Genomic DNA, 72,089 nt, shown 5'->3' with positions numbered 1-72,089 from the left:
AGTGCCTCAAAGTTCTTTTAAAGAGATGTCCTTATGAGATTAATGAGCTAGTAACCTGAGATTTACTGCAAATGTTCACCTTCCTACTACTCTGTGCCACAGGTAATAGATGGGAGAAACTTTGAGTTCAGGATCCATGATCATTTTCCCCGTGGAGGCATGAGCCTAAGATCAACCACACTGTATTTTGGTTCTTTTGAATATTGTGTGATATGAAGTTATTTTTGCATATCTTCATCTAATTTCTTCTCTTCCTTTTCATTTTTTTCTGGTGATCATAGTGTCAAATGGAGATATTATTCTCACCCAGTCTCCAGAATCTTTGGCCATATCTCAAGGGGAAAAGGTCACCATCACCTGCAGTGCCAGCTCAAGTATAAGCTCCAATTACTTGCACTGGTACCAACAAAAACCAGGAGCCTCACCTAACCTCATGGTTTATAGTTCATCCTACCGAGCCTCTGGAGTACCAAGTCGCTTCAGTGGCAGTGGGTCGGGAACCTCTTACTCCTTCGAAATCAGCAGCATTGAGCCTGAAGATGCTGCCACTTACTACTGTATTCAGGGGAGTGGTAGACCACTCACACAGTGCTACAGACTGGAACAAAAAACCTTTACCTCCCTAGGGCAAAGCTACTTCCTACTAGACACGAAATGTGGGCCAAGGGTACAAGTAACATGGGGAAGAAGCTCCAAGATTTTCTTTAGGGTAGTCAAGAGAACCCAGTTGTCCACAAAATGAAGGAGAAGTGCGCATATATAATTGACAGGACACAGAAACGAATTCTATCTTTTAGTGGCAGTTGCTGTTATACAGATATCTTGAGTGGGATCTCAGTCCTGAATGGGCTTTAGGAGAAATATATACATACATACATACATACACACACAAACACTAACATACATACATACATACATACATATATATGCATATATATATATATATGAAAACTTATAAAAACCCCCACTTGTAAGGTACAATTAGAAAAACAATAGCATTGGTCCAAAACTAAGTCTGATGGTATGCTATTATGCTGTATGACTGTTTCAGAGTAAAGTGCTGCAAAATGAATATTATTATCACATTCAGATTTTCTCTGGTGAAATTGAAGTGGCATAATATTGAATATCTTGGAGTGTGCAATACTATTGACATATGTGCTTGCAACAAACAAACAATTAAAAATATGAGAAAGCTATAAAAGTTCTAAATTATAACAAAAGTCTTCAGTTTTTGCTACTCTGTAGTTCCTTGATCATATTGTGTAAGGCTGAATCACTAGATTAATATATAGAAAATATCTCTTGCCAAAAACCTGGAATGGGAGAAACATTAAGCAAAATATTTCAATATGTCTGCAATAAATGAAGATTCTAGAAAATACATGTTTCCTTCTAGGTATGCCTAATATCTTGGTGAGGACTTAAAAGACTGATTGCCAATTTGAAAAAAAATCACTAAATTCCTAATCCTACATGTTGAATGATGGGGATACCAAATTTTCTTAGTACCCATAAAAATGTTTGCAATGTGAGGGATAGGAGACCGAACACAGTCATAGGAGATGAGGAAAGAAATGCTTTGTTTTAATAAGAAGAAATGTCTGTGTCTGACATTTATATTTATATTTCAATATAAGTAGCTAAGATATTTAATTCATGGTATATTGTCACTGCTGTATTTGTAACACCCCTCACGCGTCACTCTATCTCTGTCCACCTGACCTTTCCCCCACTTGTCAATGAAAAAACTTCCTTGGTCACTCTTTTATAAAGGCATTTCTTATTTCATTTATTGCATACCTCATTAAGCCTTGGCAATCTTGGTACATCCATATGCTTAATTCATGAAGGTAAAATGTTATTGCACATATCTGTAGTAAACATGGATTTGAGAGTAGAAAGACATCTTTGGTACTTCCTGAATATTGGCATCTTTTGAGGTACCAGGCCCCTTTTAGGGATCCCTCACAGGATCTAGTCAGACTCTACAGTCAGTGCAGGAAATATAAGGGGGTCTGAGGGAAAAATTAATTCATACACAATTGTTCCTCTGCATGTTTCTTTATTCTTCTATCTCTCCATGTAACAATGTTTATATATCCTTACAATCAGCAATTTTCCAGCCCTACCAGAGTCCAGGGCTAGAATTCTTTTGTACCATAAAAGACAGATGAGAGTCTTAACATAGGGGAAGTCCTGGTTGTCAGCTCAAAGGTGGGAGTGGCTAGTGAATGTCCCTGTAAACTCCTTATGGGAGAAGAAGGTTAGTTAAAAGAGATTAAATCATCAGGGAGCTATAGAAATTGAGATTAGTGTGCTAAAGTATATATGCAAATGGTTAGATACAAAGCTAAAGTTTATATTTAGTAAAAATCATGATTAAGGAAAATATTGTCTTATTACTCAGCAACTGCTTTTCTCCCAGTATGCATAGGGAGTTTTGAGTAACCATACAGCCAAATAAACATCAAAGAAATACAAGCAAGCAGCTTCTAGTTTACTATCATGCTTTTTCTATGCCTTCCTACTATGAAAACTTTTAGCATCAATTTCTGAGGCTTGTATGTTAAAGAGAGGATCTAAGGTTTATTTCCACAAGAAACAGAGCCTGGGATCTTCCTGAGGATGAGCAAATGGGCTGATTTCCTTTGTCATTATCTTCTTTGGGGAAACACGAGTAGTAAATCTATGAGATATATCTTGGTTGAATAAACTCTGATGATCAAGTTGGCACTCCCACGAGCAGTGGAGGAGTGTTCCCCTTTCTCCACATCTTCTGCAGCATAAACTGTCATTTGTGTTTCTGATTTTAGCCATTCAGACAGGAGTGGGATATATCTCAGTTTTTTTAATTTACATTCCCGGATGGCTAATTTATAGGTAAATACAAGAAGTTTAAGAATCTTTTAGTGAGGGGTTGGTTTATATTGTTCTTCTCTATTAGCCAATGAGGTAGAGTCATGGCTTGCTTATTTTTTCTATATATCTGGGCAGCTATGAATCAATAGCTTTAGTGTGTAGTAATTCTATGTCCTTGGATATCAGGGGATGTCTTAGACAGAATGCTTGTGCCTGGGACCTAAATACTAACCAAATGCCTACCAATAAGGATAATTGCAGGAAGTCAGATTTCTTTGATTAAATAAGAAATGAAAGTAAGTACCTGGTAGTGGGGATTAAATCTCATACATAGCAAAGGAATGTAATCAGTAAACTAAGACCTGCTATAGGAAAATAGGTTTCAAACACGGCTCTAAATGCATGGGAGAAATTGTTTACAGTAAATGATCATATAGTGCTAAATTATGGGAAGTAAATACCAGGTTTGTTACAGAAAGGTATAAAATGCTAGAAGGATCTACAACAAGAAGCAGTTACTTTCATTCTTTTTTCCCCTGATTTTCTTTTCTTTTTGTATTTTTTAATTTGAATTAGAAACAAGCTTGCTTCAATGTCAATCCCAGCTCCCTCTGCCTCCCCTCCTCTCCTGCCCCCACCAAGCCCCTCAACCTCCCACCCAGTCCCCACTCTGCTCCCCAGGGAGGGTCAGGTCTGCCATGGGGTATCTCCAAAGTCTGTCATATCTTCCAGGGCAGGGCCTAGACCCCTCCCCCAATGTGTGCACACCATTACATTGTAGACTATTTTCAACTGAATTTTAATGATACTCCTATCCACATAATGCTATCTTAAAGATAATAAAACACAGAACCTTTATCTCAACAAGACCATTCCTAGAAGATTCAAGTTAGAGGACTGGAGAAAAACCATTACAAATTATTGTTTTTAAAACATTTTTCTATATTTTCCTCATCTTTATTATTTTTATTTAGGTTAGAAACAATTTTGTTTCACATGTCAATCCAAGCTCCCTCTCCCTCACCTCCTCCCCTTTGCTCCCACCAGGTTCCCCATTCCCCCACCCAGTCTCCAGTCTGAGCCCCAAGGAGGGTGAGGCCCTCCATGGTGGATCTCCAATAACTGTCATTTCATCTAGGGCAGGGCCTATGCCCTCCCCCAAGACTTCCGGCTGAGAGACCCTCGTATATTGTGGCATGGGCACTCAAAGTCTATTTGTACACCAGGGATATGAATACTACGCAAGGACCCATCGATTACCTAGGCCTCCTCAGTAACACCCACATTTAGGGGGTCTGGGTCAGTCCCATGCTTTCCACACAGCCATCAATCTGGAGTTCAAGAGCTCCCACTTGTTCAGCTCAGCTGTTTATGTGGGTTAAACAAGTCCATTCTTAACTCCTTTGACCATCAGTTCTGTCTTTCTGACACTGGTTCCAGCAGTTCAGTTCAGTGTCTGTCTTTGGGTATCTGACTATGATTTCATCATTTGCTGGATGAAGGTTGTTTCCTAGACACTCTGGCAGTGGGGCAGTATGCTGGCACTATGCTGATTCATGTCTAAAATCCATAAATGAGTGAGTACATACCATGGTTGTCTTTTTGTGACTGGGTTACCTCACTCAGTATGGTTTCTTGTAGTGCCTTCCATTTGCCTGTAAGTTTCAAGATTGCATTGTTTTTTTCCTGCTGAATTGTACTCCATTGTGTAAATCTACCATATTTTCTCTATCCACTCTTCAGTTGAGGGCATGTAGGTTGCTTCCAGGTTCTGGCTATTACAAATAATGCTGCTATGAATGTAGTGGAACAGACATCCTTGTTGTATGAATGTGCATCTTTTGTGTATATGCCTTAACAGTAGAATTGCTGGGCCTTGTGGTAGACTGATTTCAGTTTTCCTGATGAATCTCCATACTTATTTCCAAAGTGGCTGTACAAGCTGCCACTCCTACCAGCAGTGTAGGAGTGTTCCCTTTTCTCTACATCCTCTCCAGCATAAACTGTATTTGGAGTTTTTGATTTTAGCCATTCTGACAGGAGTGAGATGGTATCTCAGAGTTGTTTTGATTTTGCATTTCCCAGATGGCTAGGGATGCTGAGCACTTTCTCAAGTGTCTCTCAGCCATTTTAGTCTCCTCTATATAGACACCCCCATGGAGGGCCTCACCTTCCCAGGGGAAATGAGGGGATATTTGGGGGTTTGGGGGGGAGGGCATGGGAGGAGGAGAGGGAAACGGAGAGGGACCTGGAACTTACATGTGAAGCAACCTTGTTTCTAATTTAAATTTAAAAATAAATAATAAAAATTATTTCCTTAAAAAAGAGAAATCTCTATTTAATTCTGTAACCCATTTTTGATTGGATCCTTTGGTGATTTGGAGACTTGTTTCTTGAGTTCTTTGTACATTTTGGAGATCAGTCCTTTGTCAGATGTGGGGTTAGTGAATATATTTTCACAATCTGTGAGGTGCCTTTTTGTCTTGCTGATTATGTCCTTTGACTTACAGAAGCTTTTCAGTTTCAGGAGGTCCCATTCATTAATTGTTGATCTTTTTGTCTGGGCTACTGGAGTTAGGTGCAGTAATCTGTCTCCTGTACCAATTCGTTCAAGGGTGCCTCCCACTTTCTCTTCTCACAGGTTCAGTATGACTGGATTTATGTCGAGGTGTTTGATCCATTTGGAGGCAAGTTTTCTGCATGGTGATAGACATTGACCTATCCCCATTCTTATACATGCAAGCATCCCGTTATGCCAGCACCATTTGTTAAAGATGCTTTCTTGCCGGGCGGTGGTGGCGCACGCCTTTAATCCCAGCACTCGGGAGGCAGAGGCAGGCAGATCTCTGTGCATTCGAGGCCAGGCTGGACCGATAGCCTCTGAAACAATACAGAGAAACCCTGTCTCGTAAAAACAAAAAGAAAAAAAAGATGCTTTCTTTTTTTTTCATTGTACATTTTTAGCTTCTTTGTCGAAGATCAGGTGTTCATTTGTGTATGGTTTAATATCAGGGTGTTCAATTTGATTCCGTTGGTCTACCTGTATATTTTTGTGCTAGTACCAAGCTGTTTTCAGGATTACAGCTCTATAATATAGCTTGAAGTCAGGGATGGTGATGCCTCCAGATGTTGCTGTGTTGAATAAGGATGTTTTGGCTATCCTGGGCCTTTTGCTTTTCCATACATAGTTGATTATTGTTCTTTCAAGGTCGGTGAAGAATTGTGCTGGGATTTTAATGGGAATTGCATTGAATCTGTATATTGCTTTCGGTAACATTGCCATTTTTACTATGTTGATTCTACCTATCCAAGAACATGGGAGATATTTCCACCTTCTAGTGTCTTTTTTGATTTCTTTCTTTAATGACTCAAAGTTCTTGCTAACAGGGTCTTTCATTATTTTTATTATACTTTAATAATTTTTTCTTATTGTTATGTTTTAGAAAGAGAAAAGTAATATAGAAACCTAATTTCCAACAAACAAACCTCAAAATGAATTGGAGGGCTACTAGAACACATGTAAAATAAACAAAGTAGAGGATACTGAGGACTAAATATTAGGTTGGGTTAATGACTAGGGAGATGGATGAAATGGAAAGTTGTACGTGAGTTAACATAAAATGTTTACGACAACCAACTACTTATTAGGCTGTTTTCAATCAAAATTTAAAGAAAAAAAAGTTTCCTTGGAATTACCAGGCATGGGTGAACTGTATTAATCAGATGACATGGACTGTTACATGGAATTTTCAGCATAAGTAATGATATACTCTGCTAATTTTTTTGGTCAGGGAGAATCTAGAGATTTTCAAAACAACAATACTACTTTCTTGGACTTGGACATTTACTACAACTCCTGTAATGACCTAATTCTAAAGACACTACAAATTTTGTCTGTAGGATATAGAGACATCAAAGTCAAAGAATTAGGAAACTTCTATCTTTTGGGAAATTTTTTGTAGCTTTAGATAAGAGCAAAGCTGGGTGTTTGGGAAGAAAAGGAACCAATGATCTTCTCCATGATAGAAAAATGAAACTATAATACAGACCTGCCAGGCAAGTGTGCCTACATGTACAATAATGGTAAGGCAGTGACACAGACTGCAAACGAAAACAGGGAAAATGAACCACCAAGCAATGAGATTCTTTAAACAAGCAAGAATAGCTATACTTGTAATGGAAGAGAAAACATTAAAACCAATTTATTGTGAGAATGCAAGACAACTGAAATGCTGTGAGGGGATTTCAGTTACCATGGCACCACAGAAAAGAGTAAGGAGGCTTCTCTGGAAACTGAAAGCACAGGTACCATATAATACATATTGACACACCTGCTCATTAAGTTAAAGTTATCAAAATCAGTGTGTATAGAGACAATTGCAAATACATATTCATTTTCAAATGATTCACAATATCTACAGTAGGGAATCAACCTAGATGTCTAATGTCTTTAAATAGATAAATAATATATAGTATATTTGTATACTGGATGTCTATTTAGCTGTAATTGAATGAACTTACATATTCAGGGAAAAGTGACTTAATTGGAAGAGATCATGTTCAGTAAAGTAATGGATGATCAGAAATAAGAAAAATAATTATGCCATAATTTTATCTCATGTTGAGAATCTTTATAAGGAAATGCATATATTGCTCATTATATATATATATAGTGCATTGAAGTATTTGAAAGGAGAACTAAAAAATTAATGAGTATCTTGGAGGAAAGAAGGAAAGGAGAGGGGAAAATAATATACCTCCATTTTCATTTTAAAAAGCTAAACAACCTTCCCAGAGTAAAAAATTAAAATAACCAAAAGAGAGTGCAAGGAAGATGACTAATGCTACTTATCATGGTAAACTAAGGTCTCTAATATTCAGTTCTTAGCCTCAGCTTTATGATAAGAACTGGACTGTGGATGGGCCACTATTTTTTTGGTTTAAAGAAAATCAATAAAAAACTAGGAGAGTAAATAGCTCAACTGCTATGGATAAATTAGCATATTTAAAATAATGCTATGAATAGCCAACGAATATGTGTCAGAAACATGTGTCCAGAGTGTAGATTGGAGCTATACTAAACAATTGAAAGTCATCTATGAGCATAAGTAGAAAGATAACGAAAAAAGTTGAAAATTCCTATAGATCAAGGCAGTGAGCACAGTTTTCTCAGATGAACCGAGGTGATTCTAAGCCCAGGCAAGTGTGTAGCAGTCTTCTTGCACATTGCATCATGACCTAAAATATCTGTCTGGTTCTTGCTCAGTAAACACATTTGGCCATTCCTGAGAACACATCATATGGCACTGATGTTTATATTTATTTCTTGCAGATAGTGAGATACAATTATAATCACAAGAAGGATTACCAGTCAATAAAGCAGCAGGACAGCCATGTAAATTTGTGATCAGTTCTTATATCAAACTGAACTACTAAGCAACAAAGTCAAATATCTGGATGCCTTGACATCCAGAAGGAGAAGTAGAGAAATGGAAATGTATGGATTTATTTCGATATTCATCTGTTCATTGCTGATGTGTGAAATAGGAAGACCCATGAACTTATTTCTTTGAGAACAATACATTGTACACTGTTTTAGGCAAGGACTGCTTTACAGAATACTTACATCTTTGTTACCTCGGTGCAAGAGAAGAAACACATATCTCTGCTGCTCAGAATGTGTCACCCCTGCTTCTTAAAAGATGTAAAAACTAAAAACTTAAAATATAATTCACCAAGTAAACAGAAACATTGTGAGGATAAAGGAACCAACAATTAGAAGTTAAAATTATAGAAAGTGATTAGCAGAAATAAATGCAGAGGTATGCAGCTATGCAACGGTATCAGTATTAAACTTGGGCATTACCAAAGCATATCAGTAATAAAGCATGAATTTGTTACTTATTTAACAATATAGACCATTTTAGACCTAACAGAATTAAATATAATACTACCAACAATGCTCAGAGTATATTTTTTCTAAGTATGTGGAACATTGTCTAGGACATAGTGTGTGATACTTAGCTAAGCGTTGCAAATTGAAGAAGAATAAAAGCACTCACGCTATCTTCTTTCCATGTGTGAAGGCATGCCTATATTCCTGAACATGTGACAGTCATAGTTAAATATAGAGTAGTTGAGCTTAGACTTCATTCAACTTTTATTTTAATTATTTTGTTCTTGAGGCATGTTCTCTAAATAGACTGCATTTTACTGAGAAGTATGAGCAGGGCAGACAAGCCCCAGGAATCCACCTTTCTCTGGGATTAAAATCACCTGACAACACACTCTTTTTGTTGATTTGTTTGTTTCATTTAAACATGGTGTCAGAAAATCAAACTCAGGTTCCAATGCAAGCATTGTGATGAGTTTGGTACCCAAGCCCAACTCTATCCTCTTTAATAAAAACTGTAAGAAATTACAAATCCATGAATGAAAAAGATTGGAAAGTGACCAAATGTTAATGGCATGCTCTAAAGTATTCTAACAGAAATGAAAACACAAACACAGTTCTAAACTATGGGATGAAGCCAAAGCTGTGGCAGTAAGAAAGGTGCCACTGTGAAACTCCATTAACAAAATGGAGACTTTCTACTAGGAGAATAATCTTGGTTAATGGCTGTCATATTTTAAAGCTCAGAATTATCTTTAAGAAGCTGTTACCGCATGGGACTGATCAAGACCCCCCTGAATCTGGGTGTCAGTGAGGAGGCCTAGGGAATCTATTGAGCCTTGGGCAGCAGATCACTACCCATCCCAAGTATACACACGGACTTTGGACTCCCATAGAACAATGTGAGGTCCACTCTCACCCTGAACTCTTGGGGACGGGTCTAGGCCCTGCCCTATATGAAATGACAGACTATGGACACCCCCATGGAGGGCCTCACCCTCCCTGGGGGAATGAGGGGATAATGGGGGGGGTTGGGGGGAGGGCACGGGAGGAGGGGAGGGAATGGGAGAGGGACCTTGAACTGACTTGTGAAGCAACCTCGTTTCTTATCTAAATTTAAACTGGAAAATAAAATATAAAAAAATAAAAAATAAAAAAAGAAGCTGTTATCAGGAGAAGATTACATCAAGATATTTCACAGTTCAAGACACATGTTTACTAGCTGTTGTTTGACTGATTACAGACAACGGAGTAAAGCTGGGAGGAGAAATACTTCTCCTTAGGAAAGAGCACACCAACTGATCAACCCTGAAAACATATATACACATATCACTATATAGACGTAACAGTTTTTATTAAGAATATATATACACACAATAACAAATTAATTCAAAAATAGGCCATGAATTTGAAGGAGAGTGAAAAGAGGTATTAAGATGATTTGAAGGGAGGAAATGAAGGGAGAAATGTCTGGATTAAAATGCAACATCACAAATAAATAAAAAAAGAAGTAGCTCCCTGTATTTATTAACGTCTACACCTAGTTATGAACGGAGTCTGTAAGGATTTTTGTATATTATAGAAATGTATCATATCTGACAGCCTCAGCCATGCAGGTAAACATAACAAGAAAATAACACTATACATGACAGAAATAGAAACAAAGTGCAACTCTTACAGTGGTGCTGGTTTTTCTTGTCCAAAGACGATCATATTCCCTACCATTAAATATTTACAGCCTCTCTCATCTGAGCTGTAAGAGAACCACAGGTCTGTAATAAGTCACTGACTTGACCAATCCTTGCTGATTTGCATGTGCCTGGGACCCACCTACTGCCCTGAGGACTTCTTTATAGTCAGGTCACACCTGTGCTGAAGTCAGTCTCACACAGGTCACAGCACAGTCATGAGGGCCCCCATTCATCTCCTGGTGTTGCAGCTTCTCTGGTTTATAGGTAACGAATTTTAATTGCTATAAGTAAATTTTCAAGTAGCATTGGAAATGTATTCATATGAATCTGGCTAGTATTTCATTGTCTCTGTGAAAACCTTGTTAACTGTATAGAAATTTTCCTACAATTTTCCATCTCAGGTGCCAGATGTGATATTCAGATGACCCAGTCTCCAGCCTCCCTGTCTGCATCTTTGGGAGACAGTGTCACCATCACATGCCAATCAAGTCAGGACATTTTCAGTTATTTAGCATGGTTTCAACAGAAACCAGGGAAAGCTCCTAAGCGCCTGATCTATTCTGCAAGCAGCTTGGTAGATGGGGTTCCATCAAGGTTCGGTGGCAGTGGATCTGGCACTCGGTATTCTCTCAAGATCAGCAGCATTCAGCCTGAAGACATGGCAAATTACTACTGTCTACAGTATAGTAATGCCCCTCCCACAGCGATTCATGCCATAACATAAACTCCCAAGGAAGCAGAAATGTGTGGCCTGGCTGCACCAGATGTTCTTTCTGATGATTCACTCACTGAAAATGCTTATCAGATGTTACAGAATTCTTAACATAGCTCATGATTGGGTCACTTTTTCTTGCTAGAAGAAGCTAACCATTCTTTTCAGTAGCCTATCATTCTTGTGCTGCATCTCTAGTACTACAGAGTACCAACACATTTTCTTCATCAACATATGACACAGTCATTCTCTATGAGGAGTCTGAATTTTATACCATGTTGATATTCAGACAGAAGGGTCTATGCTTCTGTAGACATTCTAGCACATGTTATTTATGACCAAAATTACTTATAAAAGCCTGCATTTAAAAGGCAAGGAATCATTATTGTGAGAAGCTGACAGCAGAAAGGATTCCTGATTTTCTCACAAAAGCGAGAGCATAAGTGTCAGAAAATGGGAAAGTTGTACAACAGTAATCCAATGCTAGGTCTTGAAATACACCTGATGTATATTTCTGAAGCTGCAGGATCTCCACAATACAGTGCAACAACAGAAAGTCCAGCAAGCGTCCTAGTGAGGCCTCAGCATCTATGGTCTATTAGAAATCGTCCTGTGCCTGCATTTAACATTCTTAATCTGCCATCTCTTTGTGAGGTTAACCAAAGAACTGGCAGAGCAGATTGTTCAGCTCATAATGAATGACATCTGTCTTCATCATCACTCCCTGCAGTGTAGCCATAATGCAGTGCTTATTAGATTGACAGGGTACCTTCCACATAGACCATTTTCAGTATCCTTCTATTTTCCCACCATACAACATATTTTGTTTTACTACTTTCACCCCAAACAAAGAAGATTTATAATGTTATTTTTGCCAACATAAGAATTGTGCTATACAGACAAGAGTATTTTTTATATTCCTCCCAAGGGAGGACCTTCCACTGCAAGTCTGATGTAAAACCTCAACTGTATTCTTTCCTTGACTGATCACCCTATTCGGTTCCCCTTCTCTGTGCAGCTGCAGGGGTTGCTAAAGATACCAGTTTCTGGTAAGTATAGAGGGACATGAAGAACAAAAATGGGAAGAGAGGTGAGCACTGGGGTTTCCTGCTGCCCAAGTCTCAAGTATGTTCTGTCCTCCAGGGAACTGGAAATTCCATATCCTCTCTCTCTCTGTCTCTCTCTGTCTCTCTGTCTCTCTGTCTCTCTGTCTCTCTCTCTCTCTCTGTCTCTCTCTCTCTCTGTCTGTCTCTCTCTCTGTGTGTGTGTGTGTGTGTGTGTGTGTGTGTGTGTGCGTGCGCTCTCTCCCTCTGTGCAAGGGGGGCTACACATAACTGTGTGAGTGTGTGAGCTAGACATGTAGAGAAAGTGAGATACATCCAGAGAAGATACTATCATAACTGCATAGGATGGTATATGTAACACGGTGATATCTGGAGACACTGGGTTTTATTTGGTTTTTCAATACAGGGATTATCTTTATTGTTTTGGAGGCTGTCCTGGAACTACCCTCTGTAGACCAGGCTGGCCTTGAACTCACAGAGATCTGCCTGCCTCTGCCTCCCGAGTGCTGGGATTAAAGGCCACCAACATCCAGCTCAATTTGGGGATATTAATTTATTACTTTTCACAAAAATGTATTTGTTACATATACAAAAATTGACAGCCCAAAACATAAAGAACCAAAAAAGGAAAACATAGATGAATCATAAAATTTTTACATGACTCTTCCATTTCTTTAATTATTTAAGCTCTTCTTTAGTTTTCATTTTTCATACAAACAAGGAACACATGTAGCAGCTGGCCTCCTCAGACTGAGAGGTTTGTACTCATTGTGGAGGATGTTAAAGACATTGCTGACAAAAATGAACACCCACATCCTCAGCCTCTATTCTATAGATTTTCAGTGTGAAATCTGTTACTGAACCTGCCAGGGACTACAGTGTCACAGTTACACGTTACACGTTAAATAGATCAGAAGCTATAAAGAATGGTCTGGTCTCTGTCTGTACCAGTGCAAGTACTTCTTGCCATCCGTATATAAGAGATTCTTACTAGGCATGCAAGAGATGAAATTTGACTCTCCAGGAGTGACAGGTATGGAGAGTGTATCTGGGGTCATCACTATATCCCCACTGGCTCCTGATATAAGTTAAATGAAAGATTGTGCAGCAAAAGAATGAAACTTGAAAATGATTTTCCTTCCTTATTGTCTACTTATAATGTTCAAGACTTTTACTCATATTCTAAAAATGTTTCACATAAAATACCAACATAGAGAGAACACAGAGACTCTTTATCAGTAAACCTGTTCTATCCAGTTCACCACTTGTCAGAGTTATCATAAGACCACAGGTTCTCCTCTTTTTACCCACTAAACCTCAAAAGCCCATTCCTGCAGAACAGACTGGAAATCTCATATACAGACAGAACATGCATCCACAAAAACAGCCCTCACCCTAGTAATCAATCTTTCCATACTCTCCTTTAACATCTAATTCCTGATTAAGAGACTCCAAAGAGCATCATCTTTTGGCTGACTCCCAGGCTAGTCTTGACTGTACCCCAAAACCAGATGATACCTTCCTCCAACAAAAGTGGCCCGGTTATTCTCTGAGGCATCCTGATGGTTTATTCCACCAAATACATTTTTCTTTAGGCTGATATAGTAGTCTAGCTAGGTGGTTTTATGAGCCTTGATTTTATTTATTTATTTATCTCTCTAAATAACAACACTGGGGAAAAACAAACAACAAAACAAAACAAACAAAACCCCCTCATTTGTTGACTTTCCACTTTTAACTATCTCTCTATTTTTAAAACTTTTAAGATTTTATTTTAAATTTATTTATATTCCTTTCATATATTACATGCAGATTACAGTTTTCCCTCCCTACTCTCTTCCCAGTCCCCTCCCTACATTCACACTCTCCCAGATCTACTCCTCCAAGGGATACCAACTGGACAGAACATGACAAGCAACAGTAAGTGTAGGCACATACCTGATGATGGAGTTTCTGTTCTACCCAGTCCCATAGACATTTAATCCCCCCAAAAAGTCATGGAGGCTTATAATAATTATAAACTGTTTGGCTAATGGCTTAGGGTTCTTTTTGATAGCTCTCTCTTAACTAGTAATCCATTTCTATTAAACTAATTATTGGCACGAGTCTGCGGCTTACCTTTAATGCTCAGTTACTCACCCAATGGCTATAATACTTCTCCACCACACACCCCCACCCCAACCTACCCCCCTCTGCCTTTCCTCTTCACAGAATTCTCCTACTGGCCAATCAGCATTTATTCATCAAACAATAAGAGAAACACACATTCATAGCATACAAAAGAATATTCCCATCACATACCCTCATATCAAGACCAGGGAATGCAAACCAGAAGGAGGTAAAGGGTTGCAAAAGCAGACAAAAGAGTCAGAGATAGCACTGACTCCAACAGTAAGGAGTCCCACAAGATCACCAAGCTACACAACTCCAGCATATATGCAGAGAACCTAACTCAGACTAATATAGGTTCCCTTATTATTGCTTCTGTCTCTGCGACATCCTGCAAGCACTGTTTATTTGATTTTGTGAACTATAATCTTGTGGTGCTCTTGACTCTTCTTACTCCTACTATTCTTCCTTACCCTCTTCCTTAGGGTTGCCTAGCTCCAATTTCAAGTGTGGGTCTCTGTATGTTTCTATCACTTTCTGGATAAAGCCTCTCTGACAAAGATTATCCTAGCATCTGATCTATGAGTATAGCAGAAAACCATTAGTAATCTTTCATTGATTTTTTGGGGGCAAGTTATATTTGGGTCTAACCTAGGTCTTTACACAGTAATGCCTCTGGTAAGTGCAACCTGAAGTGTCAGGAATGGGCTACCTCTCCTAGCCTACTGTGAGCCTAAAGTTGAACCAGTCATTGGTTGAGCATACCCACTATTCTGAGATGCCATTACCTAAGCACATGTTTCAGACAGGACAAACTCTAGGTCACAGGTTTGCTGGCTGGATTGAGAATCCAGTCCCATCACTTGGAATATTGTCTGGTTACCAAAGCTGCCAGTTCAGCCTCTAGAGGCCCCATTACTAGGAGTTTTCACTTGGGTCATCTTCATAAATTCTAACCAGTTTCCATAGCCCAAGATTTTCCTCCCAATTGTAGTTGTTTTTCATAGTACTCTTTCCCTCCAAACCTCTCAAGCCCAGATCCCTCATTTTCTTATCCCCAATGGTCTCTAGTCCATTCAGAAAGTGATTTTGTTTTCTCTTAACAGAGAAATCCATGTAGCACCAGCCTCTGCAGCACTCCCTGTTACTCTCTGGGACTGTACTTTAATCGTATTACCTTCACTTAACAGCTTATGTCCATGTATAAAATCAGATTCACTGGACCTGATAGAAGACAAAGTGAACAATGGCCCATGAGAAAATTACTGAACAGAATACCAACAGTTCAAGCACTAAGATCAACAATTAAGAAATGGGACATGATGAAATTGTAATGTTTCTATAAGACAATGGACACTGGAAATAGGATAAAATGGCAGCCTACAGAATGGGAAAAGATTTTCATCAACTCCAGTTCTGAGAGAACAATGATATCCAACTTAAATGAAGACCTGAAGAAACTAGACATCAACAAACCAAATAGTCGATTTTAAAAATGGAACACAGTTTTAAACAGAGATTTCTCAATATAGGACATACAAATACTTAAGACAAATTTGACAAAATGATTAATATCCTTAGTCATCAGGGAAATGTAAATAAAAAAGACTGTGAGATTTTACCTTAATCCTATGAAAATGGCTAGAATAAAAAACACAAGTGACAGCTTACAGTGTTGACCTACCTAATATGAAATCAGGGACCAAACTGGTATCACTTGCCAAAACTGACATATAACCTATCCATTATTTCATATAGCTTTAACTAGAATGCCTTGAGGACATTTCAATGAGGCTAATTTGTTATGACCATCATGTCCCAGGCTATTTTTGAAGAAGCTCTGTTAACAATTAGGTAGGCACATACTCAAAGATTAAGCAAATAATAGTAGCAGAACAATTTTAAAATAGATTCATGTACACTCATGCTCTTGCTAGAAGCTCAGGAAGTAGAAGGTCAGCAACTAGATGGAAAACTGGGTAAAGAAATAAAGTCTGTAATTTTAGGAACTACAAAAGAACTAATAGAACTGGATAGTAATCAGCATTAAGAAGTGAAGCACATGGGAAAACATTTATGTTACATTTGTTTTCTAATAGTTCAAATAATTTTTGTCTGATCCCTAAAGACAAACCCCACAATTTACAATAGAAATCTAGTTATTAAAGAGGTGAGTGAATAGCATGTAATTTTCTCATTTAAAATTGTATATGTTAGTTGTCTTGATTTCAATGACTTTATACTTTGGAAGTAAATTATTCAATAATTAATTCCATTACACAGTAGTCTTTTGTCATCTGATATCATGATTGCTCCACAGTAACTGTCCTTCTGTGCCATGTGAAGTTGACAAAATTTTCAAGTACTATTCAGTTCAAAATTGCCATCAAGGGTTCGAGATAGGAGGAATTAATATTTTCTTCCTATTTTGTTAGATTACACCAACTCACTGGTTTGTTGAGTAGCTTTGACTAAAACCATATTCCCTAGTAACAATTTCCAAATAAGACCAAAGGAACTGGAGGTCAAAAATGATTAACCTGAGGTACTAAAAGTTTGAGTCCATTTTTGTTCACCTCCTAAAGTCTTCTGTGAACTTAGACACCTTTGTTATTGATATAATACGGGGGGTTAAGAGGGCAAACATTCTCATTCAAAACTAACAAGAAACTAACAGATTTTTTTTCCTTATAGAGAAAGATTTTGAATTAGGAGAGTATTCTTCATGTTCAATGTGTAAAAAAATTACTGTTTATTCTTTCAAGTGTTTCTTTTTCCACTTTATTATTATATATTTAAATTAGAAACAAGCTTGCTTCCCATGTCAGTCCCAGCTACCTCTCCCTTCCCTCTATGACCAATCCCTCCCCCAGCCCCAGACCCCCACCCAATCCCCATTCCATTCCCCAGGGAGGGTAAGGCCCTCCATGGGGAACCTATGTCCAGATTGAGAAAGCATCCCTCATTTTGGGATGGGTCCCCAAAGTCCATTTGTGTGCCAGGGATTAATACTGATCTACTACCCAAAAATCCCATAGATTGCCTGAGTCTCTTCACTGACACCCACATTCAGGGTGTCTGGATCAGTCCCATGCTGGCCTCTCAGACATCAGTCTGGGGTCAAAGATCTCCCCTTTGTTCAGGTCAGCTGTTTCTCTGGGATTCACCACCCCAGTCTTGACCCCTTTGCTCATCACTCCTCCCTCTTTGTCACTGGGTTCCAGGAGTTCAGTAATCAAGCCTTTCTCTTAAGATGTCTGTTTAATTAACTGTATTGAGGAGTGATGGAATTACTCTGGAGGTCTGTCCTAGTTTGCTTTTTATGGTTTTGTTAAACATCAGGAGCAAAAGTAACTTGGGAAGAAAGTCTTGAGTTCAGTACACAGTTCTGTTTCACAATTCTTCTGTAGAAGTAGTCAGTGCAGGGACTCAAGTAGGATAATAGAAGCAGAGGCCATCCATGATTGTTGTTTACTCTACTATGCCACATGGTTTTGTCTTCCTGCTACTTCATACTACCCTTCACCATCTGCCCAGGATTAGTACTATCCATTTTGAGATGAGCCTTCCCTTATCTACATCAATCAAGAGAGTATCACATGGACTTGCTTAGAGGCAAATAAGAGAGGAATTTTTTCTCAGTTGAAATTCTCTCAGTCCTCATGGCACTATCATATATTAAGTGGTCAAAATAAAACCAAATAACAGAAACAAACAAAAGTATCCAGGACAATTACTGCCATCAGATTTTAATAAAGATAATCTTGAGTTCCAAAATCCATTTGTAATGTATAACAGTTACCATTTATCGTAACTTTGCACATAGCTATTAGCTCTCCATCTGTGATAAAAGGTTTATCTATTTTTAACCGGATGTGTATTTGTTGGTGTCTCTCTGTGTGTAAGGAGACATGCATGTGTGTGGCTACAGTTCCCCCAGAGACAGAAAGCAGTGTTGGATTTACTGGAGGTAGATTACAAAAAAAATAATTGGCAGCTCCCATAGGTACTAGTTATTAAACCCAGGTCCTCTGGGAAAATAGCACATGCTTTTAAATGCTGAGACATCTATCAATCCCTACTTGAGAGAGTTTCTGTCAAAACATCATACTAAAGACATTTCACTGCATTAGCTGGAGAGATGTCTCAACACATAAAAGTGTCTGCCACCAAGCTAGCTAGTTAAGATTTTCTTAAACTAACAGGGTAGGAGAGGACTGACTCCCATGCATGGAATTCTTGCATGGGGTATGCATGGAAAGAACATGTGTCTACACACATACATGCAAACATAATAAATAAATAAAAGTAAAATGATCATTTAATTAATGCTTAATTGCTACATGAAAAGTAACACATATCTAATTCTTATAAAATTGTGCAGAAATACACCTGTGGAATATCATTTTACAAACAACAGAGACCTATCAATCACTTCCAAACTTTCCTCAAACCATAAATTCCAGGAACATTATTTTTCATTGCCTGTACAATTACATAATAAACACTTAAGATACACCTTCCTATCATTTTATTTTTCCGTTTAAATGGAGAACATTCAAAGAAACATAGGAAAAATAGCTTCCAATTTCTACATTTAAAATTCTTAAGGTAAGAGCTATTTTTTCTATAAAATTTATGAAAGAGGAGGCCAAGCATAGTTATCAGTGATTGCATACATATATCTTTAATTTCATTCCTTTCAGTGCTTCTGATATACTGAAGTTATTGCCAAGATTGACAGCTTTTAGCATGTTCTTTTTATATCAAGCACCATATTTGGTTTAGCTGTGGTCACCACTGACATAGAAGATATTTTATGTGATTTCTGAAAACATGGAAACCCTGCAGAATGCTTCCCTGTATGTATACTGCAGCGTTAACCCAGGCCTTTGCATATTGTTCCTCAGGGAGGACACACCCTTGCTAGTCACAGATAAAAGGTCAGATGTCAGTTGTATCCTACAGTGACTGACCATTATCTGCAGACTGCCTCCTCAAAATGAAGTTGCCTGTTCAACTGTTGGTGCAGCTGGCATTCTGGGTTCCTGTTGAGGACAGAGGGAAGTGAGAATGGAGGATGGGGAGGAAGTATGAGCCTATGTGTACTGTCCATGTATGAAAAGACAATTATTAGCATCTAGGATGGTGCCTGTGTCATTTCCATCTGGGAAATGTGAAGTCAGATCTGAGAGAACCTGTGCGATACTTGAAATTATGACACAGATGGACCGAAATGAAATAAATTAGGCCTATAAGCTCTTAGGGCTTTCAATGCCCTTCTTTTGTTAAAAAAAGGATTTATAGTGTATAAAGAATTTCATGTAAAAATAAACATCTGTTGAAATAAATATCGACACATGTAATCACAAAGATTTTTCCTGAGGTTTGTTCATAAACTGCACTTCTTTCTCATCATTTCGGCTTCCAGGAGTGATGTTGTGATGACCCAACCTCCAAACTCCCTTCCTGTTAGCCTTGGAGATCAAGTTTCTATCTCTTGCAGGCCTAGTCAGAGCATTTTACATAATGATGGAAAAACCTATTTGTATTGATGCCTGAAGAGGCCAGGCCAGTCACTAAAGCCACTGATCTACAAGGTTTCCAACCGAATTTCTGGGGTGACAGACAGGTTCAGTTGTAGTAGGTCAGGCACAGACTTCACACTTAAGATAAGCAGAGTGGATCCTGAGGATTTGGGTATTTATTACTGCATGCAACATACACATTTTTCTCCCACAGTGATTCAAAGCCTAACAAAAACACTCTTTCTCTGGGTGACCCAGCTTCTAAATTTGTTAAAGAGAAGCCAAGGTTCTTCCATTTATTGATTGCAGCTGAGGGCCATCTAACATTAGTGTCCTCACCACAACTCTAATCTATTGTGTTTCTGGATTCATCAGCATCTTCCTCAAGAGAATGGTAAACAGGTGTTCTCTCAGAAACCAGAAATGAGGGAGTGGAAGTTTATTGAAAACTGGATTTGATAAATCAATGTTTCAAATGCTCGATTTGAGGTATGAGTAGCTTTGAAAGATTTGAATGACTCAGACTTGCATAGAAGCTGCAAAAAGAACATCTATAGACCTTATAAAGCCAAGGAATCTATCTCATGAGGTGATAAAAGAGGCAAGAAAATAGGCACAGTTCATTTTTCCCCATGGCCTGATCAAGCAACAGAAGCCAACATTACCAAGCTTTTAAAAGGAAGGAAGATGTGTATTGATCCTGAGGCAACACTGAAGAATGAAAAACTGCATGATACATGAAAAAAACTAATAATAAAGGCTAGATGAAGGTCTGTCACCTATTCATCTTACTGTACCCATTATTTAAATTTAATTTAATTTAATATATTACTTTATTTAAAAATTGAATATAAACTCTTTAGTTTCCCCTCAAAGACACAGGATAGTAAGTGAGTCACAGGTTACATGGATTCTCACACCAGAAATTTCTGACTATGTCCATGATATAATCATTATGATTATGTCAAACTATTTATTCCCTTGACATTAACATGATGTTGAAGGCTTCTTTCTAGAGAGTGATTGTGAAAAGTGAAGTGGCATTCAGGAGAGAATTAATTTACTACCATCAAACTTCATAGTATTATTTTTTAAAGTATTATTTTCATATTTTCAAATTCATGCATAAATTATGTATGCTATAGTGGCAAGAGAAATTAAAATTTTGTACCTTACATCAAATTTTAACACATATAAGGCACTTTCTTTCAAATGCTTATCACCAATTTCATTGTGTGTTTGTGTGTCTTTTGTATATGTAGGAAATAGAAATCAATAGAAAGAGGAAGAAAAAGAATCAGAGAACCATCAAAGTCAACATCTTGTGCGTGGTAGCCAAGCATTCTATCATTTACTTAAGTGTCTTGCACTTCGCAGTCTTAAATTGATAAATGAAGTAGCTTAAATTGTTGATGGCAATAAAAGCACAGTCTATTATCTTAACACTCAAACTTTCATATATTATATGAAGTACATGGTTATATTTGGTATTTATAAGAATGCTACCCTTGAGACTGGAGAGATGGCTCAGAGGTTAAGATCACTAGCTGATCTTCCAGAGGTCCTGAGTTCAATTCCCAGCAACCACATGGTAGCTTACAACCACCTGTAATGAGATCTGACCTCTGACCTGCAATAATATATGCAGTTAGAACACTGTATACATAATAAATAAATCTTTTCTTTTAATTAAAAGAATGTTTCCCTCATGTTTCCCTGAAGGTCACAGATGCCTAACCTTGATTTCCTTTTTGTTTGTTTGTTACTGTTTGAGAATGTGATTTAATTGCCACATGTATCCCTTCCTTTTCCCACCTCCAAAACTTCCCATACAACCCTCCCTGCTCTCCTTCAAATTCATGTGTTTTTTTCATATAATTGCTTTTCTACATAAATCTATATATTAGAGTACATACATAAATGCATATATTGAATATATTTATATTGAATATGGGTAAATATTTATATTAAAATATATGCCTCTAAATATACCTAAATATAACCTGCTCACTCAGTATAACACTGTATATTTTCATGCTGAACTTTTGGCAATGTACAACTTATTGTTATGTACTTCCTAAGGGAAGGGCCACCCCTCATGCTCCTTTTACACCATTTCCTGTAGTACTTTGTGTAGAGTTGAGACTCTTGGAGTTTCCTCAGTGCATTTTGGCATCTTCAATTTTGCCTGCTTTGGAAAGTCATGTTGGTAAAAATTATGGATGCGTCTTCTGATGTTACTGGGAGACACAATCCACGTTTCACAACAAAGTTCCTGATCCTCTGGCACATACAATCTTTCTTGTTCTCCTTCAGGATGTTCTCTGCGTCATAGGTATGGACAACTTTTGTAGACATATCCATAGGTCTTGTGCTACATAGCTCCACATTTTTATCCAATATAGATTTCTTTATTTATCTCTGTCTGTTGCAAAAAGCCATTTCCATTGTGAGTGGCTAAGATTAATCTTATCTGTTGGTCTAAGAAGAAGTATTTTATATTTTTATTAACATTTTGTTTGTGTAGTGTAAGAGTGGTTACATATTTTCCTCTAATGGCCATGATTTCAGTATTGATTCTTCAGCTAGTTTTCCATTATTGAACAGGTCTTAAATCCAATTAGAGAGCACTAGGTTACTCCCTAGGCATGTGTGTCACTAGTACACACTAGTACACCGATAGGTTCTGTTGCCCTTCAGTCCCAAATAAGCTCACAGAGGCATATCAATTATTAAACTGTTGGCAGGGAGCTTAGGCTTCTTACTGGCTAGCTCTGTCTTAATTATTAACCCATAACTACTGATGTACATATTTCTACATGGTTTTATCTTACCAGAGAATGGCTGGAGCATCCTAACTTCCCACTTCCTACATGGGGTCTCTCATAGTTGCTCCTCTCTGCCTTCCTCTCCTCATCCTTCTCCTGCTCTGTTAGCCCTGCCTATGCTTTCTGCCTGGATATTGGCCAATCAGTGTCATATTCATCACCCAATAAGAGAAACATATATAAGAAAGGACATTCTCATATTTTCTATCTAAAGAGAATGAAGGGTTTTAACTTTAACATAATAAAATTTTGCAACAAAAAAATTTGTAATAAAAAATAGTTATCAAGTAAGATGTATAGTTAACAATATTTAGACCATTAACATTGACCAAAATTTAAAGACAATAGTCTATCATCTATCCTATATTTGTGAGTCTAAAACTTTATATGTAACTTACATTTATCATAAATAAGTAAAACCATAAAAATAACTATCTGTCTTGAATTCCATCAAAGACCGCAGAAGGGTAATTTATACAAACTCTAGTATTGATAGAGACATATTGCTACCTGGATGGTCATTCAAATTTCCTCTGTAATGTTGGAGCATCCATTTTCAGCTGATAGGCCACAGATAGTCTGCCAGATTTCTTAGTAAAGCAGGAAATTTTAAACTGTCCCACCTATATTGCCAGATGGTCATTCATTTTTCTCTGTGTTCTGCAGAATATCTGGCAGAGTCTTCTATGAAGCAGTAACCCTGAAGTACTGTCCCATTTTGTTTTTGCAAATTCAGCAGTCACTTTCCTGTGAGCTCTGTGTGTCCAGTTTGGACAGCATATGGTCAAATAATTCAGGCAAGAACAGTTTCGTGTCATGTCAAAGGCAAACTCGATAACTATTTTCTTTGATGCTCATCCCCTTCTCTGAAGTAATTGGTGTTGCCAGGAGCAGTGTTTCTCACTGTTGTGAAAAACCCTAAACCATTTTAAATGCCATATTCTGTAGGTCCTTGAAAGGTTTGAAGGATATCTATCCATTTGAAATATATCTCTGTAAATCTAGAAAATCTAACTAACATAAATTTTGACTATTATACGTGACTACAATCTGTTATTTAATTTTACATTACAATTTTAAAGAGTTGTATAAACACAATACCTAAACAAGTGGAGAAATATACCTATAGCAAACTGACCTTAAATTTGTATCAATTAATCAAAATCTATACAAAAAATACCAATACAACATATCAATTTCTATATCATAGTCACTTTTTTCCTTTAGAAAGATATTTGCCATAATCCTTAAGCATTTATAACCAACCCCATTTAAGTGAAAAGAGCATATATAAACAATATTTGGGAATGTGACCAAAGTTCTCTCCAAACTGCTTCATGCTGCTTTGGGGCACGGTCAATAACAAGGGAATCCTGAAAAAAACAAAAAACAAAAAGCAGAGACCTGGCCAGATTCTGGCTGTAGTGTTCCAGCAGTTTTAGATGTTAGTTCATCTGGGCCACTGCTTCATGTGGTCTTGCTTAATCAACTATATTAATCTGCAAGAAATCCACAGATTTGTATTTTCTGTGGAAACAAAAGCAGAATCGCTTTTTCGTGCACTTAGACTTAAATTTTGATGTCTAGGCATTTTCAAAATATATGTGTTGGATTAATCCAGCAGCATTTATAATTAAATGTCTTTGGGAAGTTGTTCTTCCGTCATCAGCAGTCAAACAATTCAAAAACAACAAAATCACATAGTATCCAGACTATGTATATTTTCCATCTTTATATGATTTTTTGTATTATTCTATTTCTTTTACGTTTATTTTCTATGTTTTCTGTTTTTAGAGACAGGGTTTCCCAGTTTGTTTTTACCTGTCCTGGAATTTACTCTGTCAACCAGCCTGGCCTTGAAATCACAGAGGTCTACATGCCTCAGCTGTCTTCCACCACCCTCAGCTACTGGATTGAGATAGGTTAATTTTATTGGGGAGAAATCATTTACATGACAAACATATAGGCCAGGATCAACACTTTGAGGATCCAAGCTCAGCTTTCCTCTCTGACCCAGCTGGAACCAAAAGAGAGAGGATGTGTGTCCCTGATTCCAGATCAAATCCATCCCACATTCTCATGTATACATCTGTGACCATGCCCTTTTGATGTGGTCAGTGCTGCAGATGCATCTGATAGATCTCTCAGTGCATCTATTTCTTTATAAAGGACTTTCCCTGTACATTTCCTTTTCTCTCCCAAGCAAATGCATATTTTTAACACACTGTAAACCATTTAGAGTTTTTTCTCTGAATCTGTCTTTGCTGTATATGTTTATCTTTTTCTAAGCATGAGTCTTTTATCTGATAAACTTGGCTAAGATTAAAGTGACAGCTGGCCCCACCCTTTTCCTTGGGTTTCTGTGAGTAGTTTCATGGTGGAATATTGGTAGGAGGCATGCTTATTGCCAGAAGTCTGCAAAGTTTCTTTGTTCTTGTTACCACCTAGAAGCATGCTGCCTGCAGCTGACAAATACCTCACAATTGTTTGGTAGTAGGGCCTCTTAAAAGAGCTATGCATATTTTGCTGCTAATGCTAAGTCAAGAAAACTCTAGGAGCTTGTCATTAGCAAACAAATAATGAGAAAATACTGCTATCAAGAAGCCATGTTTGTCTCTGTTCTTTTGTGTTTTGAATCCCTTTTTAAGCTTTTGTCAGGTTTCATGCAGAAATTCTTGCCCCATGTTTGAGGTGTCATTTGCAGGTTGAGTTTCTGTCTGCCTTTCCTCACAATTTTGCCCCAAATAAATACACAGAAACTTGTATCATTTATAAACTTTTAGAACTATGGCTCAATTTTCTTACTAGCTAGTTCTCTCTTAACTCTTAACCCATTTATGTAAAACTGTTTTACCACCAAGGCTTTGACTTACCTGTTATGCTCCAGCATGCTACTACTTCTTTTTACAGCTACTTGGCAACTCTTTGGCAGTTTCTATCTGCCTCCTTTCCCCAGAAATCTCCTTATCTGGCACCCTGCCTATATTTCCTGCCTTTTACTAGCCAATCAGTGTTTTATTCATCAATGAATACGAGAAAAATATATACAGAAGGACATTCTCCATCAATCTCCAATGGCTTTAATAACTCATAAACAATAAATCACCACATAGACATTCATTAAGACAGTCTTTCTCAAGGCAAAAGACCAAAGCAATGAAAACAATTTTATAGAATGTGTATCACTATGTAAATGTAATATATTTAATATGTACATACCCTACAAACAACCACTATTTTAAAACTTCCAATTGATGACAAAAGGTCTTCATTCTATTTTCTAAAGTGTATGTTGAGAACATTGAATAATATAGACTTTAAATTTTAGAATATGGAGGTGCACACTATTTACATATACTTACACCAAGGTCACAACTATGTTCTTATGCACAATGATTCATCTTAATAGAAAACAGATTCCAAGTAATAACATAGTCACTAAAATCTTTCTTTCAGAATCAAATAATCTCCTCTTCCTGAATGGGATTTGTGTGTAGTGTGATTTTATTTTTTGCAATGAGCTACTGCTGCTATAGCAGTTGCAGAAGCAACAGCACCCAGGTTGATGCTACAGCAGTCATGTGAGAACAGTTGAAACACAAAAAACCCACAATGAACTATATTAACAGACCTACATGAAATAGACTACAATTTGGGATAGAACTATGGAATGCCTTCAAACTGTATGATCTTGCAACAATTTGCCTAAATACAAGATCTAATCATATACATGCTTGGGATGCTCCAAAGATGAACTATAACCTGTATTATTTGCTAATACTTTTCCCAATTTGCATGGTCTTATCTGATGTAACCTAGTGTGAATTGAATGTACTAAAAATAATAAATTTCTACTCCAATATCTTTAGTAACTATGCTTAATACATTGTCATTAATATTTCCTAATTGGATTCAAGTTTAAATTTTTGTACTGACGAAGTCTGGGTTTTTGTCGATCTGGTTGGCCTCAAATTGTAGTGAAAAATGTCCTTTGTGTTTACTTGAGGGCCAGTCTCTAGATAGCTCAGGGTTTGGAGGGAAGGTGCTGGGAAGATAAGCCCTTTTCATCTGAGAATTTTAGGAAAAAGACACTCACATATTCTGTTGATATTTTCTTTATTTATTCATCAGCCTCTTCAGATGGACACTCAAGCTGGATCCAGCTGCCAACTCACAGTCAAAGAAAAGCATATTTGTTAATTGTTACACAACATATTTCCTCATTCAAAGGTTCCCAAATTTAATCTATATGTCTTACTGAAGGGAGCATCACATGCCACCCTCACTGTCATCTTTCATTAAGCATTCTGTGCAATACACAAATACCACAAAATCCCAAGGTATGCCTGTGGAGTCCAGTAACCAAAGTGTTAGAATGTCCACAAGGCCCCTTCAGTAAAACAATCGTTGTTCTGCACTTGGAATGGTAAAGGCTCCTTCTAAGAAATGTCTGTTTATCCTAATCTCTATCGAATAGAGTAATTTTGCCAAATTCCTACAGATTACAGGCAACATATTTTTCATTTTCCTTACATGATTAAATATAAAGTTATTCCAATACCGCATGTACATTTACATGTAAGTGACTTATTGCAGGTCAACAGAAAGCATCTTTTTACAGAAAACTCTCTTGCTTACAAAAGGGTGTATACTATGGCTACAAAGAAAGAATCTATCATCCTACTGTCTATCTAAACAGTTAATCTTACAATGAATGTTAAAAGAATCACAAATATAAACTTTGTACATAAAAGACAATCTGTCAGCTGTACTTTAGGTCTTTGGTGTGTATCACTAATTTCTTGTATCAGGAGATTTGATGGCAGGAATTGGTATAAAGACAATGAAATCCATGTCTGCATCTATAAAGCATTAATAGCATTACTGCCAATCTGGTTCCTGGATAATTCAATTATTCTCCATAATCATCAGGGTGAGCTGTTATCTAAAGCAGTTTCTAAGGAGGAGGTCAAAAGATATTGGCTGAAAAACCTTACATATACCTTTATTCATTAGAGTTCTGCATATTATTAAAAATTAAAAGGTAGACTTTAGGGAGCAAGTCATCTTCACAAAAATATTCACAGGTAAAAATGCCATGAAAAACAAGATATTTCCAATGAGAAAAACATATTACCTACAGGCAGTGGAGATTTTCCCCACACCCAATTCAACTATGCCAGAAGATAGCAACAGCAAGCATTTAAGATCACAGCAGATTCAAGAGACATTCTGGAGTCTGTGGTATCAGGTTACCTTGCCTGAGGGAGATGTATCCATCAGGGGATTGCCTCCTGGTGGCTCCACATCTTGAACCTCTATAGTCACCTGATTCTCCTCTGACATGAAATCTGTCATCAGGGTTACTTGCATCATGGCATCTGACAGACGTTGATTTAAGGAGTTCCTGCTTCTAACTTCCAAGGACTGGGACTGTAATAACATACAACCATTTAGACTTAAGTTTTGTGCATGTCAGTAGACAAGGATCTATCTGCAGTCTTCCACATTCCAGTATCCAGTTATGCCAGCACCATTTGTTGAAGATGCTTTCTTTTTCCACAAATAGATCAAAGACCTCAACATAAATCCAAACAAATTGAACCTCTTAGAAGATAAAGCAGGGCATATTCTTGAACAAATTGCTACAGGAGACTGCTTCCTGAGCATAACACAAGTAGCCCAGATATTGAGATCAACAATTAATAAATGTGATCTCCTAAAACTGAGAAGTTTTTGTAAGGCAAAGGACACAATCAACAAGACAAAAAGGAAGCCCCCAGAATGGGAAAAGATATTCACATTCTGAAAGAGGACTGATCTCCAAATTTAAAAAGAACTCAAGAAGCCTCCAAAACAACAAAGGATCCAATTAAAAGGTGGGGTATTTTTGTCTGGTTCCCCTTGTAGTTTTCAACCCCCAAATAACACACAATGCACTATAGTAATTATGAAGGTGTTGGCTGTTTGCCAAGATTTCTTATTGGCTAGCCCTGACTTAATTGTTAACCCATAATTGCTAATCTAACTATTTCTCTTACCAAAGAAATGGATCCAGACCACTTACTCCTCTGGCAGACCACATCATGATGGACTGTGCCTGTCTTTCACAGAATCCTCCTCGACTCCTAGTCCCCTCTATTTTGCATCCCTATTGGCCCACAATGATTTATTCAAACAAATCAGATACATATTTACAGAATGACATCACCCAAAAAGGTACAGAACTAAATAGAGTCTTCTCAATAGAGGAGTCTAAAATGGCTGAGAGACACTTAAGAAAGTGCTCAGCACCTTTGCCTTTAGAGAAATGCAAATCAAAACAACTCTGAGATACTATCTTACTCCTGTCAGAATGGCTAAAATCAAAAACACCAATGACAGTATATTCTGAAGAGGATGTGGAGAAGGGGGAATACTCCTCCACTGCTGGTAGGAGTGCCAACTCATAAGCCACTTTGGAAATCATTATCAAGATTCCTCAGAAAAATGGGAATCAGTCTACCACAAGATCCAGCAATTTCATTCTTAGGCATATACCCAAAAGATGCACAGTCATACAAAAATGACATCTGTTCAGCTAGGTTCATAGCTGCATTATTTGTAATAGCCAGAACTTGGAAGCAACTTAGATGCCCCACAACTGAAGAATGGGTAGAGAAAATATGGTACATTTACACAATGGAGTATTACTCAGCAGAAAAAGAAACAATGTAATCTTGAATTTCACAGCAAATGAATAGTAATAGAATTAACCATTATGAGTGACGTAACTCAATCACAAAAAACAAATATTGTATATACTGACTCATATATACATTTTAGACATGGATTAGGGTAGTGACAGCCTACAATCCCACTGCCAGAAAGCCTGGGAAATAGGGACTACCTAAGAGAGATATGTATGGTACTCCAGAAGGGGAATGGGACAGGATCTCCTGAGAGGATTAGGAGCATGGAGGGAGAGGAGAGGGAGCTGGGAAAAGTGAGGGAGAGAAGAGGCAGGGAGAGGACAACATGAGGGAGCAGAAAGGTTGAGTGGGAGGAGGGGAAGAATACAGGAGATCAGGATGAGAGATACCATAACAGAGGGAGTCATTATACGTTAGAGTAAGTTTCCCAGAGATCTACAAAGATGACACCAATTGGCAAACTAAGCAATAGTGGAGAGGCTACCTTAAATGCCCTTCCCTGATAATGAGTTTGATGACTACCTTATATGCCATCCTAGAGACTTCATCCAGTGGCTGATGGCAGCTGAGGCATATACCCACAGCAAAACACTGAACTAAATTGCTGGAAACCAGTTGTAGAGAGAGAGAGAAGTGATGTGATGAGCAAAGGGGTAAAGCCAGGGCTGGTGAAACCCACAGAGACAGCTGGACTGTACAAGGGGAAACTCTTGGACCCCAGATTGATGTCTGAGAGGCCAGCATGGAGCTGACCCAGACCCACAAATCTGGGTTTTATCAAGGAGGCTTCAGCAATCTATGGGGCCTTGGGTAGTAGATCAGTATTTATTCCTGGCATGCAAATGGACTTTGGCAGCCCATCCCACATAGAGGGATGCTCTCTCAGCCTGGACACATGGGGGAGGGCTTAGGATGAAATGACAGTTTCTGGACATCCCAATTGATTGTTTCCCCTTCCCTGAGTAGCAAAGGGGCAATTGAGTGGGGTGTTGTGGGAGTTGGTGGGGGTTGGTAGAGGAGGGGAGGAGAAGGGAGTAGGGATTGACATGTGAAGCAAGCTTGTTTCTAATTTAAATTAAAAAAAGGGAAAAAAGAGAATGCACCACCATGCCCAGTTCAAACAATGATGGAGGTGTAATCCAGGGTTTTACATAGTAGATAAGGAATCCACGATTGTGCTACATCCCTGAATAAATTTTGTTACTACTTTTTGCAAAATTGGTGAGCATATACATCTGTTTCTGCACATATTTAAGTGTGATGAACCACGCATAATTCTTACAAATGCTGTTGATAATTCACAGGAAGAAATTGTCCTGGATTTGATTCATTAGTTTTTGCTGAATGCATTACAACTTGCCATAAATCACTGCCAAACCTTTTTGTAGCACACTTGCACAAACCCCAATCCTGTCCTTATTTCAAAACTCCCTCTAACTGGGGATGCAAAATAAATTTATATCCAGTCAGAGTCACCAGCTTTTTTCCATCAAATGCTGTACAGTAAGGACCATAGACGTTTTCACTTTCTGATTATTTGGCTTGCAGCATTTCCTCCTAGCACTTTATTTACCCACTGTTTGTCAAAGGAGACTGGAGATCCTAATAATTTCTTACGATGAAAATGGAGAAAAGTGTATGCTAGATCTCTGATTCTGAACAACAATCTTCTTGGATAAGGAAGGTAAATATGACGCCTACTTCCTTTCCTGTTCACACATTGGAGTCCAATGCACAGCGGATGCAGCAACTGGAGTGCATATTCTTATAAGATGAATGGAGGATGCTAGTTAACATCTTAGATTTCCCAAATTTGAGAACACAAAGCCATAAGAAGAAATCATGTAAGTCTGAGAGAAAGCATGTTAAGCTAATTCAGCTGACATCAAAATCTTCAACCTGATCTCAAAGGATCATTATAGAAAGTGAGATACATGTATGATGTGGCAATTCATTACCTGTGGAAATGTCTCTTTTGTCCATTTTTCCAATCTGGAATGTTGTAAGGATATAAATCTATTAAAATGAGCTGTTTTTCATTGTGTTTTTTCTCTTTGGAAGATTTCCAACCTTTATATTTGGTGTCATGAAGGAACTGGCTGTGAACCAATGTGAGTGTAAACTTCATGATATCCAAAATCTCTTGTCACTGTTATAGGAAGGATCTGAAGATCTGTACTTTCTATACAGTACATAAGAAGCTCCTTAATTTATGGTTTCCCTGTGTCCTTCTCTAGCCAAAGGCAGACAGTATTCTAGGTACCTAATACATGATATTAGAATTAGGCAAACCCTACTAGTGACAATGTGTTTTTTCACTGAGTGCCCTCGCCATTTTACACAGTTTTTTAGATAATAAATTATTCATGCCTTGGCAGTTTAACCAGCAGTCCAAGAATTAGACTGCAGTTCGACTGTCATTTTACTTTCAATACGGCAATAGCATGTGCTGGAAAATAGTCTTTCTAAAGACTATGAGCATAACAAATTTGCTATGGACTGGTACTGACCCAACTTTTTTTGTATCATATCTTAAGACCAATAATAACTTTGGGATATTCTGAGTATGTAACTTCATGAAGGAACTGAAGGTAGTAGTAGTCAGTTGAAAGCACTAAGACACTGTGTCAATACATTCATGAAACAAATGTGATGAAAATGATGTCATTATTCTCAGAGAATAAGACAGAAGATCAGATTCTCTATTGATGCTCCTCAGGTGTGAGCCAGGTATAGCAGACACAAAAATTGACTTTCTCCAGCTCTCCTGACTTGGAAGGTGAACAACAATGATTTCAGTTCTACTTGTATGTAGAGAACAAATACTCTCCATATAATCACTGAGTGGTTGACTACTCTGTGCTATATAATGACATGTTGCAAAGATGAACATCAGTTTGTGGTTGTTGGAGTTATTTATTTTTAGTGAGTTTAATGTTTTTTTCTCTATGCCTCTTCCTTCCACCACTCTCACCCTTTGTCGTCGCCCTAACCGCCATGATGGATTGGGGTGAGATTTTAGCCTAGATAGTAGAAAGGGAAAAATAATAAATGTGTTTGTATGTATGCAATAGGGCCATAAGCCACCTATAATTATAATTTTCAGGGACTTGATAGGAAGATCTCTCATCAGTTAAGAGAACTTTTTGTTTTCCCAGAGAAGTGACTTAACTCCCAGTATCCACAGGGTGGGTTGAAACCATTCTAGTTTCAGGGTATATGTGACCATCTTCTGACCTCTTTGGGAAACAGACATAATTGTGTTGCACATGCAGCAAAATGGTCATATACACAAAAAACAGTAATACATAAAACCATAGTTATAATTTTCATTAATATTTTAATTAGTTTCCAAATAAATAACTTTGCCATATTAAATGCAGTTTTTAAAGGGAAGTGCTGCCAGCTGCAAAATAAATTACAATTTTAATGGCTTCTGTATGTTTGTGAACATGATCTTATTGCCTAAAAAAACCAAATACATATGTTGTCAGTACTTAAAATATATTCATATTAATGCATAGAATTAGGACAGATTGCACAGATATTAACTCTGTTGTAGACTCTGATATATCGCTCATTGCAAAATCTATGGACACATACATCAGAGTCACTCTTGTTATTGATTTATAGGCCAACCAGTTTCTGAACATATCCAGCAACTTATTGATTCTGGCATCTCCTCTGTGTCCATCATCATTTTCTGGCCATAAGTGTGTGTCCTTCTCACCATGTCTAAATTCTATCCACTACATAATAGTTGTATGCACCTGGAAAACTCCTCCCACTCAACCTCTCAGTAGGTCCATACCTTACTCCTGATTTTGACACACTTTATATCTTCCACACTTTGGTAGTAACTCCCTATGTTTACCTTCTACAGTCGCTTTCGCACACTCTCACCATGCAGCTGTATTCTATTGCCACAACCCAATAGAGACATTTTCTGTCAATATCTGGAAGAAATACGGTACCCATAGCATATGCAAATCTGGAACCATTTCACATTCAAGGTCATGAGGTATAATTTTGACAGAAAACTCAAAACCCTTAAAGATAATAATTGGTGATAACAGGGGATAGGATTCAGGTTTAATAATCTGAACCACCACAGGGACTTTGGATACAGATATGATCCCACTATCATATAGAAAGTATTTATGTGCACAAATGAAAGTGTAGAAAACCCATGATCTCGTCTGATCTTAATAGAAGTAGTTCTTGTTTAGCTGAGGTATGATAAATAAGTAAAATTAGACTGTTTATCTGAAAAGATATGTTAGTTACATGAGATTCCATCCTTCCTTATAAATTACGTCTTCAAGTAGAATTCTATTCCTGTTGCGGGAATCATTGTGAGCAAGAAGCTCCATGGGGACTTTGGGAGTTAAATCCCAGTGAATATATCTACACAATACTTCCATACCCAAAGTTCAGGGAACATTTTTGAAAGTGGAATTGAAATATTGTAAGAGCAATAGGATCATGGAGTGTACTGTGAGATTTTTGTCTCCTAGTAACATCAGGAGTTATACATGTAAAGTCTCAGCAACATTACTAACTCATATGAACTAAACAGTAAGAACACCAAAGAGAATGTGGAACATTGATTCTCCACAAAGGATTGTATACAATTGAGTAAACCAGACAGCAGGAGAGGCGCTTATCCCCAAGAAAGAGCATACCAACTTGCTGCCCTTACCCCAATGATCAGCCCTGAAAACATAAATACAAGTTTCATTAAATAATTTTAACACAACATGTTTTGGAGCACTCATGTATATACAAACATTGATATGCATATATTACCAAAGTAATGAAAAATAGGCCATGAATTTGGAGAAGAATGAAAAAAATTGGTAGGAGGATTTGAAAAGAGAATAGGAAGGGAGAAATGAAATGTTAATTAAAATACAATCTCACAAATAGAAATAAATAAGTAGCTGCTTGGTCTCCATCACATTTATATCTACCTATGTAAGGAACCTGTAAGGATTTATGTACTTTCTAGAATTGTACCATATCTGACAGTCCCTGCCATGAAAGGAAATATAACAAGGAACTTCTATATTGAACACAACAGAAATAAAAATAAAGAGCAAGTCATGGAGTAGGGCTGTTCTTTGTTGTTCAAAGAGGAGCACATTCCCCACAAATAAACCTGTACCACCTTTTTGATCTGATACACAGGCCTGTAATATATCACCAGCTAGACCAGTCCTACAGATGTGCTCAGCCATTGCTGTTTTGCATGTTCCTAGAGCATGTCCACTGCCCTTCTTCATAATTAGGTCACATCTAAGCTGGAATCAGTCTCAGACAGGTGCACAGACATGAGGGTCCCAAAACTACTTCTGGTGTTGCAGCTGCTCTGGCTTACAGGTAATAAATTTTAATTTGTATAAATAAATTTCCAAGTAGCATTGGAAATTTATTCTTCTTAATCTGGTTAGTATTTCATTGTCTCTGTGAGAGCCTTGATCTAATAGCATTAACTGTATAGAAATTTACCTACAATTTTTCATCTCAGGTGCCAGATGTGACACTCAGATGACCCAATCTCCAGCCTCTCTGTCTATATCTCTGGGAGACAGTGTCACCATCACATGCCAATCAAGTGAGGACATTTACACTAAATTAGCATGGTATCAGCAGGAAACAGGGAAACCTCCTAAGCTCCTCATCTATGATGCAAACAGATTGGAAGATGGGGTCCCATCGAGGTTCAGTGGCAGTGGATCTGGCACACAGTATTCTCTCAAGATCAGCAGTCTGCAGCCTGAAGATGTGTCAACTTATTTCTGTCAACAATATGACAACTATCCTCCCACAGTGATTCAAGTCATAACATATACCTCCAAAGAAGCAGAAGCGTATAGCATGGCTGCCCCAGACATTCCCTGGGGGGTCATATAGTGAAACTGTTTCTCAGATATTACAGCATTTTCAGCAGTGTTTATAGTGAATCATTTCTTTTTGTAGAAGAGGCTAACCACTCCTCTCTATGCCATAATTGCCATTCTTTCTGTTCATTAGCAGCATGACAGAGTACCAACGTCTTTTCTTCATTAACAGAGGTCATAGATATTTCACAGGAGGTGTCTGAGTTTTATTACCAGTTGGGACTTATAAAGCAGAGTCTGTGGGCATTCCAGCACATATTCTTTAAATACAGAAGATTAACTTATAAATGCCAGCATTTGAAGGTCAGGAGACATTACTGAGTAAAGTTGATAATAGGAAGGTTTATATATTTTCTTACAAAAGCTAGAAGACAAGTGTCAGAAACTGGTAAAGATGCTTAGACATAATCTAATGTGTCTTGAAATTTCCGCGGAGGGCGTTGAGACCCTCAGCTGTCTGCAGCCCTTTACATAGGATTTTTCTGGCTCCTATTTTCACTGGTCTTCTAATAAGAATGAAACATTATTGAACCAGCTTCAATCCCACTGTATGAAGTGGAATATAGACTTGTCTATATGAAATAATAGAAAGTAAAGGATTGTTTTAAATATGCTTCTAAAAGTGATATAGATGAAGATTTGATATTCCAGAGCATACATTTAGGAACAAGCAAAACACTAAAACAACAAAAGTGATCTGTGATCTGTAACCCTGTGCTCCTCTCTCAATCTCTGTTTCCCTCTCTTTCTCTCTCTCCCTCTAATATCTATCTCATGTGTGAATAAATATATGCTCAGTCTCATCATGATGTCCCATTCATCTACCTGTTTATCTGTGTTCCTATGGTTCACACAGATTTAATTACTGCAGATTTCTATAAAAACAACAAGCAAGTCAGAATACATACCCACATTTCTAGAATTCTCTTAATTAGTCCATTCATTGAAATTTCTACTTAAATTCTAGACTGGATTTATCAAGTTTTAAAACTCCATGATATTATTTGCATTACATTGTGTTCATGTGCCAATTCTCTAATTCAGAAGATTTTGTGTTATTAGTGTTGTCTTGATCAACAGTTTTTTCTTGGTCTTTTCTCATCAAGCACACCATTTTTTATCATTGTCATCTCTGGCATAGAAGAGAGTTTATGTGCTATTTGCAATGAGAAGCCTACATAACACTTGTCTGTATATATACTGCATCACTCACCCATGCCTTTGTATAATGTTCCCATGGGAATCCCCATACTTCCTTGTCTCAGATAAAAGCTGGGTTATTTTCTTGTGGTGACTAATCAGTCTCCTAAGGTTGCCTCCTCAAAATGAAGTTGCCTGTTCAACTGTTGATACTGCTTTTGTTCTGGATTCCTGGTAAGGACAGAGGAAAGTGAGACAGAAGAATGGGAAGAGAGGATGAACTATGAGTGTCACTGATGATTACATGTGTTCTGTCCATGTATGAGAAGGGTGGGGCATGTGAGATATGATATGTATGATACACATACATATTTCTCTGATTTTTATTTGTTGATCTCGGCATGTGTTGTTTCAAAAAGTCAAAAACTCTCCCAGGTTTGCAAAAAAGAGAAACTCTTCTCTTTGCAATAAGAGAAACCATTTGAACTCATTTGTATAGGGTAGACACCCCACAGACCTTGGATTTTTCATAGAGCCCATTTGAAAGCCTTGTTTCCAACAAAGTAAAATGATTGTGATTCAGATTGAACTCATGCATATGAAAGTATTCTGTACTTTGAACATTACAACACCTTTAATTAGCATTAAATAGCTATAAACTTAAAAATTTATATAGAAAATGCAACTGCTGTCCAAGAGGAGCAGGTTCTATCCATAACCGACAGGAAAACTTGGTATCATCTTTCTTTTGGTACTGATTTTGGAGACATGAATACAAGAATATGGTGGACATTTGGGAGATCATTACAGCAAGAAGTGATCCTCCCACAGTGGACAAATGATGCCTGTATAGTGCCTGTGCAGCAGTCTTGGGCTCTGCAGTGCTGCATCTGCCACCTCTTTCAGGCAGATTAGGTAAAAAAAAAAAGTATCAAATGTACATGTAAGGCTTGTTGGGAGAAGCAGTCCATTGGACGGGCTTACCGTGAAGGCTCTGCTGCTTACCGTAGATGGCATGTCCAAAAGCTTCATCTGATGCAGGGACAAGTATCAAAGCTGTGGACAAAACTTCAAGTGAAGAGGAAATGCAGGCCTTCAGTAGGCTGCAAATAGGAATCAGCAGGCTGGGGGTTCAATGTCCAACAACAGCAATAGTCAATTGTTCAGCAAATGCTTATTGATGCATCCAAATGCACACTGGTGTGAAGCCGCAGGAAATACAAAGGCACTGTCAGAGACTCTAGAGTCCTGTTGGCTGAAGCATCTGGACAAGGGCTGTTGTGAAGACTAGGAGCAGAACAGAGAATGAGCAGGTCATAAGACACATTCCTCAGTCAGTGCTGAGTGGCCAGGTCTGTCCTGAAGTCTATCAAGACCTCAGAAGAGGAAAGGTAAACAAAGCACAGGACAGCCTACACAGAACTTGAATTTCCAGGACATGGTCAGTGTTAAGGACAACTTTGAATGCCAGAACTTCACTGGCCTGTTTGAGACAGAGAGACAAGGCAACAGCCCTGCCCTCAGAACGGTGACCAACATCATGGAACTTGCTTTTCCTCAGGGGAAACTACGAAGTCCTGTCCTGATCGCCTAGGGAAGGCAGAGGAAACTCAACCATAAGTACATGATGTGGTATTAGCATGTGCACTCTTGGAACTCTCCCCTCATGTCACCATTATACTGCCATCTAAGACTTCACACACTCCCACCTGCAGATTCTGGAAGAATGCCCAGAAACTGGACTTATAGAGGTCCTGCAGTTCTACTTGATATGACTATAAGACAAAGGGGGTAGGTCACATTGCTTGGGCTCAAGCACTGTCAAAATAACAGACGGTATTTTGAATACTGGATTGTGTTCAGAGCAGCTTTGATGTCATGATTCTTGGTCTGTAGGATCCTGGTGAGACAGCCACCTTCATCAGAGAAGACTGTGGATGACATCTGTGAGAGCTACTTGATCAGCCAGGGATCAACCTCTTCCAAAATAAGACAGGAATGTCAGGCACCCTTTAGCACTCAAATTATAGCAAGCCCTACCTTCCAGGAAGACCTTACAGGAACCCTCAGAGTCCAGCTCAAGGACTACATAGCTTTTTCTGTAGCCTTTACAGCATCTATCACAACTGTTCAACTCTGCTATTGTAGCATAAACAGCCAGAAGTTATGTAAACAAGTGAGTGTGGTTATTTTCCAATAAATTTTAACTGCCAGAAAAAAATGATTATCTCCACCGGACATTGTTAATTTGCCACATAACTTTAGACAATGGTTTTTCTGTATATTTCTCACCCCAAAATAATATTGCCTTATCCACTGGAAGTAATTTTCTTGTTTTGTAAAGTGAAGTAGAATTTTATGCCAGATGAGAGTTCTGTCCCTTCTAATCCAAGGTTCCATGCTCTTCTACTGGGTGTAGTGTGTTTCCATATGCTCTAATGATGTATATGGAAATTCTCTTTACTCCATTGCTGCTTCACATCCCATGATCTTTTTTTCATATCTACCAAATACAGAGGATGTTTTTGTTCCCAGTACTCTGTCTTCATGTTCTTGACCAGCACATATTGAGACCTGGAACCATGATTAGGTACAGCAAGGGAATGAAGGATATTTATTGAGTCAAAAGTGCAGTGGATTTGGGATCATGTGGGATTCTATTACGTTTTGCAACACAGAACCTCAGCATGTTTATGAGGTACAGCCCCAGATGAGGAATTATCTGGTCTCCATAGGAGGTGTCTTTTCAATCATTAATTTCAGGCTATAAATGTTCAAGAAGAAGAAATCTTCTCATATAGCAATCACTTGTTCATCATCACTCATATTGGATTCCCAAGATCTTTTCTGCCACTCTTGAGCAAACTCCATATAAAGAAGTAGTTCCATATGTCCAAGTCCTTAAAATATTCAACAAAGGTATGCCCCTGTTAACAGCATATATTCACTCAGGACTTTATTCACTCAGGGATTCCTGTATTTTATGACATTGCATTTCATCTTTGTTAACTGCCGGGGTGGCACACACTTTAACCAAGTATTAATAACTGGTTTATATTGGAAGCTGTTAGGTGTGGACCACAAAGACATGCATAATTTTGTTGAACAGCATATATTTTTTTCACAGTGGAACACTTTCTGAGAACAAAAACTTCTGGGGAAAATGTGTCGTTGTTATCAGAATCTGTCATGAACAGCCTCACAGAAGCATGTTAGTCATTTGGACATTCATCATTACCACAGGGCTAAGATGGTAGTATACACTTTTTCAGACATAGGCACAGAAAACCCCTCATGCTGACTGTCTCAGAAGAAAGAAGTGATAAAGAACATTAAACAAAGAAGGACACCAACCAGTTATTAGAAGACAGTAAGTTGGTAGTGGCATATGCTTTTATGGCTGGTCCCTACAGGGAAGATTAGACAGTTTAACATAGATTAAATTTATTCACACAATTTTTTCAAAATGGAAAAATATTTTTATCTAATCAATAACTAAATATAACTATCATTATTATTCTTTTACATTTCCCCACTGCTGAATGGTGCTATAGATGGCAGCTACAGCAAAGAATTCTGGGAATTGGGACAAATAATCCTCTGATCTAAAAAATATGCACATGACCAAATGAAGGTGGCTTCTAAATACATTATACTTTATAGAAATGCCTTTGTGAAAGATAGAGAAACATGTAAAACTAGCTAGAAATCTGTCACAAACCATGCAGGAATAAAGAAATCCACTTTCAGGATCGCAGAGCCAGTCTGTCCTATGAGTCTTAGGGACGAACATGTTTTCTGTAGTGAATCACACAATGTTCTAATCAGGCCCAGAACATTGAGTCCTGAGGAGCTTTTAGGGTCCTTTCCTGAGGAGAGAGAGCCCTGCAGCTCTGCCCACATCATCTAGACCCTGCTGATTTGCATGTAACAGGAGACCATCCTGCTGTCCTGGGATCTTCTTAATAGGCTGGTCACACCCTGTGCAGGAGTCAGTCCCATTCAGGACACAGCACAGACATGAGGGCTCCTGCTCATCTCCTGGGGCTGCTGTTGCTCTGGATCTCAGGTATGGAGGACAGCACTGCTTGTCTCAGTGTGGGGAGTACTGCCCAGCTTGTGGGGAAATTTCTATGAGCTGACTTTTGAGGATAGTATTATATATTTTGTGTTTTTCTTTTTTCCCCAATGTCAGGTTCCAGATGTGACATTCAGATGATTCAGTCTCCAGCCTCCCTTTCTGCATCTCTGGGAGACATTGTCACCATCACATGCCAGGCCAGTCAGAATATTGGTGCTTGGTTAGCGTGGTATCAGCAGAAACCAGGGAAAGCTCCTAAGTTGCTGATCTATTCTGCAAGCAGCTTGGCAAATGGGATCCCATCCAGGTTCAGTGGCCGTGGATCTGGCACACAGTTTTCTCTCAAGATCAACAGTCTGCAGTCTGAAGATTTTGCAACTTATTACTGTCAACAGGGTAGCACTTTACCTCCCACAGTGATTCAAGTCATTGCATAAACTACCAGGGAAGCAGAAGTGAGAGCTCAAATGTGAGAGACCAGGCTTCCCCAATTGCTGCTTCTGGTGTCTTCAGATGCTAGGACTATTTTTCGTTGCTCAGATATAAAGTTCAAAGTGACTTTTTAGTACAGGGATCAGGAAAATTTTCTTCATGTCCTAAATGTCTGTCCTCTTCCATAACCCTAATATTAAAAACACAGTAATTATTCCTATGACTAGAATGAGAAAAGTAACTTTCCTGAATAACAGAGTTGTAACAGCTAAAATTCATACAACACAGATGTTAACACACATAAACACTGATACACCAACACACATCTCCAACCACACAGGCACACCAAGCTGGAGTTATCTTTGCAAAAAATGATTATGTAATTAGAATATTAAAATACAGATGAGGGAGTCTGGGAAGAGGGCTTAGTGGTTAAGAATATTGGCTGCTTTTCCAGACATGAATTTTATTTTCAGCAACCACATGACTGCTACTAGTTGTCTCAAACTCCAATTCCAGTGTATCTGAGCAATGCTTATGGCCTCTGAGGGCATTGTATTCATATAGTACACAAATATATTTGCAGATGAAACACCAACACATATAAAATAAAAAAGCAAATCTTAAATATTTGAAAATCTTAAGGGAATAACACTTGGATACATTTCATGTCTAGGAGGAAGTATTTGGGTTCTAGGTAGGTTAATGGTTTTTGTTCCATTCTATAGTACTGTAGATATGTGTACTCCACATCTGACAGTAGTAAGTGCCAACATCTTCAGTTTGCATGCTGCTGATTGTAGGATAATAAGAAGTCCTGAAACCACTACCACTGAAACAGGATGGAACTCCAGTAGCCAGGTTGGATATGCTATAATGAGTTTGGAGGGGGGGGGCTCCTGGCTCCTGTTGGTACCGGTGCAAATAACTGGTGCTTAAACTTGAGCTGGCAAAACAGGTGATGGTGACCTTCTCCTTCTCAGAGGCAGACTTGGATGCTGGAGACAGGATAAGCACAATTTCTCCCCTCAACACTATGATCAGGATAAAGAAGAAAAAAGAGTGAGATTAGTAGACATAGAGATATACAAATAATTTGAACCCATACAACACTGAGAAGCAACAAAATGAAAGGTAGTTTATCTTAGACATAGTATTATTTTTGAAAAAATGATATTGAATTCTGAACTCAGAGAATATCTTACCTTTGACACTGATTAGCATGAAGTTGAAGATAAGCATCCAAAAATCCATTGTGTTTTCTAATCTCTAATTCCTACTCTTCTGAAAAATACATTACTTTTAAGGAACTGTGAGATGTTTGTGGTTTCTGAGGCTTAAATATTCAAATTACAAGATATGACATAGACAGATCTTGGCTTATACACCTTTGTAGTCCTTTATTTAGGGCAAACCAGAATAATCCAGAGCAGTGTCTATTTATTTAGAGGTATTAAACTGACAAGGGAGGACTTTTCTGTGTTTTTCATTTCCTGTCTTGTGGAGAATAGTTGTGACCCAGAGAATTGCCCATATATTTCTGTGAAGCATGGTTTAATGTGATGTCCTTAGCAAGGCAAGTTCTAGTGAGTAGTTTGAGGTCTATTTTTATCATGATAAATTGTATTGAGAATGGTTGTTTATTATGTACCCAACAACATTTAAACACATTATCTGTTTCCTTGTTTTCCTGAAAGCTTCTCAGCAGAGACCTGGTTTGCCCATGCAATCCTAACTAGTTTGTTAGCTCATTTCACTCCAATCAGAGATGGGAGTATGGATAAAATGAATTGACAGAGGAAAGTATCCTCCCAAACAGAAAAGACTGACTCTAAAAGAGAGTTCAGGCTTATTCTGCTCTTTTGATGACTCTTAACTTTCTGGATCTCTGGTTTCAGTGGGCTGATTGTGAGTATGGTCATTGTCACCACAACTCTTAACAAAGTGAGAAAAACCCTGCATATCTTACCGGGGCCAAACTAGGGACATCTTGTTTTCTGGTGTGACACTGATTTTAGCTCTATGTCTGGTGAAATGAGCTAGATAGATAACATGTTAGTGGTGCCTACTTCTGGTATTGTCCATTTTGCAATCTAAAGAAAAAAGTGCATTTAAAGGGATTGCTACTAAATATTAGTATAGTTAGAAAAAAATGCTTTTGTTGAAAACTCCAGAATGGAGCTGTTCTTTCCCTCAAGTTGTCAGGGTCATAAGGAAATATAATGTCCAAAGAGTTTTACAGCCGGGCGGTGGTGGCACATTCGAGGCCAGGCTGGACCAATAGCCTCCGAAACAATACAGAGAAACCTTGTCTCGTAAAAACCAAAAACAAAAAAAAAGAGTTTTACAAATGCACATATACTCAATGCTATTCCAAATGTAGATGCACCAGTGAGTAAGTGCTAAATACAGCTGGAAATGAGTTTAAGGAGTATGTTCTCTTATGAGCCTAATAAATTTATCTTCTTAGGTATTAAGTACTCCCTTTCTAACCATGAGGCTACATCCAGATGAAATGGTATAGAACTTGATAATGGCAACAATGTACAAAGTAATTCTATATAACATTTAAAAAATATCTTATATAGTTTTAAAGAATTACTTTGTACATTGTTGCCATTATCAAGTTCTATACACACACTATGGATGTTGCTGTTTCTTGTAGTGAGATATCTACCCAATCCATATATGTAGCACTGATTGCGCCTGGTTGGGTATGGTCACAGTTGAGGATATGAAGGAGGATGGGACTAGATCTGGTGTAGTAGATTCCAGAGCTCTCTCTGGCTTCTGGTTGGGTCACAGGGAAAAGCCTGGGAGAATCTTTGGAGCAGGGAAATTGTGGCAATCACCCACCACCTGTGTAAGTGCAATCTCCCCGAATAAACTTCACTTCACCTGTACTGAATCTAGCGAATCTTGATTCCCAAGTGATAGTTTCTTCTTGTGATCAAGTGTCTACATGTGAGTTTAAGATGCTTCTGCTCAGCCACAAAAGACAAACCTGATGTCACACACCATAATGTAGTAAAAGTACAATTACAATGTGAATTTAAGTTTACATTGAAAATTCAATATTTTGGGAACCTTTTGAAGGGGAGAATATTCAGCTTAAACATTTAATATAGTACCACATTAGGTTGAGACCCTGAAATTCTACAGAGGCCAGGAAGGCACTGGCTGTTGTTAGATAAATATGTATCACTTTTAAGGAAACTGGCATTTGAATTGTAGTAACTCTCATAGCACCATCATTATAAGATATTCAAGGATGGATGTAGAAATGAGTGAGTAGTCTCTCTAAAGATGTACAGTGCTAGGGATCACCTTATTAAACCATATAACTCCCAGTGATTAAGGGTCACTCAAATCTAAGTAATTAGGATGAGCAAAGAGAAGTCCATCCTGTTGGCTTAACTGTTTTGCTCCAGAGCCTTCTAGGCACTACATTGTCACTTGAAGATGAATTGAAATATGTCACTGCTGAAAATCTCTATTACTTCAACTGCAACTGACCTTATTTTTCATAGTCCTCCCTGAGAAGATCCACCTCCCAGAGTTGCTATATTTGGATCCCCAGATGAGAGACAATTTGTCAAGAGACAGTGACTCTACAATCAACATTAATTTTCCATATTTCTCCTGTCAGAATGGCGAAGTTCAAAAAACACCAATAGTTTATGCTGGAGAGGATGTGGAGAAAGGGAAACACTCCTCCACTGCTGGTAGAAGTGCAAACTTGTATAGCCACTTTAGAAAACAGTATGGTAGTTGTTCAGGAAAATGGGTATCGGTCTATCACAAGATCCAACAATTCCAATCTTAGGCATATACTCAAATGATGCACATTGATACAACAAGGATGTCTGTTCAATTATGTTAATAGCAGCATTATTTATAATAGCCAGAACCTTGAAGCAACCTAGATGCCCCTCAACTGAAGAACTGATGAAGAAAATGTGGTACATTAACAAAGTGGTGTACTACTCAGTGGAAAAAAAAACAATGGGATCTTGAAAATCGCAGGCAAATGAATGGAACTAGAGGAAACCATGCTCAGTGAGGTATACACACACACACACACACACACACACACACACACACATACACACACACATACATATATATGAATTTTTAGACATAGAACAAAGGATTACCAGCCTACAATCACAACTACAGAAAAGTTAGGAAATAAGGAGGACCCTAAGAAAGATATATATGGTCCTGCAGAGAAGGGGAAAGGGAAAAGATCTCCTGAGCTATTTAGGAGCATGATGGAGGGGAGGGTGAGTTACGAGAAAAAGAAGGGGAGAAGAGGAGGAAAGGAGGCCATGAGTGAGCACGAAGACTGAGCCAGGGGAAAAATAGAGGAAAAAAAGAAAAGAGATACCATTACAGAGGGAGCCATTACATGTTAAAGAGGAATCTGACACTAGGGAAATGTCCTGAGATCTACAAGGATGACCCGAAATAATAATCTAAGAAATAGTCTAGAGGCTACCTGAAAATAATAAGATTGATGACTACCTTATATGTCATCCTAGAGCCTTCATACAGTAGCTGATGGAAGCAGAAGCAAACACCCACAGATAAACACTAAGCCAAACTCTTGGAATCCAGTTGCAGAGAGGAAGGAGTGATGAGCAAAGGAGAAGACCAGGCTGGAGAGACCCACAGAAACATCTGATCTAAAAAAGGGGGAGATCTTGGATCCCAGACTGATAGCTTGGAAACCAGCATAAGACTGTTTCAGACCTCCTAAATGTGGATGACAGTTTGGAGGTCTGGGCAATCTATGAGGCATCTAGTAGTGGATCAGTATTTATACCTAGTACATGAATGGACTTTGGGAGCCCATTCCATATAGAGGGATACTCTGTCAGCCTACACACATGGGTGAGGGTCTAGGCCCTGTTCCAAACGGTATGGCAATCTTTGAAGATCCTTGTGGAAGGGGAGCAAAAATGGATGGGACAGGAGGTTGCTGCAGGGAAGGAGAGGAGAGGAGGAAGAGGGAACTGGGATTGACATGTAAATCAAGCTTGATTCTAAGTTAAATTTAAAAAAGGAAAAAACAAATATGGATCTCTTTTATTATTTTATTAGTAGTTTTTGTCATTTCATTGATATTGAATCAGGTGGAAAATTCATTTGGTTTCTTTTATATTCATTCATTAATTTTTTATTAAATTATAATTTAATTACATATTTTTACACTTCATTTATCTCCTTCCAAACACTGTCATGCACACTACTTTCTCTTTCTCAGAAACACTGTCTATTTTTCCTTAATTGTTATAGTTACAGGTAACCAATACAAATTGCTCACTCCATGTAGCGTTTAGTGTTTTCTATACAATATTCAACTTATATTGTTAAAGATAGAGACCCTCATAGAAATAACTAATCAAAGTGCAGCAATCAGAGTATCATGTAGTTCTCAGGCCCATATGACACTTCTACAATAGAATCCCTGCACATATGATTCAGACATAATTGATGCAAAGGTAATAGGAATGTTGTAAAAGCCAGAGATTGTGTTTCCTAGAAATATTGAGGAGGCTGCCTCCATGAGGTCTATTTGCTATTGCTTAACAAAACTTGAACAATAATGACACCAATGTACATGGTAACATACATGTGGGAAAATTGGAAGGAAATCCACCATAGATGAAGAACTGTGACTAATAGGAGAATACTAAATGTGGGAGAAATGTCTTAGTTAAATCAGACCTACCGATGAGTTATACAATATCAAGTTGATGGTAACATGGGATTACAGTCTCAGTTATGTGTTTTCTGTTTCTCCTTGCCTCAATGGATATGAAGAGTGAGGAAAATGGTTACCTCAGTTACTTCACAATGACTGTGCCAGAAGGGCCCTAGAGCTTTGTATCCTGCTATGCATTTTCCTGACAGAATCTGTCTTTTAGGTAAAGTGATCTGAATATGGAAACATTAAAAACAACACAAAGCATTGATATTGCCATTAGACTCTAAACAGAAGTTGATAGTGAGACCCTACTGATGGATGCAACATAATTTTTGACACAGGACATTAAGCATGAGGAATCTGCTTGGTATGGATCACATAGCTTCTAATGGCTTATTGATGTTGACCAAAACTTACTTTTTATAGTATGATAGCATTTTATGAAAGCTGAAGGCTCCATGATAAGGGCAGATGCATGATCATAGCCCAAACACTGAATGCTGAGCTAAGTCTTAGGAAGGGTAGTTTGCACATTTCCTAGCCTCCCAGGATCTAGGACACAATCAGACACAGCAGGAAGGCTAGTTAAGCAGGAACACATTTATTGTCCCACACCAAGCATCTTTTAATGGAAAAAGCCAAAGACCAGGAAAACAGCCAGCCAATGGTTTAAAAGGTCAGCACATCATGTGTCTAGGTGCCCTATGCTTTACCTAGTGAACACACAATGTTCATTCACTGACTACATCTAGTTTGACATTGACAACCAATCATCTTTTTTGTAAACAACTCAGGACTCACCTATCTGACTTCCCCTCAGTGTCATCTTTGACTGGCTCTTGTGCTCTACAGGCAAGAACTATATACATGTAAATACACAACTTTCCAGGGATTTGTTTTTGTCTGTTTCTTGTCTACTTTGGACAGTGAAACTCCTTTGTTATTTGAAAGAATACCAAAGTCAGAATTATCATAAGAATGAGAACCTGGGTGCTTAAGCAAAAATGAGACATCTAAATCAACCTCCCACAACCAAGTTTCAGAAACTATAATGGAAATGGTGGAGAAAAAATGCAAAAAACAGAAAGTAGAAAGGTGTGCTAAGAAATGCTTTTATATGCATTTAATGTGCCTATTGCAATCATGAAAGCATGGTTGTAGGTTTAGCTGCAATAAACCACACAAGAACATGGTAGTCAAAATCCTGGCAAGGGTGGGAAAGAAAATCTTCAGGACCTAATCCATACTGAGCAGTTATTGGTTTTGGTAGTTGCTGAATGACATAAATCACATTTTCAGACACTGAATATGGGGGAATAAATAATATGTAAGATAGTGATTGTCAGGCTGAGAAAGATAATGAGGAAAGAATCCAGCTAATAAACAAAGACACACAGTGAAAATACAGAAATCCTGAGTAGGAGACAATGACCATAAGAGGAAGTTTGGATACTGAATGAGATTAAAATACAGTTTTAGACCTCACAAAGAAGAGCTGGAATGTAAACATTTTAGTACTAGACCTGGAGTCTGGCAAGGCAATTGGCATATAGGATCAAGGTGCCTTACTAAACAGGGAAGAGGCAGTTGATCTGTCAGGGAGCAATACCTCTACACACTTCACTGGAGCATACATTTGCTACCTAGTGTACTTCTATTCCTCTCAAAAATGTTTTCAGCAATTCAGGAAGTCCTGTACAAAATAAAGCAAGGAACATGGCAGAATACCACCTACTAGCCATGTCTTGGACAGGCTCTTCTACTTAATTGTGAAGCTCGATGTTTCAGAATTACACAGAACCATGAACTGGAAACACTAAGGAAGCAGTTGCTAAGGACAAGATGTCCTTACATGAGAGCTTTCCTTCCTTCAATTAGGAGTACTGTGCATGTGGTGGGAGGACAAGTTCTCTAACAATAATAAAAGTAATAATCTAATAATTCTTACAGCTTCTAATGGTGAGCATGAAATATGCCTCATATTCACCACCTCTGAAATACTCAGGGACATGAGAAGCCAGGGAGCATGCCCAGGAGGTAATAGGCTTCAAAATGGATCCCTAATTCTGCTGGCATCAAAGAAGATGTTCTGGTTGCATTCCCATGAGAGCTCAACTGACAGGTCTATCTGTTCCCTAGAGCAAATGAGGAAGCAAAAAGACATGTCAAACTGAGGGCTCCACAGACACTCTGAATTTGGCCTGAACATAACTGCAAGCTGTAATACTAATTGAAAAACATCTGAAATATATATTTTCTAATTCAGTGAGTATGATATTACTTTAAAGTTGTTGTGTTGAAAGCAGCCATTCCTTTATAAAAGATGTCCACTATCAACAAGAAAATCAGCAATAGAGGAGCTAAATGTGAGGAAGTAACACAACTGATAATCAAGGACATAACACAATCTGTTTACAGAACTTCAAATATTTTCCTTAACAGGGAACCTCTAAGAGGGGCAACAGATGGCAGAGGTAGCAAAAGCTTAGTATGGGGCATTAAGAGTTGTAAGCACACTTGCTATAATGGAACTTCTGTTTCTGAAATAAACAGCTCATATTAAGAGGGATAGAGACCTTTGACAGTCTTGATCTCATGGGGAGTGAGTGTATGTAAATACAGCTCTTTTTCCTAAATGAGTGCAATATCCATGTGTTGTCTCAAAGAAGGCATTTCTTAGTTTGTCTCAATTTGGCTCTAAAATTCTTTCTGCATACCATTTTCAGATCTATCCTGAGCCTTTTGAGCAGCTGGATGAGGGAAGACTCTCAAAAGACTCTACCAATTGAAAAGAAACGATTGCAGTTGATGTCTATTAAGGGAATGACAGTCATTTACTTTTGGAGGAATAGCCACGAGTAGGTTATTCAGAGTCCGATGGATCAGCATTTCTTACTGCATATATGGCTATAGGTATAAAATAGAGACAAATTCATGACAGGGAACTGAGGGTATGCCTTATTAGTTAAAAACAACCATTGCTCTTTAAAAGGAATCAAGTTGGTTCTAAGCACCCACACTGGGTAGCACACAGCTACCTGATTCATTAGCTCTGAGATCAATGATTACTCTTGATCCTGTAGGCAGCTCTAATCACATCCACATACAATCACATTGTCACACACACACCCATAATTAAATATGAATGAATGAACAATACAAAAAGACACAAAATTGTGAAAGAAGATCTGTTTTATGGCATTCAGGGTAGGGTTTCTGTATCAAAGTGGGGGTGAATAGGATCATAATACACTGTATAAATGTGTACCTTTTCCAGTGAATAAACATAATTATTTTTTAAAAGAGAGATATAGAGCATGAGCACTAGTTAGAGGCATATAAGGAACATCAGGTATGGATATATACTATTGCAGAAAAGCCCAGGAGTACTCATACTATTCTGACAGTAGTGAGAAATTCTTTGATATTGGTTTTACTAATTTGGGAAAACATTGATATATTCAGAAAAATAGCTAGTTTAGCTAGAAGTTCGAGACCTGCCCCTATCATATAAATGTATGCCACAGCACTACTGTTTTATTTTTCCAATTCACTCCAGAAGAAGCTGTGAAACAAAGAATATCTATTTCTTTGATCAAAAATATTTATGAGTAGCAATGGCAGTAAGTATAAATTTTTTAAGAAGTTTCATATTGTTCACAAGAATGGTGAATCACATTCATGGAAAAGTAGCACAAATATAAAAGCACCTGCAGTAATGCAGAGGGTAAGAAACAACTTTATTGGCCTCAGGATGTTATGCTAAGTTTGTTCTTTTCTCCACAGCCATGAACACATTCCCTGCAGTCAAATTTGTGCTACACTGGTCTGTCTGGAATAATTGTGGGCCTCTGAGCTGACATTGAATCAGAGTCAAGCTAAGACAGTTCTGGAGCCATGACAATATGTATACAACTCCACCCTGGTAATTTGTGTATGATCAAGGCACAGCTTACAGGAAGAAAAAGCCAAGAAAAAACGTGAAGATGAATACTCTTGCTTATTCCCTGAGCTTGCCGCTGCTTTGGATTTTACAAAGGATGATACTACTGCATTTCTCTAGTCCATCCTGAAAAGATGACTGGATTTTCAGGGAAGCCACATTACAAAAAGAATATACAATGTAAATTTGTTGTACATTTCCAATCTCAGTGTGGGATGTGACATCCAGTTGACACACTCTGTATCCTTTTGCCAGTAACATTGTCAGAAACAGTCAGAATCAGTGACCAGGTAAGTCATGGAATTAGTAATTTGTTAACTGGTAACCCTAAACAGCAGAAATCATGGAATGTTCCTAAGTTCCTGTCCGCAGGACAAACAGTCTGTGAACTGAAGTCCCATTGAGGTTTAATGGCAGGCAGTTGGTCATGTTCAAATTTCACTCCCAGTATCAATAGCCTCCAACCTACATAAATTGTACTGTACTTCTGTCAGTTGTATAGTTAACCCTTTCATTTTGTAATGAAAGTCATAACAAAAGTAAACCATCATGGACACTAAAATTTATGGGTGAATTGACCCACCTGTTGCTTTTGGTGAGTACAATTAATTACAGTCATTAGAGGTGAACTTGATTCTAAAGGTCACCGAAAGGCTATGGTAGAAAAATCCAGGGAGACTGATCTGCAATCTAACTGTCTTTCTTTCTGTTGAATCCCAGAAGATGTAGCCTCTATTACCAGAAAATGAGTAAGGAAATAGTCCTTCCTACAATCTCCAGATGGAGGTTAGTACACAGAAAGTGATTGTAGAGTTGTAGCATATGGTTCTACAGGAGGTCACATTTATTGCTATTGTTTTAAATCATATTCCTTTTTAAATTTGTTACTACAATCCTTGATTACTAACAATAGTGGTCAGAAGAAACCCTTGACAAAACCCATATTCTGACTGTCCTTAGTCTCATTATTTAACTTTCAAATGCCACAAAGAAATGCATTTGAATACTAAAATAAAAACATAAAAATGCACACTGTGTGCATTAAGGAAAGTGTCATTCACTGTAAATCTATATGACTTTCCAGTGAAAATCATATGTTAAGCCTGTGTGAAGTCTCAACCGGTAAAGCTACTTGATGCTCTAGTCAGATGATGAGTTTGATGCCCAGAAAACCAACAAATATCCAGGGAAAAAAGGATTCTATGAATTGCCTCGTCACCTACTCGAATCCCATGATGCATGCTCCCATATGCACATATTACAGATATTCAAATAATACAAATTTAATGAAAAGAAATTAAATCTATCAGTGTTGTGTAAGATCCTAATTCTTAGATATTAAGTAATGCATTAAAGGCCTTTTATACATTATATGACGTGCATGTCATTATATGACTGCATGTCATCATTCTTCCAGGAACTGGAGTATGGGAACCATAAGACTAAGACTTCCAGAGTAGCCCAAGTTGTTTAGTCACATGCATCTTCTCAGAACAGGCACTTATTGAATTCTTTTACTCCTTTTGGAAGTTGGAGATGAAAGACGTTACAGAAAAACAAACTGTGTAGCTCCTAGTAAAATGTTAGGGTTACTGAACCTGTCTTTTTCATAAGAACTGAGATGGGAGCTCAACAAGGAATTTAGGAAACATAAGTTAGCAGACTGTGCATCTTCCTGGGCCTCCATGAAGTTAAATTTGCCTTATGATGCCATGTTTATTACCATTTCCTGCATGATTCCATATATGGACTTTACTATATAATATTTAATTAAAATAGTTGTTCAGTTAGTTTTCTATTCTTATAGTGCCTACAAAAGAGACAGGAATAATTAGTTTGGGAATCTCATTAGTACCAAATGAGAGAGAAATCACTACTTATTAAGACAGTATCAGCCCTTTCAGAAATCAACAACATCTAAATCTAGACTTCTCTTGTGGTTAGTCTCTATGCAAAGTCTTGCATACTAACACACACACACACACACACACACACACACACGATATATATGTATATATATTGTGTGTATATATACATATATATGTATGTATATGCACATATACATTTCAATTAAAGCATAAAAGCATACTGTTTATTGTGAGATAAAATATAATTCAGAGTAAATGCAATTACTTTCCAATGAAAATGGCATCTGAAGCCTGTTCAAATTTTTAACAGGTAATTTTGCCTGTAATCCATGTAATTTTAGACAAAAAATAAGAATTTCAGGAACAGAAGGTCATATTTACATGTTACACAATGGGTTGGGCAAAGGTGGAGAAACTGTGTGTCTGTTGAGAGGCCTGGTTTTATAGCTCCTCCTGTGGTTAGTGTTTGCCAAATAGACATTGCTTGACCAGAAAAGTGTACTGTCAATCCTATAAAGAAGGACCACATTTATCACTTGCTTGCTTTACCTATCTGTTCCTGCTGGGGTTTTTTTTGCCTCAAATTAAAACCCAAAGTTCTATTGCCCCTAAACATTTTGGTTACATTAGCTTGGGTCAGGTACCAAATATTTGGGATTCATGACAATGTTCTGTACCCCACATGTCAGTGTGCTTTGACTGTCTCCCAGGATTTCCACAAGTTCTCTCTGCTGGTGCATGCCCAGCCACTGATTATACAACTGTGTTGTGGCTTACCATGTCTGGATTACTTTTCACTTCACTGAATAGTCAGAAGATTGAGTAGCACAGCTCTTGTTTTTTGGAGTTGTTAATCTGCTTTGGTTATTTAACTAGGTTTAAGTTGTGCTCGTGGGAGAGATAAAGGACCTAAGAGAGTGACCATCTGGATTTAACTCTGGTGCTGTGCCTTTTTGTCACTATCCAATATTACAATGCCAAAAACACTCAAGTGATTGCTGTCTCAGTGGGTGCCATAGCAATCCACAGTGACTTCTCTTTCAGATAGTTGTTAGTCTTATTCTTTTATGTGCACATCCTGGAGATGGGTCTCAGTTTCCACTGTCTCACATTTTGCATCTGACTAGAGATGGCACGTTTCTTCAAAAAATGCTTCTTCAAAACGGAATGTTCTCTCATGTTATCCACTGACATCACGTTTCACTTCCATATGCCTGCTTGTATTTCTTTTTTCTACATTACGTATTTGCTTCTACTCCTTGAACTGTGGATATCATTCTATTGTTATGTAGTCTTAAATGTGGTCCAAGATGCAGTTTCCCTGAGCTGAGATGAGTTCAAACCCAATGGAAAACAAACCTAAATCCAGTAGCCAGACAACCTGAGTAGAGACTCTTCTAGGGACTGGTTAGGTAAAGATCCTCTTAGAATGCAGCTCTGTTACCTACTACACCTTCTTCACTTGGCTAGAATATTCAGTTGAGATTCCAGAATGGGAAAACCCTTAAAACTAGAAAGGATGGACTGAAGAAATCATTGTGTTGTTAGATCACAGGGCATTTTTCTAGGGGACCAGATTTCAATTCATATTATTAACATGGTGGCTCACAATCTTCTGCAATTGCAGCTCCATGGAATACAGTGCCTTTTGATAACCTCCAGTCATATTGTAAACAGTTGCTTAGGGTTAGTGTGCAAGAGTCATACATACATGTACAGAAAGTGACCAAACACATAAAATAAAATAAGAAACAACAATACAGAAACAATATAAGTGTATCAAAGTAATGTATTGGGTTATCTTTCAGTGTAACAGATCAAATATTTAAAAAATGATATCAATGTTGAAAAGGAGTATTTTTATTAAAAATATACATCATCTGTCTGAACGTGGAGGACACCCTTTGATATCTTGAGTTCCAGTTTTCAAGGAGGAGCACATCTGTCATCATAGCATGCAGGTGGTAAGCCAGTGTATTATTCTGGGACTAAAAACTAAATGAAGGCCTATCTGTCTTTAAATATGTGACCTCTGTCACAGATGACCCATGCTCTATAAAATAAAAACATTAAAAAAACAGAGTCATAATATAGAATTCACGCATGCCGTCTGCCACTGCCCCACAGCACACTTACCTTATTTTAAGTCAGTCCAACCTTCACAAGATCCAATTGAGTTTAGGCATTTGAGATGGGAGTCAGAGGAAAATATATGTATTTTTTACCACTCTATCTTTTGCACATAACTTCCCATTACTCAAGTTTCTTCCTTTAGTGTCCTTGATGATACTATAAATCAAATATGTCTTCTTATATTAGAAATTAAAAAGCAGCAGCTTTTCCTTCATCTAGCTTATTTGAGACACTTACTACCCAGGTGACAAGCTTTACCCAGCAGACTCCTTAAGTCTCTGAAATTTACAAGGTTTATAGCTACCATTATAAAATTGTCCATTGCTCATGCCTAAATTGGTACAAAGTAAATTAGAGACCTGATTGCAGACACTTTAGGTACAGAATACCTTCCCTTCTGTTGCAGATGGTTCTTATTGTTGCTCCACCAATTAGTTTGGTTTCTTTTTCTTCAAACAACATACTTCTAAATGTCACAATTCTCATTAAAGTACCATAGGGCATCTTCATGTTTTTCAGGTCAGCAGAGACTATTGAAATCCATTATTTTCCATCTCTAAAAAGTCAGTGGGAAAAATAATGCCCTGATTTGTACAGTCCAAACAAATAACAAGGCATTTTTGCACTGGTTGATGTACGGTGGTGTGCCTAACTGGAGCCATGTCTTTGTAAGACTTCTCAGTTTCAATGATTCATTCCTATGATGGTTACTACTGATTATCAACTTGACAGGATCTACCATATCCCAATTAGGTAAGCATCTCTGGGTATACCTGAAAGATGTTTAGAGATACAGTGAATTTCTAGGCATGCTTGTGAGAAATACTTTTGAATAAGCTATCTGAAGTGGAAGACTCATAATACATCTTGGAGGCACTCTCTGCTCATGCTCGAGATTCCAAAAATGTCTTAGTGTAAAGTTTCTGCTTTACTGTTCTACTTCCCCTTGAATCCAAGTTTATTGTCTACCCTGTCCTAATCTTGCTTTGATTCTACTACTTACCTTGTACTCATCCATCTATTGAGCTCATCATCTAATCTGTTGTCAACTTTCTGTTGAGTTTATCAAATATCCTGTGCTCATCTTGCTGTTTAATTTATTGTCTAGCATCTTCTTTTTCCTAGATGCTGAGTCCATCTACCTTGTTGCTGTCCCTGTTAATCTCCCAGAGCACGCCTGCTTTTTTCCCTCTCCTGCTACGTGGGCTCACGCATCTCTCCTGAATTCCATTCAAATCCCATTCTTCTGAAAATACAGCCATTTCATCTGTAAGAGCGGAACTACACTACCTCAGCTGCACCATGCGCTGGCCTGTCTACCAGAAATGCTTCAGACAGAAGGCCTCAGCCTTCTGGTCTCTGCAAGAGGTGCAGAAAAGGAAGACACTGGACCAAAGAATATTGGTCAACCACAGACAGACAAAGTAAGCCTTTGCAGCTGGGGAACACTCCCAGGGGCCTCCTCGTAGAGGCCCCCAGATCAAAGGTGATTCGGTCTTTCCCAGTAACAGTGTAGGACAGGCTCTCTAAGGACAATTAGAAAACCCACAACTTATTGTAAAGACTAATGGCAATATGGATAACAGATTATTTATTGAGGAGGAGCTAGTTGATACTGGAGGAAACAAAAATCGTATAAACGTATATTCTGGCAAACTTTTGTACAAGATCGAAGACCCAAATTAGCTGTATGAATGAATAATAAATTATTTTACGGGATCTCAGACACTGGAAAAGATGTAGCAATAATAACTCAGAAAAACTGGCTGGTAGGTTGTCCCTCTAAAGATGTAATTTCTAAGAATCGGAACCTTATCTCATGTGAAACAAAGTGTCAGATGGATAGAATATATTGGACCAGAAGGGCAGAGAGGACGTTTGAGGCCATACGTTGCAGATATTGCTATGAATCACTGGGGTCGTGCCTTATTACAGCAATGGAATACTCAAATTAACATTCCTCCTGTATCATATATGAATCATAGACAAACTCTAGATGGTAGAATAAATGTTGTAAGGCATTACAGAAAGCAGATGCCAAACACACAGGCTGTACAAAAACAGGATGCTAATGCCAAACCTACAGAGCAACTGAAAGCTCTGCCCTTAAAATGGCTAACAGATGAGCCTGTCAGGGTGGGTCAATGGCCTGTGACATCTGAGAAGTTAGAGGCTTGGGAGAAGTTATTTCAGGAACAGCTAGATGCTGGATACATTGAGGAATCTATTAGTGCATGGAATTCACCTGTTTTTTGTTGTCAAGAAAAAGTCTAGTAAGTGGAGAATGGTTACAGATCTTAGAGCCATCAACAAGGTAATTCAGCCTACAGGGTCTCTACAACCTGGGATGCCACTACCTTGTCTAATACCTAAGGATTTGCTAATTATAGTTATAGACTTAAAAGATTGCTTCTTCACCATACCGTTACAAGAAAACGAAAGAGAAAAGTTAACCTTTACAGTACTTACCTATAATAATTCCTGAGCAGTACAAAGGTTCCAGTGGAAAGTGCTGCCTCAAGGTATGTTAAATCGCCCAATTTTGTGTCAATATTTTGTGCATAAACCGCTGGAAATAATTCATAAAAAATTCACACATTAGTTAATATATCATTATATGGATGACATATTACTGTCTGATTCAAATAAGGATATTTTGGAAAAGGTGTTTGGAGCAGTAAAGGAAACTTTAACTCTCTGGGGATTACAAATGCCCCAGAAAAAATACAAAGAGGAGATTCTATTAATTATCGAGGTAATAAGATACACTCTCAGACAATCAGACCTCAGAAAGTACAGATCAGAATAGATCCTTACCAGACTCTTAATGACCTTCAAAACCTATTAGGAGAAATCTCTCAATTACAGGCAATTATTGGTGTAGAAGATCATGATTTAAAACACCTGAAAATGGCTTTAAAAGGAGACAAAGACGTAAATAGCCCACAAGTACTATCAGCTGAGGCTGAAAAAGAATTAGGATGGCTATAAAAGAGTATATTGGAAGCCCATGTGGACTGTGGGTATACAAAACTGGACTGCATTCTGGTTATTTTATCATCTAGAAAATACCCCTCAGGAATATTAATGCAGAGGAAATACATCATACTATAACGGGTATTTCTGCCACATAAACAGAATAAAAAAATGGAAAACATTTATAGAAAAGTTCTCCGAATCGATATTAAAAGGTAAGATAAGGCTTCATCAACTGACTGGGAAAGACCCAGCTGAAATAATTGTACCTTTAACTAATAAGGAAATTTCCTCCTTATGGAAGGATAATGAGTATTGGAAAATAGCTTGCAGTGACTTTTCGGCAACTATTAGTAACAACTATCCCAAAATAGAGAGAATCAAATTCATAAAGAAAACAATTTTGATTCTTCCACGTATCGTGAGACAAACACCTATTTCTGGATTTCTTACCTTCTACACGCATGCAAACAACTCACGTAAGGAAGGGTATAAATCAGAAAATATAACTAAGTAGTTCAAAGCCCTTACAACTCTCTACAAAAGGCACAGATATATACCATTCTCCTGGTACTTAAAGACTTTACAGAGACTCTCGATACAGTCAGGGATTTTCAGTATGCAGAGAGAGTTATCTTGCACATTGAGACTGCAGAATTTGTTCCTGATGGCACAGAATTAACCTCATTGTTTTTACAATTACAGGAAACCATCAGAAACAGGACTCATCATATATATATATATCACACATCAGATCCCAAACAGGTCTGCCAGGTCCTCTGCCACAAAGCAATCATGAAATTGATCATTTATTAATAGGTAATGTGTTGGAAGCTTCAGAATTTCATAAGAAACACCATGTTAACAGCAAAGTTTTAAAGAAGGATTTTTCTATCACCTGGCAGCAAGCCAAAGAAATAGTAAGAAATTGCCCTACTTGCTAATTCTAAATCAAACTCTGTTACCAGCAGGTTGTAATCCTAAAGGTATTCACTGAAGTGAACTTTTGCAAATGGATGTATTTTATTTCCCAGAATTTGGCAGTTTGAGATATTCTGTTGCTTGTAAGTTCTACATCACTACAGACAAACTTTAGGCTCTCTGGGGAGCCAACAGTAGTTGACTGTGAGACATGTGGAATTCCCTGGAGGGCACTATGCAAATCATTTTCAGTCAGAGTTGAAAGCATAGGGATATTTAGAAGACCATTTCAGATTCCACTGTTTTTCATCAACAACATTATTGGATGTGATGAAATTAATTTTCTCTAGAACACAAGGCATAATGGACCATGAAATAAATTAGAAAGGTTTGTATGGTTATTGAATGCTTACTCTCCCTAGCTATTGAGAATAAAATGGGTCAATGTAATGTAAGATAATCATAATGGAAAATAGTTAGGGACACAGTAACAGAGTAATGAGAAACATGTATGAGGATGTCAAAGAAAGAAAAGATATAAATATTGTGAATTTATCCATTTGAATAAATGAAGCAGATAACAATATGTGATTTTGTGTATCAGAGACTGACTTGAATACAAAACCTCCAAAATTAAGTTTAGAGAGTTGTATATTGAAGGCTTGGAAGATTTATTATGTAATGCAAGGCATACAAAGCTTCCTTTAGAAACTGGTGTTGTCCCAAATAAGTTGTGTATCAAAATGTATTCAAAGCCAGTTACATTTATCTTTGCAATACTGGTATTTTAAAAGTAGGAATATGAGGATTTTTATGAATCTGTGACTTTCTTAGATTATTTCAGGCCAGCCAGAAACATACTGTGATATACTTTGTTCCCTAAAACATAACTCCTAAGATTCTTTTCCTTTGAGGTAAATATTCGAATGAGGTTTCTTCCTAAATCTATTTTATCAAAATCTTGTTCCTCTTTCTTGATTTTCACAACATGTGATGTGTGCTCCACATTATAAATGGGATACATAGTATATACAAATAAATGAATACTAATAGTGGCATTTTGAATCTTGAATCTCTAGATGCAACATTGTAATTTGATCATAGACTGCTGTGTGTGTGTGTTCCCATAAGAAAGCCATTGGCAAAGTTGTCACATCAGAAAGATCTATCTATTCATTAATTTTTACTTAAATTAAAAACAATCTTATTTTACATAAAAATCCCAGTTTCCTCTCCCTACATCCTCCCATTTCCCCCACTATCTCCCCTCCCCACTCCCACTCACTCCTTTCTTATGGGGAATCATCAATGTCTGTCATATTATTTAGGGCAGGAAATAGCACCCCATGTTGTATCTATGCTGAGAGAGTGTCTCTCCATAGGGAAAGGGCACCAAAATATCCATTCAGGCACTAGGGATAATAACTGGTTTCACTGCCAGAGGCCCCATATACTGCCTAAGCTCCCAGTGACACCCACATTCATGGGGTCTAGTTCTGTCTTATGCAGGTTCTCTATCTGTCAGTCTTGAGTTAGTGAATTCACACTTGCTCAGTTAAACTGCTTCTGTGGATTTCTCCAACATGTTCTTAATCACTTGCTCGCCACTGCTCTCTCTCTACAATGGAATTCCATGAGTTCTGCTCAGTACTTAGCTGTGAATCTCTGTTGTGCTTCCATCAGCTACTGAATGAAGACTCTATGATGGCATTTATGGTAGTCATCAGTCTCATCACAGGGGAAGGGCACTTAAGGTAGCCTCTCCAAAATTGCATAAAATATTATTAATTGACATCAGCTTTGTTGATTCCTGGGAAAATCCATAGTGCCCCGTTTCTCATCAAGCCCACAAGTGCTTTCTCTATCAAGGTACCACTGCCCTTGGTCTTCTTATCTGTTCCTCCATATCCATCATGCTCTCCTTCCTTTTACCTTTTCCCCTCCTCTTTCTCCTTCCCTGCATGCTCCCAATTCTCAGGAGATATTTTCCCCTTCCCTTTCTCAGAGGGTGTCCATGCATGTCTCTCTTAGGGTCCTCTTTGTTTCCTAGCTTCTCTGGCTTTCTAGATTGCAAGATGGTTATTCTTTGCTTTATGTGAGACTACAACATGATTTCTTTCTATGTATGGGTTACCTCACTCCAGATGGTTTCTTATAGCTCTATCCATTTGACTCCAAATTTCAATATGTCATTGTTTTTTATCACTGAGTAGTACTACATTGTGTATATATTCCACTTTTTCTTTATCTATTCTCCAATTAATGAGCATCTAGGTTGCTTCCAGGTTCTGGAATTTTCCAAATAATGCTCCTATGAACAAAGTTGAACAGATGTCCTTAGGTATGAATATGCATCATTTGGGTATGTCTAAGAATAGAAAGGCCTATCTTAAGAGAAGTACTCTAGCTATGCAGTACTTATGGGGAATATAAGGTCTTTTATGATGAACTCGGTTATCCCATTGGAGAGAAAAGAAAGTCTAAGTTGTTTCTTGATTCCATATGTGGATTCAGAAAGACTATCCTGATTTCCATGATTCGGGAAGGTGACACACATGAAACTCAGTAATACTAGGCTGGGGATATAGATTAGTCACAATCATCCTTCATGGTCCACTCTCAGTTTCTTATCTTTTCTTTTATAATCATGTCTATTCAATTATGGAAAGTAACTTTGGTGATGGGAGACCCAGGATTATTGAAAAAGGACAAGGTCTTCCAAAGAAATGCAGGTTTTTCAATTCAACAGAAAGAAGTTCCATGATTAATTTATTTCAGCCCTTAAGATTTTTTAAAATGGGTCTTCTGACATCACGAACAATAATGCCTCTCTGTTGCATTTACAGGCCTATCTCTTGAAACTTTTTTTTCTTTCTCAAGCTTGTTCTCTTTCCACTGTTAACAGAGGCATTATTTTATTCCTCAAAGTCATGCTGAGCAATTTGTTATCCAAAGTAGATCTTTAGGTGGAGTGTTCAGCTTAATGGGGCTGTCATAGTGAAATTGTTGTGGAATTCAACTTTCTTTGTTTGGTTTTTCTTTTTTGAGACAGAGTTATCTGTGTTAATAGTCCTGCTGTCTTGAAACTTGCTTTGAAGATCATGCTGCCTGAAATCATTGTGATCCATGTGAGTCTGCCTTCAAAATGATGGTACTAAAAGCATGTGTCTTCTACCTAGCATGGATTGAGTCTTCTTTTTGAATAATTCCGACTACATAATGCCAGATTTTTTTCCTTCTAATTTTTTTTCTGGGTAGTACTTCCTTATTCTTTGGATGATTATTTGTCCAAATGTCTCAAATTCTTCAAGATAGATGTTTGTTTTCTTTTTCAGAAAAGAGAAAAACAAAACCCTTCCCCCATTCTAAGTTTGGGGAGGTTCCAAATCTAATCCTTTTCAATTTTGATCTATGTCTTCTAAATTTTTAAATCTGGACTTGTAAAGCTCTTATTACATCTAGAACAATATGTTATCTTACAGGGGCATTAGGTTCTTCAATTGTTCTGGGAAGGAGCTTTATCCTTGGTGGCAGGAAGTGAATGCACTGGTTTAGGCTTAAGTGATTTCAATAGGTCCATCAAGGCATTTCAGTGGCAATACAATATTCCTTAAATCTTTGTTTTTCTTCTGTTCCATATCAGGTGGCCCTTCTAACATGAGACTGAGATTAATTCTCTTTAACAAGCATGCTTGGGTTAAGAGAAGGAGATAATCACACTCTAACTTCAAAGACAGGTTTAATATTTAATTGGGTTACAAAAGGATCATTTTCATTATAAGTCTGTAGAGAAAAACAGAAACAAACAATTGGGAAGACTTAGGAAATTGTAACCTGTTTTAAATATGATATACCAATAGGCTAATTTACTCCTCTCTTGGAACAAGTTTTCTGTATTATTTGTTCCTTTTCTTCAAATATCTCAATTGCCCAGAAGATTCTTAATCCTTAGCTAGATAACATATGTGACCATGGACTCAAAGAGAGTCATGTATCTCTTAATCCTGAATCCTAAGAATAAAAGTGTGTTCCGTACTTCTTAGCTTCTGGCTGCTGGGATTAATGGTGTGTGCCTGACTTCTATAGTTTGTGACTGTCATTGCTTTCTGAATCTTTAAGCAAGCTTTAATACATCATAAATAATATATCATTACCAGTTAAAGGAATTATGGTTTGTGTTATCTCCTTGTTTAACTCTCCAACATTGTGTAAAAGACAGGAACAATTTTATGGAATAGAAAGAAACCACATGAAACCAAAGTATCATAAAGCACATGACAGTTTTAGAACAAACAATGAGGCCTTTATATGGAAATGAATCTAGACAGTTTTCTATTATATAGTGCCACACCAAATCCAGTAGATTCTGTGTGACAAGTTACACAGACTGAGGGAATGACTTCAAAAGAATCAGGTCTCCTGGAAAAGGTTGTGGAACTCTCAGCTGGAGAAAAATATTGAGCCATAGTTCTCATGGCAATCTCTGTTCTTCTATTCTTTTCTGATATTAACAAATGTTCCTCAATGCCTATGCTGATGTTTTAAACAAAAATAAATGAGAAACCGTCCCCTGAGACATGGTCACTGACCATGACCTTGTCTCCGGGAAAACCAGTGCTTTTGGAATCACTCATGTCCTTCACATAAGTAAATAACAATAATAGTATTAATAAAAATGTTTCCAACAAGAAAATTTCATATGGCTGTACATGGGTGATTGAGAGTGGTTTTAGTGTTTGGTAAAGAAAGCTTTTTGAAAAGAAAAAAGTTAAGATTGTTCTATTTCAAAGACTCACAAGAACTAGGCAACAAAGTCAAACAATTGTGACTAGGTTAAAGATGGCAAACAATAACTAACCATAAAAATGTATTAACCTGCGCTGGGCCTTGGTGGTGCATGCCTTTAATCCCAGGACTTGGGAGGCAGGGGTAGGCGGATATCTGTGAGTTTGAGACCATCCTAGTCTACAAGAGCTAGTTCCAGGGCAGCCTCCAAAGCCACAGAGAAACCCTGTCTCGAAAAGCCAAAAAAATGTATTAACCTGATCTTAGAAATAGGTGGTTAGCTATGGTTAGCCTTGAATGATTTTTTGATTTATCATTTTTTAGCCTTGGAAAAGTAATGTGTTACAATGCCTAGTAATGATGATGTCATGTGTCTGCTTTAGTGAACAGGAACTCTGAGAAGGTATTCTTTATTCTAAGCTAGAAAGCTGCAAAATACACTAAGATTCAATATGCCTCTGTGTTTGTTTCTGTTTGTCACTGCTGAATCCTTACCCACCTAGTGTTAAGAGAAGCTTTTTCTTTGCTAGCTGCTTTGGTATATCCCCCGCCAGTCGCCTGGGCTCTGCCGCGCCAGCCTGGTTCTAGATCCGCATGAGTCCCAAATAAACACACAGGAGGCTATATTAATTATGAAGCTGTTGGCCTTGTTCGTCTCTTACTGGCTAGCTCTGCCTTAAGTAATTACCCCATAATTGTTAATCTAAGTATGTTTCTTACCGGAGAATAGTTCCCGGTGTCCTACTCCCATGGCGTCACATGTTGACTCTCCTGTGTTTCTCCTACCCAGAATCCTCCTGGATTCCTAGCCCCACCTATCTAGATTCCTATTGGCCAGACAGTGCTTTATTAGCATAAGACTTCCCCAACATCTCCTCTTTTCTGTTTAAACAAAAAGAAAGGTCTTAACTTTAACACAGTCAAATTGTATATAACAGAACAGTTATCAAGTAAGAACATAGTTACAATATTTTAGCAAGATTTAAAGAAAATATCATCCATCCCATCCTTGTGAGTCCAAAGTCCTATATGTAGCTTATCTTTTATCATAACTAAGGAAAACTATAATTATAACTATCTGTCTTCAACTCCATCAAAGACCACAGAAGGATAATATATAAACACTAGGATTGACAGAGACATCTTACTGCCTGGACAGTCACCCGAAGTTCCTCTGTAACATTGGGGCATCCATCTTCAGCCCATAGGCCACAATGTGTCTGGAACACTTCTCAGCAAAGCAGGAAATTTCAAACTGTCCATCTGCATTGGCAGTCTGTCAGTCATTTTTCTTTGTCCTGCAGAAAGTCTCGAGGACTCTTTCATGAAGCAGGAACCCTGTAAAACTGAGTTCAGTAGTCACTTTCCTGTGGGTCCTGCATGTCCAGATGATACAACAACAGTCAAACAGTCTAGGCAAGAGCAGTTTCTTGCCCAAATGGCTAATCTTGCCATGTTGAAAGCAAACTCCATAACAAGTTTCTTCGATGCCCATCTTCCTCTCAGATATAATTGGTGCTGCCAGGAGCAGACATTTCTCATTGTCAAAAAAAACCCTAGACCATTTTAAATGCCATGTTCTGAAGGTCTTTCAGAGGTTTGAAGACTGTCTATCTGTCTCAAATATATTTCTGTATATCTAGAAAACCTAACTTACCTAACTATAAATTCTGACTATTAGAAGTAACTATCTATAGTCTGTATTCAATTATGCATTACGTTGTAAAAGATCAGTATAAGCACAATACTTAATCAAGAGGAGAAATATAAGCATCACAAAATTGACCTTGATTTTGTCTCAATAAATGAAAAACAATACCCATACCATAATTCCCCTTTTTACCATTAAAAAAGATTGGCTGTGATCACTAGCCAATTATAAACAATCCCATTTAAATGAAAACAAAGATTTATAACCAAGATGGGAATTGGGACGTCGCTCATTCCAAACTGCTTCCTGCTGGAAGGGGGCGCTGTTTATACCATGGGGATCATGACAAAACTCAGAAACCTGTATAAGTCCGTATTTTTGGGGTCTGTAAAGCTGTATCATCTTAGCTGTCTCAGTCGTTGGAACACCTGGTCCACTGCTTCCGGGGGTCTTGGTTCGTGAAACCACAGAAGCCTGGAAGGAATTCTCAGTTTTTAATTTTCTGTAGAAACATAAGCAAATTCTCCTTTTCCAAGTAACATATCCTTATACTTAAATTTTGAGGTCAAGGCATTTTCAAAAGATATAAGTTGTGTTAATTTAGCAGCATTTATAAGCAAGTGTACTTTAGTAGCAGTTCCTTCCTGAGCAAGCAAAAAACTGAAAAACACAATAGCGTACAGTATCCAGACTCTCTGTGTATTTTCCATCTTTACGTAGCTTATTTATTTATCTATTATTACTTTATTTATTTTACTTTTATTTATTTTTCTTTGAGACAAGATTTCTATTTGGAAATCCGCCTGCCTCTGCCTCTGGAGTAAATCTTACCATCGTGCGCCACCACAACGCCGGCTTTTGTATTTATTTACCACTTTGTCGTTTCAGTTTCTCTCTCAATCTCACGTATATTTTTAAACACACTGTAAACGTTTAGAGATTTTCTTCATCCAAGTCTGACTTTACTGTAAATCTTTACGTTTTTCTGGCCACGTGTCTTAACTGTAAAACCGCGGCTGTTTTAAACTGCCGTTTCAAGATGGCGGGCGTAAGCGTGACTCCAGCTTACCGCCTGAGTCCATGCTGACATCCAGAAAAAGCTGCCACTTCCAGCTGTACGTACAACTTTTCAATCGTTAGTAGAGTCTCTTAAAACAACCTTGTTGGTTTTTTTTTTTTTTTTAATGCCGAGTCAGGAAGACTCCCGTAAGCGAGCCACGTGAATCTCGGCTTGTAGTTAGCAAAACAGAGCACACCTGAGAAAAATGCTGCTACCAAAAATCTGTGCTTCTCTCCGTTCTTCTGTTTCTAAAATTCCTTTAAATCTTCTGTTATTTTTCGTGGAAATTTATGATCCCACTCCTGATCACCATTACAATGCTTTACTAACGTTGAATTTTCTTAATGCTGATGAAAAAGGACAAACTGCAGCAGAAAGACACTGGACTACAGAGAAGACTTCTGAACTGAACCAACCGGTGTATTTTAAGGATGTTATGACCTCAGTCTGGAAACCAGGATATGTGTTACGTTGGGGAAGGGGTTATGCTTTTGTTTCCACAGGAGAAGAAAAGATTTGGGTTCCATCAAAATTAATTAAAATTCGATCAGAACAGAAAACATCTCAGGAGGAGGAAGATAACAGCCCATCTACAAATTCATAGTCCATCATGGGTAAAGTGACCTCCTAAAAGGAAAGGGAAGTGTTTTGTTTTTGTCTTCACAGGTAAACTCAGCAAAGAATACCGGACATATGGATTCCTGTAGAAGAATGAGTAGCTACCCTGAGGACCATCAGACAAACAGTATCTCACTGTGTGGTATCAAAGTCTAAATCTCTCTATATTGTTTTTTCATAGTATCCTTTTATCTTTATTTCTACACATACCTCAGTTCCCATTCATTTAACTGAAGCTGGCTTTGGAGTTGGATTGGCTCTCCTACTCTAAACCCAAGCATATTATTTAAATACAATTCAGAATTTCTGTATTATATCAAAGAGCCATTGATATAAGACAGAAGAAATAAAATGAGGGACTGTTATCTGTGGATTTCTTTTTCTGAACAGGCTAATTTCCTCCAGGTTTTCCATCTTCCCTATTGTCACCTCTTCTGTATGCATACATATGAAAGTTAAAATATTTCTTTGTTAACAGTAATGTTTGAGTTTTCCAGAGAACAAGGGATTTCCTGACAGCAATCTTCAACTGCTTCCGAAAGAGAATGAGGATCCACTTCCTTGACTTCACCTGATTCGACTGGAGGCATCTGAACTGCCCCACATCATTGACTCCACCTGACAAGCACTATCCTGAAACTGGCTTGAAACTACATCACTCTATACATCTCCGGACCAAGAAACTGAAACAGCACATCTTCTACAATCTGACCAGAGCTTCAAGATAAGAGCTTCAATCAACACTAGAACCCTAGTCAGGAACTTCAATCAAGCATCTCCTGCCATACTGAGACTGTCTGATCTACTGAGATTTTGTTATACTAACATTTTCTTTTCACAGGTCCCCATGAGATTATCATCGTCCCATCTCAGCAGGAAGTAGTTTTGAGAATTCCACGCCCCCTCTCCCTACTATTGATATTATAAGATTACACCTGTTAGTGTTAGTTTTCAATTATTTTAGAGTTGGAATTGGAAGGAGGTGTTCATATTTGGGTGTTTCTTTAAGATAAGTTTAGGTTTAGATAGAATAGATGTTTGATACATTTTGTTCATGGACACAAGTTAGTTGTCCTGTTTTAGACTAAAAGGGGAATTGTAGGAGGAAGACTGATGCCGCCATTAAACATGTGACTTACTAAGTCTATGCCGCCATTAAACATGTGACTTACTAGAGGCACATACAGATGAGGTAATAAAAGGGCAGTTTACCACACCGCTAACCACACCCACTTTAGGCAGGACTAAAGACGTATAAGGCTGGACGTAAAGATGTATACGTACGTAGGTGGAACTACATCACTAGCCAAGCCCACTTTTGGGCATGGCTAGGGGCATTACGGGGGAAGGCATAAAAGACAGCGCACAGGAAGTCTCGCTCTCTTTTCCTGGAGTTCTGCTTCCGGTCCAGCCGCTAGCTGAGATCTGCTGGGCTTCTCTGGGTTTGGTATCTTGTGAGTAATTTTCTACATAAAATACTTAGCGTTACTTTCAGTAATTGTGTGTCGTGTATCGTTACAGCATCCGTTGAAGCCAACAACCTAGTCTTCGAGAACTCTCATCCCAGGGACCCCCATGCCTGGCTGGGGTGATCCGTGGCAATATAGCATCTCTACTACAATTTATTCTAAGCTATGTAAAAGAGTACCATCATATATTTTCTATAATGCTTGAGACATACTCTCTCTTGAGTCCTGGAGAGCATCAGAAGGGCATTCCTAAACCAGAAGATGCAGTCTCTGCACTTCTTATGCTCTCTAAAATTCAACCAAGTCAGAGTGCCCACCCCCAGGCTTCTCTACATTCTGGCAGTCACATTCAAACCTGAAGCCATTCCCAAAGGGGTTTGGCCACTAACACAAGTTCACTGGCAAAACAAGATGATATCAATGTTTTCTATAAGTTCATACTTGTGAATGCTTGAAATAAAGTTGATGGAACTCTGTGAGAAAGAATAGTTGTTGTAGGCGGTATACCAATGAGAATACTCTGTGAGCTTTCAAAAGCTCATTCTATTATCACATAGCCTTTTGCCTCGATGAGTCTACTGCTTGCACAAAAAAGATTTAAGCTCTAAGCTGTTGTCCTAGTAAGATGAATGTATGCCTGTTGTCATGTTTCCCCACAACACAATTGATCTTCAAATAACTCTTTGGAACTACAACCTGCAAACTATATCCTTTCTTTAAAATTTGCCTTGGTAATAATGTCTTATCAGAGAATTGGAAAATTAAGCCAGTAAATAAATTATAAGAAAGCTATATCCTGCATTACCAGAGAGATCAGACCTAAAGAATGTAAATGGTAGAGCACTTGGGTGGGGGAACAGAACATATTTATAGGTGGGCAGGTCCTGTTGGGTCAAGAATGTAAACATTGGGTGGGAAAGGGTTAAGGGATGCTATGGAGGGAAACAATGAAGGGAAAAACCGATGCTGTAACAATAAACAACACACTTACTGAAAGCAAATCTAAGTATTTATTGTAGAAATTACTCACAAGATACCAAACAAGTAACCCAGATGAGCCCAGTAGTTTTCTGCCGCCGAACTGGAAGCCGAAAGCCGGAAAAAGAGACCAAGACTTCCGTTGTTCAGTCTTTTATGCCTTCCCCCGTAACTAGCAATGCTCAAAAGTGGGCCTGGCTAGTGGCGTAGTTCACAGCCTACATACATATACGTCTTTACGTCTGTCTGTACACGTCTTTAGTCATGCCTAAAGTGGGTGTGGTTAGCGGTGTGGTAACTGCTCTTTTATTACCTCATCTGTATGTACCTCTAGTAAGTCACATGGTTAATGGTGGCATTGTTTTCCTCCTACAAGAAATAGCTAGAATTGGAGAGCATGTGTGGGGCTGTGTGTAACTCATGTTTAGGGCAAACTTCTTAAAATATACAATGGTGATCCTAATAAATTCTCAAAATAAGGAGGGAGACAGGATTTCTACTGGCTATTACTTGTTACCAAACAAAGTCCTGGGATTGGGTGTCATCTAGTTGAGTTGTAGGCCAAATGGCTTGCATGAAAATGCACAAACAATCCAGGATGCTGACAAGACAATATTTTGCTCTCTATAAACTAACAGTAAGACCTCATTGATGAAGACAAGACTCACACACGTCATTGAACATGGAGAAGTCATGCTGCTGCATCCATAGAAATGTTGCCTATGTGTTCTAGTGTCTATGACAAGGAAATATTCTCTGCAGGATACCAAGTGAACACCAACCCTACCATAAAACATTTTATCTATAATCTATCCTCCCTGAAAAATATAATAGAGCAATGGTGGCACAATCATTGTGAAAGTGACCAACTGATAGCTAATTTGACTTAAGACTCAAACCATGACATGGAACCATCCCTGGGGCTCCTATGTTAACCAAGAATTAGAGACTAGACAGCCCAGTGACCTAAGGCAAATCCAAATACTGCTGGTTATTAGTCATATATTACTAATAATGATAGTCTATTCTTCTTATAAATTAGTGTCTTATTCAGTCATCATCAAAGAGGCCTCCTCTAGAAACACATAAGAAAAAGTAGTGCAAATAATAGCTAGATATTATTCAAAAAGAGATAGAGACCTAGGTGTACTTTTCAAAGGAGATATTGAAATGAAGTAGATCTGTATGGCAGAGGAGGTGGAGTGAAACAGAGAGGAATAGGAGGTAGGGAAACTGTATTCAAATAAATAAAAAATATGAAAAAGAAAGCAAACTAAACAAACGACAATGAATAAGCCTGAAAGCATCACTCTTCCATGGCAACCAGCTCAGCTCCTGCCTCCAGGTTTCAGCACTGCATGAATTCCTGATCTGACTTCCTTCTGTGATGGACTATGATATAACAGTATTAGCCAAGAAAAGATTGCACTGTCAAAGAAAGAATGAAAGAAAAAAGAGAGAAGAAAGAAATCAAAACACTTGCCATTTAAGCAAAGAGAGAAATGAATAAGCAAGTAATGGAAGAAACTTCTTCTCTATGCACATGATGCAACATGTGACACCCTATCTGTGGACCATGTGATCAAGGAGAGTTAGATTGTGAAAATATCTCTTCTCAGTATCACTTTGTCTGTACACTAGTCCTTCAGGACTTTTCAATTTTTTAATGCATATTATTTTTTTGTTTACTGGTGTTTGACTGTATATTTTTTGGTTCACCATATGAGTGCAATGCCTCAGAGTCTAGAAGAAGAGAAGTTCTAAGATACTCTGAGACTGGAGTTAGGAAACAATGCTAGCAGTCATTTGTGTTCTGGAAATCAAACTGAGGTTGTGTATTAGAGCTGCTGGTGTTCTTATTAACTGAGCTATCTTGCCAAACTGCTTGCTCAGTATTTTAATGCTATAATTAGATAAAAACCATTTTCCAAGTTAACTCCAACATGGTGTGTGTATGACAGGTGTTGATAACCTGTTGTATAAATGTTGCCATAACTCTGTTACTCTGAAAAAGTATTTTTTATATACATCATGGGATGCATTCATTTGTTTTGAATGATAGGCTTGGGGTAGAGCACACATTTAGGAAAATAAAACAGTTTCTCTGATCCATATTGAAAAAATTCACATTGGCCTTTAACTCCAGGCAAAGAGAAACACTGTCAGTAACTGGTAAGAGCAGAGCAAGCAGCCAGGGAAGCCTGGACTCTCACTTCTGCTTCCCTCGGTGGTTTATGTCATGGCTTGAATCACTGTGGGTGGGTTACTGTAAACCTGTTGACAGTAATATATTGCCACATCCTCAGGCTTCAGGCCACTGCTTTTGAGAGAAAACTGTGTGTCAGATCCACTGCCACTGAACCTCGATGGGATACCATCTGCCAAGCTGTTTGCCGTATAGATCAGGAGCTTAGGAGGTTCTGCTGGTTTCTGCTGATACTATGCTAAAATATTACCAATGTTCTGACTTGACTGGCACGTGATGGTGACAGTCTCCTACAGATGTAGATAACAAGGCTGGAGACTGGGTCATCTGGATATCACTTTTGGCCCCTGAGACTTTAAAATAAGAACACATTTCTACAAAATTAATTCTGCTAAATGCCGACTTTCCCAGAGACCACATAGCACTGACCACAGTCAAATGAATAAATTTCAATTTCTGTCTTCCTTACCCATAAGCTAGAGCAGCAGCAAAACCTCATGTCTGTGCTGGGTGGGAACTGTGTGATGCTGACTCCAGCTTGAGGTACAGCCTGACTATGAAGATATCCTCAGGGCAGTGGGCTGGGCTCTGGGAACATGCAAATCATGAATGACTTATTGGTTTATCATTGATTTAATAAATCACTGATACAGTAAGGCTTTTGTTTCATGTATATGTCAGCTCACAGGCGGTACAGCTTTATTCGTAGAGAATGTGCTCCTCATGGAAAATAAAGACAGAACCAGCCTGTGATTTGTACCTCATTTTGATTGCTGTTATAAGCAATGTAGAATTTCCTTATTATTGTCCCTCCTTGAGAGGGAATGTGAGAT

At 38.0% G+C, this 72,089-nt stretch overlaps 3 gene segments (V, D, J or C); all 3 read left to right on the top strand.

Annotated features, from left to right (window-relative positions):
- Window positions 1–29: 29 nt before the first annotated feature.
- On the top strand, window positions 30–742 carry LOC110342016. The segment is given in 2 exon segments: window positions 30–102; window positions 282–742. Coding segments are annotated over 2 exon segments (492 nt in total).
- A 33,892-nt stretch (window positions 743–34,634) lies between these two features.
- On the top strand, window positions 34,635–35,295 carry LOC101834994. The segment is given in 2 exon segments: window positions 34,635–34,761; window positions 34,910–35,295. Coding segments are annotated over 2 exon segments (435 nt in total).
- A 5,036-nt stretch (window positions 35,296–40,331) lies between these two features.
- LOC101834735 lies at window positions 40,332–40,940 on the top strand. The segment is given in 2 exon segments: window positions 40,332–40,491; window positions 40,618–40,940. Coding segments are annotated over 2 exon segments (372 nt in total).
- Window positions 40,941–72,089: the final 31,149 nt, after the last annotated feature.

Source organism: Mesocricetus auratus, unplaced genomic scaffold (assembly GCF_017639785.1).
Source record: "Mesocricetus auratus isolate SY011 unplaced genomic scaffold, BCM_Maur_2.0 Super-Scaffold_100676, whole genome shotgun sequence".
NCBI classification, from domain to species: domain Eukaryota; kingdom Metazoa; phylum Chordata; class Mammalia; order Rodentia; family Cricetidae; genus Mesocricetus; species Mesocricetus auratus.
The sequence above is the reverse complement of the archived record's forward strand: the minus strand, read 5'-3'. Positions and strand labels throughout refer to the sequence as shown.